This window comes from Oncorhynchus clarkii, chromosome 19 (assembly GCF_045791955.1).
Source record: "Oncorhynchus clarkii lewisi isolate Uvic-CL-2024 chromosome 19, UVic_Ocla_1.0, whole genome shotgun sequence".
In the NCBI taxonomy this organism is placed as follows: domain Eukaryota; kingdom Metazoa; phylum Chordata; class Actinopteri; order Salmoniformes; family Salmonidae; genus Oncorhynchus; species Oncorhynchus clarkii.
In genome coordinates this window covers 35,659,723-35,731,811 of record NC_092165.1, presented here as the reverse complement: position 1 = coordinate 35,731,811, position 72,089 = coordinate 35,659,723, and the positions used below count along the sequence as shown (strand labels likewise).

At 41.2% G+C, this 72,089-nt stretch overlaps 1 protein-coding gene across 1 annotated transcript; it reads right to left on the bottom strand.

Moving 5' to 3' along the window:
* Positions 1-23,378: 23,378 nt before the first annotated feature.
* On the bottom strand, positions 23,379-60,320 carry LOC139374229 (uncharacterized protein C14orf132-like). Its single transcript, XM_071115254.1, has 2 exons — positions 60,013-60,320; positions 23,379-25,760 (listed from the first exon to the last, which is right to left on the bottom strand). Exons 1-2 carry the CDS (start codon positions 60,037-60,039, stop codon positions 25,527-25,529), a joined length of 261 nt encoding a protein of 86 aa, XP_070971355.1. The 5' UTR covers positions 60,040-60,320; the 3' UTR covers positions 23,379-25,526.
* Positions 60,321-72,089: the final 11,769 nt, after the last annotated feature.

Here is a 72,089-nt window from a genome sequence, read left to right as displayed (position 1 = left end):
GCATTGATGACCCAATTTTCCACATTGAAATGACGTGGTGTGCCCAGTGGGACCTTATTTCCCTTCCTCCTGTCCAATGCTTCCTCCATTTTTTTCTGGCACTGAGCTAATTTCAGGTCTGCTGCATGCAAACTTGAACATCGGAAAATCTGTGCAACTTCCGGTGCTCATTTACTATGAACACTGAGTACCCGGTTTAAGTTAGTTTTCACAGTGGCCAAGCAGGCTGTAGGTAATGTAGGTCTACCAGAGTGACCTACTATCAAAAACAATGGAGAAAATGCATCCCCTAACATTTTAACATGGAAACGTCCTTTTTAAGACATGAAAAAAAACTCTTCACCTGACTTGCTTTTCAAAGATGGCTAGAAATGCACACATTTTGTGCTCTTGTAGAAAACAACCACTCCCCCATTGTTGACAATAAATGAGCTATAACTGGGTTAATAACTCACAAACTACTAAAGAAAATGAACAAATTTGCACAGGTGGCTACATGCAGTTCTCGCTTTGATCTCAAAACAAGCACATCTACTCAAAAACGCTCATGCTGTCCAGTTCAAAGTGAATGGCACAGATCCATATATGGCAATGTTTATTTGCATATAGTCCTATTGCAGCTCTGATTTGGTGATGGCGCACCAAGTCTTGCATGTCAATGCAATAGAATCCTACTCCAATCTCTTGCACAGTAAATCTCTTGCATAGTGAGTTTTGCATACTAAGTCTTGCATAGTGTTTCGGTAAGTTACATTGAAACGGGCTAATATTGCGTTGATTCGAGCACAATTCCCACAGCAGAGCGAAACGTTGATAGTGTTAATAAATAAAGGGGAAAACTCTGGAAAGTTGAGTGAAGTTTAACCTTGTGCTTTTCTGCAAGCTGATATTTCTTCTGGGTGGCAGTCCCCTGTGTACTCGTGCAGCTTAGAGAGAACATTGCTCCTGTCTCATATGACAGGTCCTACATGTGGTGGGCCCACAGTAGGCTTCAACCCATCATCCAACAATGTAATATTCCACTGGTGTCATGCAATACTTCCTGGTCTGTCAACCATTTCCTCCACTTTTCTCAGCCCTTTCCTTTCAAAAATTAGATCATCACAAAAGTTGACGGAAACCTGAAAATCAACCTCTCACATTCTATGCCAGCAACTGCAGTGAGTTGATTGGAAATCCTCTTAAGACGCTGATCATAGTTTCAGATCAGGAAATTGCCCATCTTTGTCTAAGGGTTTCTCAAGTAGTGAATTTCAATCAGTTCATCCATTGACTTTCAAAATGACCACAATAACGAACACTCTTCATCATTGCAAGACAAGTCAATCAACTGTGCTTAGTGCATGCTCTATGTGCATCACAAACACCCATTGGAGCACCGTGCTTTAGGTGCTGTCAATAAATGCTCCACCTTGCAAGGGAACGGACACTCATTTCCCTTCAACATTTGTCCCGTCTATTTTTTCCACATCTATTCTCAGATTTTGACAAATGCAGCAACCGCATGACACTTCCCTTTATTAGTCCCACTTAAAAATGAATTAGCAATCTTTGTTGAGATCAACCGGCAACCTTTTTTCAGCCCCCTTATGTTATGTTGTTTGTTTTTGGAACTGCAAGCACATCTGAAATGGCTAATAAGTCTTCCATGTGCAATATGATACAATTATATTTATGTTTGCGCTCTGCAGGTGACCATATGGTGCCCATGAGTAACACAGTAATAAAACAACACACAAATGGTATGTGGTGAAAAAAAACACTTCAACAATGCATATATCAACTGGGGAAAACATTGTCTGAATAACAATGTCCTAGAGAGTGCATGTCTCAAACACCACACTGTTGCACTAAAACGTCAAAGGGTGACTCAAACACCTTGTTCCTGTGAAGTGCTACCCTTTTATCAAGACAGTGTTTGAAACAGATGGCAGAAGCCACAAGGTAAATGGTGCACTTCCATGGATAGTGTACTCTAACTCTATTCATTGACACTGGTATAGAGATGCAGTACTTTCATACAAACTTACAAGCAGTTGCACAAATAGACACATTATACATTATGTATACAAAAGCATGTGGACACCCCTTCAAATTAGTGGATTCGGCTATTTCAGCCACACCCATCGCTGGTTTATAAAATTTGGCACACCGCCATGCAATCTCCATAGACAAACATTAGCAGAAGAACGGCATTACTGAAGAGTTCAGTGACTTTCAACGTGGCACCATTATAGGATGCCACCTTTCCAACAAGTAAATTTTGTCAAATTTCTGCCTGCTAGAGCTGCCCCGGTCAACTGTATGTGCTGTTATTGTGAAGTGGAGACCTCTAGGAGCAACAACGGATCAGCTGCGAAGTGGTAGGCCACACAAACTCACAGAACGGGATCGCCGAGTGCTGAAGCGGGTAGTGAGTAAAAAACATCTGTCCTCGGGTTCCACACTCATTACCGAGTTCCAAACTGCCTCTGGAAGCAATGTCAGCACAATAACTGTTCATCGGAAGCTTCATGAAATGGTTTTCTATGGCCGAGCACACACAAGCCTAAGAGCACCATGCGCAATGCCAAGCGCCGGCTGGAGTGATGTAAAACTCGCCGCCATTGATCTCTGGAATGGCTTTACCATCTGGCAGTCCAACGGACAAATCTTGGTTTGCTGGATACCAGGAGAACACTACACGCCCGAATGCATAGTGCCAACTGTAAAGTTTGGTGGAGGAGGAATAATGGTCTTGGGCTGTTTTCATGGTTCAGGCTCCTTAGTTCCAGTAAAGGGAAATCTTAACGCTACATGACATTCTTGACGATTCTGTGCTTCCAGCTTTGTGGCAACAGTTTGGGGAAGGCCCTTTCCTGTTTCAGTAAACCTTTTAGTTGTTCACTGATGTCACACTGACACTGACTCTTACTAAACTAGAGACTGCCATTGTCTTTATATTACTTATCAGCATGTCTTATTTGTTGAAATCATGCCTATTTATGAGTGCCTTTTAATCACATATGCTGTGTGTTGTTTACAACGAATGAATGCCTTTCACATAATTTCTTACATTCTCACATGTGAAATCGAATTGAATCGCATGGACTGTTTTGCTTGCTTGCATGGTGATTACACAGATTGGCATGGATGAAAGTGACATTGATCAGCTGTTGCCAATTCCCTATCACCTCCTCCCTCTCCAAAATACATTTAACAAAAATATAAACACAACATACCCCCTTTTCTCCCCAATTTCGTGGTATCCAATTGTTAGTAGTTACTATCTTGTCTCATCGCTACAACTCCCGTACAGGCTCGAGAGAGACGAAGGTCGAAAGCAATGCATCCTCCGAAACACAACCCAACCAAGCTGTACTGCTTCTTAACACAGCGCGCATCCAACCGGAAGCCAGCCGCACCAATGTGTCGGAGGAAACACCGTGCACCTGGCAAGCTCGTTAGCGTGCACTGCGCCCGGCCCTCCACAGGAGTCTCTAGTGCGCGATGAGACAAGGATATCCCTACCGGGCAAACCCTCCCTAACCCGGACGACGCTAGGCCAATTGTGTGTCGCCACATGGACTTCCCGGCCGCAGCCGGCTGCGAGCAAACTCAAAGTCTCTGGTGGCACAGCTAGCACTGTGATGCAGTGCCCTAGATCACTGCGCCACCCGGGAGGCTAACAATTTCAAAGATTTTACTGAGTTACAGTTAATATAATGGAATCAGTCAAATACATGCATTATGCCCTAATCTATGCGTTTCACAGATATGCATCTGTTGATCACAGAAACAAATTAAGGGCGTGGATCAGAAAACCAGAGAATATCTGGTGTAACCACCATTTGTCTTATGCAGCGCGACACATCTCCTTCACATAGGGTTGATCCTATTGTCCCACTCTTCAATGGCTGTGCGAAGTTGCTGGATATTGGCGGGAACTGGAACACGCTGTAGTACACCTTGATCCAGATCATCCCAAACAGGGTCAATGTACATGTATGACATGTATGGTGAGTATGCAGGCAATGGAAGAAATGGGATATTTTGAATTGTGTACAGATCCTTGCGACATGGGGCCATGCATTATCCTGCTGAAACATGAGGTGATGGTGGCGAATGAATGGCACGACAATGGGCTCCAACATCTCGTCATGGTAGCTCTCTACATTCAAATTGCCATCAATAAAATGCAATTGTGTTCGTTGTCCAAAGCTTATGCCTTCCCATAACATAACTCCACTGCCACCATGGGGCACTCTGTTCACAACTTTGACATCAGCAAACCGCTCGCCCACACGACGACATACTGTACATGCTGTACCATCTGCTCCGTGCATTTGAAACCGGCATTCATCCGTGAAGAGCACACTTCTCCAGCATACCAGTGGCCATAGAAAGTGAGCATTTGCCCACTGAAGTCGGTTACGACGCCGAACTGCAGTCAGGTCAAGACCCTGGTGAGGACGACGAGCATGCCGATGAGCTTCCCTGAGACGTTCTGACAGAAATTCTTCAGTTGTGCAAACCCACAGTTTCATCAGCTGTCCAGGTGGCTGGTCTCTGACGATCCCGCAGGTGAAGAAGCCGGATGTGGAGGTCCTGGGCTGGCATGGTTACACGTGGTCTGCGGTTGTGAGGCCGGTTGGACGTACTGCCAAATTACGGATGGCCGGCAATGAGACTGGAGGAGGGGTGGGCCTGGAAACAGGAGTCAAAGGGCTGTGAGGCAAGCGCTTAATCCTGGACACATGAAAAGTGGGATGTATACGGAGGGTACAGGGCAACAGAAAATGAACAGCAGTGGGACTAAGGACTTTAGAGATGGGGAAAGGACCAATAAAAGGGGGGTAAAGTTTACAGGACTCCACCCGGAGAGGCAGGTCCCGCGTTGACAGCATACCCTCTGCCCGAGACGATAGCGGAGAGCCAGAGTGGAGGTAGAGGTAGTATTGAGGAGAGCAGACCGAGCTCTCTTCCAGATACCCGCAGCCCAGGTGTTCGTTCGCCGGCGTATGTTGACCTCTTCTTCTTGCTTCGGGAAGATCGGGGGCTGATACCCCATGGAGCACTCGAAGGTTGTCGGCTCCAGGTGGTGGGGTTGGTCGAGACGAGACACCTAAGTGTTGTCTCCAGGTCTTGATTGGCACGCTCAGACTGGCAATTGGACTGGGGATGAAATCCGAAGGACAGGCTGGCTGACGACCCAAGGAGGGTGCAGAACGTCTTCCAGAATCAGGACGCAAATTGAGGACCACGATCAGAGACAATTTATTTTATTTCACCTTTATTTACCAGGTAGGCCAGTTGAGAACAAGTTCTCATTTACAACTGCGACCTGGCCAAGATAAAGCAAAGCAGTGCGACAAAAACAACAACACAGTTACACATAAACAAACATACAGTCAATAACACAATAGATAAGAAAAATAGAAAAATCTATGTACAGTGTGTGCAAATGTAGAAGAGTAAGGAGGTAGACAATAAATAGGCCATAGAGGACGAAATAATTACAATTTAGCATTAATACTGGAGTGATGTGCAGATGATGATGTGCAAGTAGAGATACTGAGGTGTAAAAGAGCAAAGGGATATGTAATAATATGGGGATGAGGTAGTTGGGTGTGCTATTTACAGATTGGCTGTGTACAGGTACAGTGATCAGTAAGCTGTGCTGACAGCTGATGCTTAAAGTTAGAGAGGGAGATATAAGACTCCAGCTTCAGAGATTTTTGCAGTTCGTTCCAGGCAGCAGAGAACTGGAAGGAAAGGCGGCCAAGAGAAGTGTTGACTTTGGGGACGACCAGTGCAATATATCGGCTGTAGCGCGTGCTATGGGTGGGTCTTGCTATGGTGACCAGTGAGCTGAGATAAGGCGGGGCTTTACCTAGCAAAGACTTATAGATGACCTGGAGCCAGTGGGTTTGGCGACGGATATGTAGCGAGGGCCAGTCAACGAGAGCATACAGGTCGCAGTGGTAAGTAGTATATGGGGCTTTGGTGACAAAACGGATGGCACTGTGATAGACTACATCCAGTTTGCTGAGTACAGTGTTGAGGACTATTTTGTAAATGACATCGCCGAAGTCAAGGATCGTTAGGATAGTCAGTTTTACGGGGGTATGTTTGGCAGCATGAGTGAAGGAGGCTTTGTTGCGAAATAGGAAGCCAATTCTAGATTTAATTTTGGATTGGAGATGCTTAATGTGAGCCTGGAAGGAGAGTTTACAGTCTAACCAGACACCTACAGTTGAAGTCGAAAGTTTACATACACTTAGGTTGGAGTCATTAAAACTAGTTTTTCAACCACTCCACAAAGTCGGTTAGGTTATCTACTTTATGCATGACACAAGTAATTTTTCCAACAATTATTCATTTATATTTAATTTATAATTCACTGTATCACAATTCCAGTGGGTCTGAAGTTTACATACACTAAGTTGACTGTGCCTTTAAACAGCTTGGAAAATTCCAGAAAGGATGTCATGGCTTTAGAAGCTTCTGATAGGCTAATTGACATAATTTGAGTCAATTGGAGGTGTACCTGTGGATGTATTTCAAGGCCTACCTTTAAACTCAGTGTCTCTTTGCTTGACATCATGGGAAGATCCAAAGAAATCAGCCAAGACCTCATAAAAATGTTGTATCCCTCCACAAGTCTTGTTCATCCTTGGGAGCAATTTCCAAACGCCTGAATGTACCACGTTCATCTGTACAAACAATAGCACGCAAGTAAAAACACCATGGGACCACGCAGCCGTCATACTGCTCAGGAAGGAGATGTGTTTTGTCTCCTAGAGATGAACGTACTTGGTGTGAAAAGTGCAAATCAATCCCAGAACAACAGCAAAGGACCTTGTGAAGATGCTGGAGGAAACAGGTACTAAAGTATCTATATCTACAGTAAAACGAGTCCTATATTGACATAACCTGAAAGGAAGCTCAGCAAGGAAGAAGCCACTGCTCCAAAACCGCCATAAAAAAAGACGGACTATGGTTTGCAACTGCACATGGGGACAAAGATCATACTTTTTGGAGAAATATCCTCTGGTCTGATGAAACAAAAATAGAACTGTTTGGCCATAATGACCATTGTTATGTTTGGAGGAAAAAGGGGGAAGCTTGCAAGCCGAAGAACACCATCCCAATCGTGAAGCTTGGGGGTGACAGCATCATGTTGTGGGGGTGCTTTGCTGCAAGAGGGACTTGGGGAACTTCACAAAATAGATGGCATCATGAGGTAGGAAAATGATGTGGATATATTGAAGCAACATCTCAAGACATCAGTCAGGAAGTTAAAGCTTGGTCACAAATGGGTCTTCCAAATGGATAATGACCCCAAGCATACTTCCAAAGTTGTGGCAAAACGACTTATGGACAACAAAGTCAAGGTATTGTAGTGGCCATCACAAAGCCCTGACCTCAATCCTATAGAAAAGTTGTTGGCAGAACTGAAAAAGCGTGTGCGAGCACGGAGGCCTACAAACCTGACTCACTTATACCAGTTCTGTCAGGAGGAATGGGCCAACTAATTTTGGGAAACTTGTGGAAGGCTACTCGAAACATTTAACCCAAGTTAAACTATTTATAGACTATGCTACCAAATACTAATTGAGTGTATGTAAACTTCTGACCCACTTGGAATGTGATGATAGAAATTAAAGCTGAAATCAATCATTCTCTCTACTATTATTCTGATATTTCACATTCTTAAAATCAAGTATTGATCCTAACTGACCTAAAACAGCAGATTTTACTAGGATTAAATGTCAGGAATCGTGAAAAACTTTGTTTAAATGTAGTTGGCTAAGGTAAACGTCCTATTTCAACTGTAGATTAATACTGACAGGTTGTTTCTCCTCATACCCTCACACACTTAAAATGTTTGAGAGAGAGAGCAAGCGAGAGAGAGATAATGGCTAAAATGTTGAGTGTATTGATACATATTGTGTTATTTCTTATTTTATATTGTATAAATAGTTCCCCCAAAAAATTCTCACTGTTTTTGTGCATAGATTTCATAACATATTTCATAACATTCAGTGCCCTCTACCGGTCAAATAGTCAATTGCATACACATCCTCATGTACATTAACACATACTTCTGTTTATACACACACACGGTGGACACACACACACACACAAATTGCCTGGTCATCTGTCAGCAGTGATTTCATTTATTTCAAGATGCTGAAGTGTGATTTGTTATGACTGAGCATGAGATGGTCAACTAAGTGAACAGATTCGATTTGATCTGCTGGTGGCGTCAACGAACTGTGACAAAACAACAAACTGTGACGCTACATGAAAAAATGTCATACATTACATTTTATAACACCTGAGCTGTGCTTTTATTGCAAACAAATTAACTTACACTCCAATACATCAAAATAATGAGATTGGAACGGAAAACACCAGAAAACACAAAACAGTCACCTTGGTTGACTTCCTAATGCTTCATTAGGCAGAAATGACTGATATCACAAACAATCAATCTTTCACATGCTGTCTGTGTCAGCATCAGCTCAGACATTAATCACAGAGGACAGAAAGGGACAGAACATCCACTGGTAATACCACTGGTGGTGTCCTGAAGCTCTCTTTCTAGCTTTCTCTCTCGCTCTCTGTGTCTTGCTCTATGTGTGTGTGAGTCTCTCTCTCTCTGTCTCTCTCTCTCGTTCTTCTTCCTTCTCTGTTCAACAGATCATGCATAAAACATGGCCCTAGAGCGGCATCTCCTTTGATTTTGGCCAACAGCCCTGAAAGAGATACTCCATGGAGGCTGACTGTCTGCAAGGCTGGATGAGCCGGCTAGAAGATTGATACACGTCAGTTGCCATGGTGACAGGAGACCTGCCCTGCATGCTGATATCCAATCAGATCCCTAGTAGGTAGTAACAGGGCTCTGTTGACATGTGGACAGGTGTCTTACTATGACGTTGTCACTCCACATACAGTACATATAGTCACAAGACTCATTGGGAAGATGGGCAAAATCTCAGGAACAACTATTTTTGAATCCTGAATCCTGAATCACTTCTGTGTCCCTCTGTGCGCTTGGTATGCTACCGGAGAGATGCAGCTGTGTGCTCAGGTGGATTAGAGATCACATTAGGGCTGTGGCAGTCATGAAATTCTGTCAGCCGGTGATTGTCAAGCAAATAACTGCCGGTCTCACCGTAATTGAATGTTAATTAACATAAACACATTTAGCATCTCCTGGCTTCCACACTGATGCAGACCTTTGAACATCTACATGTTATAAAGTCTAATAAATCCATATAATATAGCCTACATCTTCACAATAAATCGATTCTTTATTTTAGGAAGGTCTAAAGAAGCATGATATGAAGAAATGTTTGTCTATTTCGGAAAGGAGAATAGCATACTCTGAGTTCTCCTTATGTTAGGTCCTGATGTGGCTATGGCAAAAGGCTGTGGGCTACACTAGCTCATTTAGCAGGCAATATTTGCTTATAATTCTGTGGCATTATTTTATAGTATGAAGAATATAATTGAAAAAATAGAAAAAAAAATAGAATAGAATATAAATATTTCTCTAAATGAGTTGAGGGAGTGCGCACATGTGGCTATTCTGTGTTGAGCGGTTAACAAAGAAATAGGTACTCCTATATGCTTCATTTAGAGTTATTAATGTATCTTTATGTAACAAGTCGGGAAGCAAGTTCAGGGAGTGAGTGTTTTAATAAATAAAAGAAACGATGAACACAAACAACGCACCGACATGAAAACAGATTCAATTATACCTGAGGAAAGAACCAAGGAGAGTGACAGAAATAGGGAAGATAATCAAGGAGGTGATGGAGTCCAGGTGAGTGTCATGAGGCTCAGGTGCGCGAGACGATGGTGACAGGTGTGCTGGATAATCAGCAGCCTGATGACCTAGAGGCCGGAGAGGGAGTATACATTATACTTTAGTTGTTCTAAAAACGTTGGGCTTTATGTTTTGCTTTTTAATACATTGTAATACATGATGAGACTCTAATGATGATTTGAAAAAAGTTGCTTGAAAGGCATGAGCTCTGCTTTGTTTCCTGCGCAGGCTGTGCACACTCCAATATCCATGCCTTTTGTGGCCCGGAGTGCTGCATTTTGCCCTTCTCCTTGAGTGCTGTGCAATCTGAAGCGCCTCTCACTCACATGGCTCTCTGTCACTTGATCTGGTCTTTCTCACAGGCTACAAGTGAAGACAGACACATTGGTTACGCAACTGCGCGCGTTCTTATCCAATTCTGAGGTGTATATTGAAGATATTGGAAGAACTGTCCACATTTACTTTTCGCCAGCCAACAAGATGAGTAGGCCTAACGAACAGCAAAATCACTAGCCTATGTCAATTTACTATCCCCCATAGTACAAAAGTCGACCTATTCTATTCTCTGTGAGAAATAAATATTCCAAACATAGTCTGGGACAGTTGTGAAGTGCAGTAAATCCCAAATTAATACAACCACTTGCATAAAAAAATCAGTTTTAACGCAACAGATCAGAATGTTTAGCTTAAAATGATGATAAACTATTAGGCTATTTTTTCACATTATAAGCACAGCATTGCGCACATGGCAGTAAGCTATAAGAATGTTCCATTAGTGGAAAACACCATTATTAAAAGTGACCACCAATGCGATTATGCATGTAATGCTTTTATAAAGGTGCATTTTTATAGTGAATATTATCTTCCCCAAACTTGAAACTCACGTGCTGCTTCTGTATGCCAGTTAGGATCTACACCCCTTGTAAAGTGGATTCATGTGCTTAGTTTTTAGAAGTTATTTGGCCACTTTAGTTGTAATACAAACCTTATCGAAACACATAGGCCTACGGGCTAGACTACATGAGGTATGCGTCTATGATTCTAAAAAGTCGCAAAAAAAGGCAGTTTCTTTTGCTGGACGTCATAGTGTCACGCTCTGACCATAGAGAACCTTTTTAGTCTCTATTTTGGTTAGGTCGGGGTGTGACTAGGGTGGGTGATCTAGTGTGTGTATTTCTATGTTGGCCTGGTATGGTTCCCAATCAGAGGCAGCTGTTTATCATTGTCTCTTATTGGGGATCATATTTGGGCAGCCATTTCCCTACTGTGTTTTGTGGGATCTTGTTTATGTGTAGTTGCCTGTGAGCACTCCATAGCTTCACGTATCTTTTGCTTTAAAAAAAAATGTTTTGTGCGTTTCACAAATAAAAAGATGTGGAACCCATCTCACGCTGCGCCTTGGTCCGAATGTTATTTCGACAAGCGTGACACATAGTATATAAGTGATAGTATATAATTCACAAGTGATAGGTTAATATTGTCACCCATCAGACTATTATTGATTTAATCGTGTCTTTACATATACTAAATAATGTGTGAAATTTGTTTTGATTAAAATGGACCATTATCATGCACCTGTATTGAAATGGGGCAGTGGGGAAAAAATACATGTCTATGCACTTAAACCCCGTGGTTTATTTTCATGTCAGCCAGGTAGGCTATACTCCTGTTGTAAATGCAAGCAATGTGCTTAATATTAGGAAAGATGAGAAATAAATATAGTAGGCCTAGCCCATAGAAAGATAATGGGAACCTCCTTTTTAGAGGCCATAACTCTGTTTTCTCGCTCAATTGCATAGCCTATAGAAATGTTGCACAACCTGAGCTCATGGGCTACAATGAAGTGTTTGATTCGATTTTCAATTACATTTGCATCGATGTCAGAGTGATTAGAAGGACAATAGAGTGCTGAGTACCAGGCAGTTAGCAAGTTTGGTAGGCTTCTAATGAAGATCAGCAGCATCAGAGTTTGGAGAAGCCTGATTACCGTGACTAAACGGTCACATGGAATTTGACTGCATTCATGACTCATGACCGCCGGTGTGACGGTAATATGGTCACCGCAACAGCCCTAGGTCACATTCATATTCTCTGAAAGGGAAGCCTTGTCATAAATCCACCTATCTTTCTAAGGACATTTGCTGTTCTGGTTGCAGACAGAGACAGATACCTTCTCAACCCTGAGAGCCGAGTGCCGCAGCCAGCCACCAGAACCATGTTCATATTCATATTTACATTCTAAGAATATAGCCTTGCCTATTTGAGTGACTGTGTCACGTTCGTTGTAAGGATCGGACCAAGGCACAGCGTGAGTAGAGTTCCACATAATTTTAATAAATCGACACTCACTGAATAAAACAACCAAACGAAACGTGAAGCTACTGATGTGCACTAAGGCAACTATACATAGACAAGATCCCACAACACAAATTAGGAAAATGGCTACCTAAATATGATCCCCAGTCAGAGACAACGATAAACAGCTGTCTCTGATTGGGAACCATATCAGGCCAACCTAGACATACAAAACCCATAGACATACAAAAACTAGAGTAGTAGTCACACCCTGACCCAACCAAAATATATAGAAAAACAGAGATATCTAAGGTCAGGGCGTGTCAGACTGACAGACATTTCTGAGCTACTATCAATGACTAATCATAATGATGCATTCTCAAGGGGCATGGGGGAATGAAATGGCTACAGTGGCCCTGGGCTACCCGACACATACTCCTATTCCATTCCCTCCTTTTCCGTCTCTTAGTTAGACCAGGCACATTATTTACACTTCTGTTAGTTTGGGAGAAAGGAGCACTTAATGTGTGTTTTTAATGACAGTACAAAATCTGTCCCAAGACAAATTCATCATGGGAGAATCTTTCAATTACTGTAGGCTATGTCTCAGAGGGATACAATACCAAATTGGATCTCACTGAAAACACACCTTACAAGGGCACAGGGCGAGACCCAGATGCAGACACGGGAGGCAGATTGCTCGAGTCTCTGATATTTATTAGTATCCAAGGAGCAGGCAAGAGAATGGTCGTGGACAGGTAAAAAGATCATAACAAGGTCAGAGTCCAGGAGGTACAGAGTGGCAGGCAGGTTTGAGGTCAGGGCAGGCAGTATGGTCAGGCAGGCGGGTTCAGAGTCAGGGCAGGCAAGGGTCAAAACCAGGAGGACTAGCAAAAGAGAGAATATAAAAAGAAGGGGCACGGGAAAAACACGCCAGTTGAGTTGACAAGACGAACTGGCACAAAGAGACAGGGATAAATACACCGGGGAAAATAAGCGACACCTGGAGGGGGTGGAGACAATCAAAAGGACAGGTGAAAGATCAGGGGGTGACATCTTCAGTGACATCTTCAGTTGACTGCTCCATGTCCAACTTTGCAAAGTATGTAATCTAATCATTAATAATTATGTTGATCACCATGGTAATAAAACATTTTCAAGGCAGCAGCGGAGGCTACAGTTCTTTTTTCATAACACATGAATGAGATTTGACATGGTAATGGTAATGATAAGTGCCATTTGTGTGGGTGAGAATGTGGAGGTTTGAAAATAACAGCCAAAGTCCCAAGGTGCAAGTCTAACTATTACCGTGCCTCTCACTGTTGCTATGGCACCACACCTGAAAAAAAGTCCAGCTCTGTCATCCATCCATCCACCCACCCAAACCTCTCCTCTCAATCCCCACTCAACTTCCTCATCAAGTATGCTCAGGGAGGGGAGGTCAGGGAGGTCAAAGTTCAGAGATAGAGAGAGGGGAAGGTAGTTGTGACCCAAATGGCACGCTATTCCCTATTTATTGCACTACCTTTTGATCATGGCTTGTACTGGTCAAACGTAGTGCACTATATAGGGAATAGGGTGGCATTTGGGACCCAGACGAACTCTGCTACTTTGCTCAGGCCATTAAACCAGAACCATTTACTTCATTCCCTCATTCTCCCAGTGTTTTAATGGTGCAGCCAAGAGCACATGGGCCGAGGTGAACTCCTGTACTCTTCTACTCACCTGGGGCTGCCATTAAATCAGGTTCTCCAGCCAGAGCTCTCCACCACCACAGCCAGTTCGGGCAATGCTGTAATATTGCAATTAACGAGTTTGTTTTTGAATCTATACTCCTCATATCTGCTAAAGAAGTAGCACATACAGTATACTGTACCTGTACAGTATACTGTCTACATCACAGGTGGCCAGTGGCACTTTACTTGGAGAGGATGGGCTCATAGTAATGGCTGAAACGGAATAAATCTAAGGGTATCAAACATATCCAAGTCATGGTTACCATGTGGTTGATACCGTTCCACTCACTCCATTCCAGCCATTATTATGAATCGTCCTCCCCTCAGCAGCCTCCTATAGTCTACATATCTACTATACATGTGCGTATGAGACCTAAAATTGAGGGAGTATATTGTCTGTGCTGTGGAAGTGTGTGGGTTTGCAGTATGTACATTGCTTTTCCCCCAGTTTCCCTGACAACAGGCACGTGCACAGATAGGAGTTTGTGCACAGATAGGAGTTCTGCCTGTGCCGAGCACATAACCCTTTTCCCTCCTTTTGTATAGCCTACAGTTTTTGTCTTTGTTGTTCTGAAACCACTGCCTACAAGTTGTTGTGATATTATCAAGTTCGTCACCCTCCACCCCGTCAGTTGGTTGCGCCTGTTGGTCTGCCCTGTACAGAACTCACGCGTGCCTCGTCATGCCTGTTTCCCAGTCTGCCCTGGACAGAGCACACACGTGCCTCGGTCATGCCTGTTTCCCAGTCTGCCCTGTACAGAGCTCACACGTGCCTCGGTCATGCCTGTTTCCCAGTCTGCCCTGTACAGAGCTCACGCGTGCCTCAGTCATGCCTGTTTCCCAGTCTGCCCTGTACAGAGCTCACGCGTGCCTCGGTCATGCCTGTTTCCCAGTCTGCCCTGTACAGAGCTCACACGTGCCTCAGTCATGCCTGTTTCCCAGTCTGCCCTGTACAGAGCTCACACGTGCCTCGGTCATGCCTGTTTCCCAGTCTGCCCTGTACAGAGCTCACACGTGCCTCGGTCATGCCTGTTTCCCAGTCTGCCCTGTACAGAGCTCACGCGTGCCTCGGTCATGCCTGTTTCCCAGTCTGCCCTGTACAGAGCTCACGCGTGCCTCGGTCATGCCTGTTTCCCAGTCTGCCCTGTACAGAGCTCACGCGTGCCTCGGTCATGCCTGTTTCCCAGTCTGCCCTGTACAGAGCTCACGCGTGCCTCGGTCATGCCTGTTTCCCAGTCTGCCCTGTACAGAGCTCACACGTGCCTCGGTCATGCCTGTTTCCCAGTCTGCCCTGTACAGAGCTCACACGTGCCTCGGTCATGCCTGTTTCCCAGTCTGCCCTGTACGGAGATTGCGCACACCCATATCTAAACATGCATGGCTTGAGCTGCGGTGTGTTTAGCTACACTTAAAAAAAAGTGCTATCTAGAACCTTGAACCTTAAAGGGCTCTTTGGCTGTCCCCATAGGATAATCCTTTAAAGAACCTTTTTGGTTGCAGGTAGAACCCTTTTGGTTCGCGTTATAACTCTTCTGGTTCCAGAAAGACCCTTTTGTGTTCCATGTGGAATCCAAAAGGGTTCTACCTGGAACCAAAAAAGGTTCTGCTATGGGGACAGTGGAAGAACCCTTTTGGATACCTTTTTTCTAAGAGTGTAGCTACCTACTTTAAATATCAACAGAACTGCGATAGCAGCAAAACATTTAATTAACACTTGATAACATTTGATTTACATCATCATCACTATTCGGTCTGGTTGGCTGATACACACAGCAGACAGAGGCAGAAAGACATAAAGAGGAGCATCCATGGTGAAGATTGCACTGCAGTAGATAGTAGCCATCTTACAGGCTCCTGACCAATTCTGCAATTCTGTGTGATTTTTACTCTGATCTTAGCTTTTTAATTAAAAAAATAAAAATAATGTCTCCACCATCATTTCCTATGACCGAAAACAGCTTCTTGACATCAGAACCAAGGAGTCGGCAGCTCTGGACTTTCTGTTACTCTTTACATGGCCCTAATCCCCGGGACTCGAAAGAGAGGCAAAGGGAGGAGGGGTGTGTCTTTTTGTCAACAACAGCTGGTGCGTGATCTCTAATGTTAAGGAAGTCTCTAGTTTTTGCTCGCCTGAGTTAGAATACCTCATGATAAGCTGCAGACCATACTATTTACAGAGAGTTTTCAACTATATTTTTAGCAGCTCTCTATTTACCACCACAAACCGATGCTGGCACTAAGACCGCACTCAGAGAGCTGTATAAGGCCATAAGCAAACAAGGAAATCCACATCAAAATCCGTCAGTTTAAGCAAGAGATATCTTTTTTTGCGTCCACATCTGTGGTGGAAAGTGTCGGAGCTTCAGCGCTGTTTGTCAGACCAGGAGACATCCCAAAACATCTTTCCCACAGGCTACAAGTGAAGACCAACACATTGGGGATGCAACTGCGTGAGTCCTTATCCAATTCCGAGGCGCATATTGAAGATATTGGAAGAACTGTCCACATTTACTTTTCGTCAGCCAACAAGATGGGTAGGCCTAATGAACAGCAAAACAATAGCCAATGGCAATCTACTATTCCCCAAAGTGCAAAAGTTGACCTTATTCTGTGCGAAAAATAAATATTCCAAACATAGTCTGGGACAGTTGTGGGATGTGATAGATCCCAAATTAATACAACCACTAGCATAAAAAAAACAGTTTAAGCAATGAGCCTGACGCAACAGATCAGAACATTTAGCCTAAAATGTTAATAAACCATTAGGCTATTTCTTCACATTATAAGCGCAGCCATGTCCTCATGGAAGTAGGCTATAAGCATGTTCAGTGTGTTCCAACAGCAGGAAAACACCATTCTCAAAAATGACCACAAATGTGATTATGCATGTAATGATTGTATTATAAAGATGCATTTTTATGGTGAAAATGATCTTCCCCCAACTTAAAACTCACGTGCTGATTATGTATGCCAGTTAGGATCTACACAAAGCGGATTTTTAAGAAGTTATTTGGACACATTAATTGTCATACAAACCTTATCAAAATATATAGGCCTATGGGCTAGGCTACATGATTTGTGCGACTATGATTTGAAAAAGTCGGAGACAAAAAAGCATATGCTGCTTCCCTTAAGTTGGGAATCATTCACAAGTGATGATATATCATCCACAAGTGATGGGCTAAATAACTTATCACACCATTCTTGATTTAACCTTGTCTTTACATATACTAAATAATATATGTGTGAAATTTGTTTTGATTTAGAATGGATCATTATCATGCACCTGTATGGAAACAGAGGCAGTAGAAAAAAATACATGTAACCTATGCACTTAAGTAGCAAATGGAGGACGCTTTTCCCGTGGTTCATTTTCATGCCAGCCAGGTAGGCTATACTCCTGTCGTAAATATAAACAATGTGCTTAATATCAGGAAAGTTGAGAAATAAATATATTAGGCCTGAAAGCTGATGGGATCCTCCACTTTTAATAGAGGCCATCTCATGCAATTGCATAGCCTATTTTCTCACGCAATTGCATAGCCTATAGAAATGTTGCCATCATCAGCTCATGGGCTCTCATGAAGTGTTTGATTTGATTTTCGATCACATTTGCATTGATGTCAGAGAGATTAGAGGGACAATAGAGTGTGTGGTACCGTTATCTCTTCATTCCAAGACTCAATCACGGACACTCTTACTGATTGTTATGACTACTTCGCGTGATGTGTTGTTGTCTCTGCCTTCATGCCCTTTGTGCTGTTGTCTGTACCCAATACAGGGGCGGCAGGGTAGCCTAGCGGTTAGAGTGTTGGACTAGTAGCCTGTTTCTAGGCCGTCATTGAAAATAAGAATTTGTTCTTAACTGACTTGCCTAGTTAAATAAAGGTAAAACAAAATGTGTACCATGTTGTGCTGCTGCCATGTTGTGTTGCTACCATGTTGTTGTCATTTTGTGTTGCTAGCGTGCTGTGTTGTCACGTGTTGCTGCCATGCTATGTTGTTTTCTTAGGTTTCTCTTTATGTAGTGTTGTGTTGTCTCTCTTGTGATGTGTGTTTTGTCCTATATTTATTATATATATATATATATATATATATATATATAATTTTTTTTATCCCAGCCCCCGACCCTGCCGGAGGCATTTTACCTTTTGGTAGGCCATCATTGTAAATATGAATTTGTTCTTAACTGACTTTCCTAGTTAAATAAATATAAATAAAAGTTAGCAAGTTTGGTAGGCTACTAATGACCATAAGCAGCAGCAGAGCTTGGAGAAGCCTAATTACAGTGACTAAACCGTTGCCTTCATGACTTGGTCACCATAACAGCCCCATTCATACCCCTTGACTTATTCCATTTTTTTTGTGTTACAGCCTGATTGAGCCTGAATTGTCTACACATAATACAAAAACATATTTTTAGAAATGTTTGCAAATTTATTGAGAATGGAATAGAGAAAAACATTTACATAAGTATTCACACCCCTGAGTCAATACTTTGTCGAAGCACCTTTGGCAGCGATTACAGCTGTGAGTCTGTAAGAGTTTTCCACACCTGGATTGTGCAACATTTGCCCATTATTATTTTCAAAATTGCCATAGATTTTCAAATAGATCTAAGTCAAAACTGTAACTCAGCCGCTCAGGAACATTCACTGTCTTCTTGGTAGTAACTCCAGTGTAGATTTGGCCTTCCTGTTGAAAGGTGAATTAATCTCCCAGTGTCTGGTGGAAAGCAGACTGAACCAGTTTTTCCTCTGAGATTTTGCCTGTGTTTATCTCCATTACATACATTTTTTATCCAAAAAAACTACCCAGTCCTTAACGATTACAAGCATACCCATGACATGATGCAGCCTCCACTATGCTTGGAAATATGGAGTGTCACTCAGTAATGTGTTATATTGGATTTGCCCCCAACATAACACTTTGTATTCAGGACAAAAGGTTAATTGCTTTGCTACATTTTATGGGATAATTATTTTAGTCTCATGTTGCAAACAGGATGCATGTTTTAGAATATGTTTATTCTGTACAGACTTTCTTATTTTCCCTAAGTCAATTAGGTTAGTATTGTGGAGTAAATACAATGCTGTTGAGCCATGCTCTGTTTTCTCCTGTCACAGCCATTAATGTAACGGATGTCGTCTTGAGATAGAGAGGAGGACCAAGGTGCAGCGTGGTAAGTATTCATGTCTTTTTAATAAACAAACTGAACACTGGAACAAAACAATAAATGATGTGAACAAAACGAAACAGTACCGTGTGGCCCAAACACTCCCAAACACCCACAAACCAAAAGTGAAACCCAGGCTACCTAAGTATGATTCTCAATCAGGGACAACAATCGACAGCTGCCTCTTTTTGAAGTGTCTTTCCTATATCAAGGAGATACTGTATTAGAAAGCTGGGGAAATATAAATGTTTAAGCCCTTTTTTTGGGCACAAGACTCTCTTAATTTTAATAAACCAGCACCTTCAGTCGAGTCCCTTGACACTTGTGAGGATCATAGGGCAAAACTGAGAATCTCCCCTTTCCATAGAGTGGTATTTGTTTGTAGTCCAAACCATTACATACGTTTTCGTGAGAAGACCGATTTTAAGGATACTCTCACAAACACTGGTGTAGCTCGGCCACCTTCCACCGCAAATGCGTAAAACCGACATATGCGGCTGTGGTGGGTTGAGATGCAGCACATGTAGAAACTGATAGCTCTAGCTCAGTGGTCTCCAACCGGTAGATCGCGATCTTCAAGGCATTCCTGGTCGATCACCAAATATTTCTGTAGAAAAGCCAACGAACGATAAAGGCTTGCGCTCCTTTTTTAAAATCGTGTTGAGCTGTTGCCGGTAGTGCACCTGCACTTGATTCAAAAGTCCTGCGCACCGGGTAAGCAAAGTGTCCCATGAGACAAACTCCGTCTACCCGGTGGACCGGCAAATCTGTGAATAAATCGAGTGCACCTACTGCGCTGCCCAATCGGATAGCTCAAACCACCGTGACTACAGAGCTTCCATGACCCTGGCCACAGCCAAGTTTATGTTAAAGTTTATATTCAGCACTGTCATTGTTTTTATTCAACACTGTTACAAAACATGTTTCTCCGTACTTCTGCTCGGGCTGCAGCTGCTATGAATGAATAGCCAAGTATTGATAGCCCTGCATTTTATTATTATTAGCAGCTCGCCGTGTTGATTTTGATATTAAGGAATATTTAACTTTCTCTGGTATTAGAAACAGCATGAATTTGTGCATGAGGCAGATGTGGTGCGACTCGAGTTTCGCCACCAGGTGGAAGACGGTGTCCCCTCTCTCTGGTCAGTCTCGCCGGAGGAAAGGAATGAGAGAGCAAAAATAGTTTATAGAACAGTCATCCACTCGGAATTCCAAGTCGGACACTCTGGCATCTTTCTAGAGATCCGACTTTTCAACCTGAAGATCACCGACGTCGTGATTTGACCTTGTTGACCATCAGATGCAGGTACCATCAGTCCAGTAAAATTAAAAAACGAATTATTAAAATTCATGCTCCACAGTGCCTCACAAGTGCTAAACCAACTGATCTATTTTGTTATCAAAGCTCGAGTTTTGAAATATAATATGGTCTGATTAACAATATTGGCAGGCCAATCATATAGCCAATATGCTGTGATAATATATTAGGCCAGCTGCCAAACGTCATTCCTAAAAAACTGTTTGTGAGGTTAATTTCAACAACAAAAAAATCTGAGCAGTAGATCTCAACTTGCTTTTTGACTGTGAAAGTGATCGTGACTCAGAAAAGGTTGGTGACCACTGCTCTAGCTTAATCTGACGGATTTTGATGGGGATTTTTTTATTATGTTACTTAGATCGGCGCACGGGTGCGTCAATAGACTCTTAAGGATTTTAAACACTATTATTGCTTACAGAGTGAGTCCATGCAACTTATTATGTGGAACCCCGTTCCTCTAGCGGAACCCCTCGCCAACAGCCAATGAAAATGCAGGGCGCCAAATTCAATCAACAGAAATCTCAGAATTCAATTTTCTCAAACATACAAGAATTAGGCACCATTTTAAAGATACAATTCTCGTTAATCCAACCACAGTGTCAAAAAAGCTTTTCTGCGAAAGCAGAACATATCATTATATTTGGTCAGCAACTAGTCACAGAAAGCATACAGCGATTTTCCAAGCAAAGAGAGGAGTCACAAAAAGCAGAAATATTGATAAAATTTAACACTAACCTTTGATATTCTTCATCAGATGACACTCCCGGGACAACATGTTACAAAATACATGTATGTTTTGTTTGATCAAGTTCATATTTATATTCAAAAACCTCCAAAACATCCCGTGAATTTGCACAGAGCCACATAAAATCACAGAAATACTCATAATAAACATGAATAAAAGATACAAGTGTTATTTACAGATTTAAAGATATCCTTCTCCTTAATGCAACCGCTGTGTCAGATTTCAAAAAAACTTTACGTAAAAAGCAAACCATGCAATAATCTGAGTACGGTGCTCAGACGACATACACAACCCAAGACTATATCCGCCATGTTGGAGTCAACATAAGTCAGAAATAGCATTATAAATATTCACTTACCTTTGATGATCTTCGTCAGAATGTACTCCCAGGAATCTCAGTTCCACAATAAATGTTTGATTTGTTCCATAAATTCCATCATTTATGTCCAAATTCCTCCTTTTGTTAGGGCGTTTAGTAAACAAATCGAAACTCACGAGGCGCGGGCAAGTCCAGCGGAAATGTCGGACAAAAATTCCCAAAAGTTATATTACTGGTCGTAGAAACAAATCAAACGATGTATAGAATCAATCTTTAGGATGTTTTTATCATAAATGTTCAATAATGTCCCAACTGGAGAATTCATGTCTGTAGAAAAGCAATGGAACGAGAGGTAACTTTCTCATGACAGCGTGTCACGAGACCGAGGCTGCTGGCAGACCTCTGATTCATTCCCCTCTCGTTGAGCCCCCCTTCACAGTAGAAGCCTGAAACAACGTTCTAAAGACTGTTGACATCTAGTGGAAGCCTTAGGAAGTGCAAGATGACCCATATCCCACTGTATATTCAATAGGGACTGAGTTGAAAACCTACAAACCTCAGATTTCCCACGTCCTGGTTGGATTTTTTCTCAGGTTTTTGCCAGCCATATGAGTTCTGCTATACTCACAGACATCATTCAAACAGTTTCAGAAACTTCAGAGTGTTTTCTATCCAATACGAATAATTATATGCATATATTAGCATCTGGGACTGAGTAGGAGGCAGTTTACTCTGGGCACGATTTTCATCCAAATGTGAAAATGCTGCCCCCTATCCATAAGAAGTTTTAATGACTCAAGACATTTTAGATTTTCACTTTTGATTAATTTGTAATAATTTCAAAAAACATAATTCCAATTTGACATTATGAGGTATTGTGTGTAGGCCCATGACAAAAAAAAACTAAATTTAAGACATTTTAAATTCAGCCTGTAACACAACAAAATGTGGAAAAAGTCAAGGGTTGTGAATAATTTCTGAAGGCACTGTAGCTACCACATTTACCTTGTACCCCTGGACTTCGACTCGGTACTGGCACACCCTGTATATTACGATGTTCTTTTTAATAATTATTGCTTTTTGTTATTCCCTGTCTATTTATTCATTTATTTATTCCTTTTTCCTTTATTCCTCACAATGTCCATTTTTTAGAAGTATCTTTGTCTTTAACTGTATTGTTGGAAAAGGACCTGTAAGTAAACATTTCACTGTTAGTCTACCTACACCTGTTGTTTACAATGCATGTGACAAATAAAACGTGATTTGATTTGAGGAGCGGCTGAATCAATGACCCTCCAACTCAACTCAATCCTTTCTTCAGTCGGGAGTTGCACGTGTGTCAGGGCAGCAGCAACACTGGTAGTAGACTCTACAGGTGTAGGATGTTCATTTGATACAGTTTGCTGCAACAGGAAAATAACCCTGCAGCAATAGAACATGTTAATTATTATGTGGATTGTAATTAATGGACATTTTTTTGTGGGGGTTAATACTTTTTCCGGAAGGAAAAGTCAAGTCTGACATTTCAAAGTGGAAATTACAAACTTCAGAAGCCTTCTTAAATCTCAAAAGTAAAATGAGGCTTCTCCTGGTTTCAGTGAAGGAATGACATCGGCTCACATCCAGACAGAGATATGTACAACCTGTGCCTGTGTCAGAGTGAGTGATGGTACAATGCTTGTCTTGTATCAGCCTCACCTGGGAGCACATCATCCACTAGTAGGAAGCAGTGCGAGGAGCTTGTCTCACAAACTGAAAAGGTCCATTTCTACTCATGTGATATATTGTGTTGTGCATAGGTTAAGTCTTATGGTGAGATTTCAGACTTTTCCCCAAGTGCACATTTAGCTCAGAAAGTGTTACGTTTAACACTTTCACAATGTACGCGTGTCCCACTGTACAGTTTAAAGTAAAACTTCTGATGCATTTCCCTGTTGGATTGAATGGGACATTTTTCACACAATAAGTATTTATGTAGACAAACACAGCAATCCTGAAACTTTAATGTAATACATTTTCATACAAAAAAGAATGTGTATTTTAATTACTACATTGCTACACACTTACACATTTGACCTCTTATTGGGGATTTAAATAATACAATTTGCTGGAAATTCTATTGTAATTGGTTAATGTAAGTAAGTACTTACTGTATGTTATACTGTAAATACCAATATGTACAGTGTATACATATACCAAGACATGAGAAACCCTCTACAACCTTCTAGATAGTCTTACTACAAATTCTTCTTTTATCAAGGTCACATAAGAAACGTCATTGAATACAAACAGCCCCTACTCTCTTTCTAGCTTATCGCTAAATGATGCCCTGTAACTTAAAGTCATATATCATATAATCGCAAAAATATGTCAAAAAGGTTGATGGAATCAATGTTGACTCTCTGCATCAACTCAAGAGCGGGGGATGTATACACAAGAACATTTCTATTGACTTCAGCAATGCATGTACAAAGCTATTCATAAATCATTATATAATGTGTCTGATATAACAACTCACTGGCGGCAGGTAGCCTAGCTGTTAGGAGTGTTGGGCCAGTTCAATTACCGAGCTGACTTGGTTAAAAATCTGTTGATGTGCCCTTGAGCAAGGCACTTAACCCTAATTGCTCCAGGGTTGCTGTCAATAATGTCTGATTTCTGGCTCTGCTCCACTCTGAGGGGAGTGGGATGTGCAAAAAACACATTTCCACTTTGCACTTGTACGTGTGGTGTAGGACAAATGTAAGCACCCACCTAATTATTGTAATGGTGAACTTGGACCAAATTGATTTATCACTCTGATACAATTGCAGCTGTTAGGGCAAGCCAGCCAACATTCAAGAACAACGGTCTCCTAGAGAGAAGACAAATTCCAATCAAAAAGGGAGCGGATCTTTCCTGTTTCAGCTCTTTTCAGCTGAACAGAACGCTTTGGGGCTGAGATTAAACATGTTTTTATCAAACCATCACATTTACCAACCTTGGCGGTTCTTTTCAGTTCCTTTCTAGACAGAAAGCAGTCAATAATTAAGCTCAATAATAAAGCTCATAGCACTGCCACTGTGACAGCCTTAAGAAATGATTACCCCTGACATCAATGTACATGGATTTGGAGAGAGAGTTGGGGACTTGAGAACACCCACTGTGGTGACACCAGGGGCCTCGCTAATGTCTTGAAAAGAGAACTGTTAATATTCTCAACTGGCCCTGGACCCCATGGCAGCAAAAAGCAAATTCACTGAACAGTTCTACATTTAAAGAGACCAGCTTGATAGAACACAGCTTATTTAGCTTATACAGCACATGAAGACTCCAAAGAGGGTAGCTAAATAACAATTAGGCTATGACAACCTAAAGCTGTACATTATTTCTGCTCATGTAAAGTGTGCTTATATCTTTCAGGTCTACCTTGGTCATATACTTTAATGTCTCTGTGAGAGGTTTGTTATAAAAAAGTGAAATGTCAATGATAGATGTTCTGTGGTGTAATAAATCATGTTTCAGATGCAGATTTAGCAGAGTAAATTAGATGGTGGAGTGATTTCCTTTATTGGACCATAAACTGGTGTGGCATTGCTATAGAAACTGAGAAGCGTTCTTTTGTCATAACAGATAATGGACTGTAAGAACCTGAGCCCATGGCTAATGCAGAAGTATTCCCAGCATCACTTAAATGTTTTAAGATTCACGTCTCTGTTCATCCAAATAATTAAGCAGCACTCCTCGTAATTGCCTCTCATCTATCTGGGGGACATTTAAGATGGTCCGGTTCACCCTGTCCGTATCTTATCGCCCTCAGTACCACAATGCAACACAACAACATCCAGGAGCGTGATGTCTACTGAAAGTTAGGCGACTAAAGTTGAAAATACCATTCAGACTTCAGTTGAACTTGTGCGTACTGGTATATTGTTCCTATCCTGAAACATTGAGTTTTTTTAATTGAAAGTGAATGTTGCTGAAGCTTCAACTAAAGAAACCCCACACCACAGTCAGCGTTTGCATCCCGGAGCCCTTTGGTAATTCATTATGTGATATTTATCCTTTGCCTATTATCACGTTCCCCCATGGGGAAGCTCACTCATTTTTGGCTTGGTGGACAGGAAGGCAAGATGGATCAGAAGGTGAATGCGTAGACCACTCCCACCACCACAATGTTGCCAATAGTAGCGATGATGGCAATCCAGAGCCAGATGGCATCACTGGACGAGGACTGGTCGTCCTGCTGGGTCTGGGATGAGGTCGCCGCAGAGGCGGCGTGGACACTGGCCGAGGAATTGAAGAGCGAGTGGTCGGCACTGTAGTTGTCATTGGGTGAGGAGTCCATGAAGGCCCCCGTCATGACTGGGATCTGCAGGACAGGGAAGGATGGGAGGGAGGGAGAGGGAGAGAAAGAGAGAGAGAGAAAAGATTAGATAAGATATGAATTGACAAATCCAAAAGGAGTTATTTTATTTAATTTGTAGAGCTCTTTGCCAGTAGGTACAGAAGATTTGAACATTTTCTTTCCTGTGAGTGGGAGATGTTCATAGGTCCTGCATTAGCAAGTTAAAAGTTTAAATTAAATAGTGAACGTATCACGGCATCTTGTGGGAACAAGGTTTCTCACTTCTGGTGTGGACCCCCCCCCCCCCCCCACACACACAGGTGTGTTCCCACCCTTGGAACTAAGGCTTAATTCACATGAAATAAATATTTAACGAGTGGGAAGTGAGAGTGATTTATTGCTTGGGACAATTAGAAGCCTGCTGAGAAGGCGGCTGGACAGCAGAGCAGAAGAAGAGAGAGAGAGTGCATCCTCTCATATGTACTGTATGTACTGTAGGAAGCTAAGAAGTGCCTGAAAACGAGAGAACACTTGCTTGCTGCGAACGCTAGCTCTCAATTTAGAAAACAGATTCCTCTCCTCCGAGGGCTGTCAAAAAAACAATGCTAAAAATACTTGAGGGATGTAGAGCACTCACACTATATACACCAAAACACTCTTACTCTTTCTGCTCGCTCTCTTTCACACACACACTAATACAGTGAGAGAGAAAAAAAAACACACAGAGCACACAGTCTCATTTGAGGTCGTTCCTCTCACTGAGATAAAACATTTTTTTATAGCATTCCGCTGCTCTCCAGCCATTGGCCCCTGGTGGTGAGTAATGACATGACATATCCAATTGGGCATGATGGGAGCAGATATCTATGTATGGGTACAGTAACCTGGGGTTCCCCTCACCTAGTGATCACTCAGCCAGAAGTAAAGAGTAGGGTTGACTGATGAATGGATGGATGGATGGATGAGGGGATTGCTGATCTAGAATGGTTTGATCGCATTAGAAGGGGTGTATGCTATGTATGGACACTCCACATGTACTGTAGCTAAAGTTTTTTTAGTAATAGTAGGTTTAGCTGAATAGAGCCTATAGAGGAGTGACAAAGTCTACAGTTAGACACATCTAACATAAACGCCCCTATATGACTCATTTCACCATAAAAACATCCACACCATAGCTTTGCATAACATGCAATAATTGTTAAGGTAGTAACTTCGGAAAAACATTAGTAATCTGGTATCACTTGTCTGAACCCCTTATTTCCCAGTGCACCGGCATGAGGTCAGCACAGCTAGCTGTAAGCATTATAAATCCACCTCATGGGTGGAATGTTATTTATATTTAATAATTAATAAACATTATTTCGAAAAACCCACAGAAAATCTGGTGTTTCCATGTCAAAAGGTTTTGTTATATTTCAGTCTTCTGTGATGTTTATAAAATGTAATATTGGGATGCAAACTCCAAATTGAATAGATTTCAACTTTATATCGGACATGGTACAGGTGTCTTATTTTTTTAAGCCCATAACAATGTGTGTGAGGTGTATACTTTGGTTTCAAAGTAGATTTGTTTAAGACTACCAAGAAACATTCTGTGTGACCCTGATTTAGCCCACTGCAGTAAAAGGTTAATGGAATGGAAAGAGAGAAACCCTGGTATGGGGCATCCCCAGGCCGCTTTGCACTTAAGCGGGCAATGAGGGCCATCTCCCATGCATCAATGTCAGGAAACCGATGCCAGTAAACCTGCATGGGTGAGTGGCTGCGTAATAGAGCCAGTCATCTGGTCACTGACCAGGGTAGGCTTAGATCTCGCGGATATGCTGGCTCAACAGCAACAGGCTATCTTAACATTGCGAGCAGTTTATTGGTGCTATATTGGATTAGATAGAACATGCAATGTTTGCACACTCTAAGAAATGCTGGGTTGTTTGGATGACCCAACTGCTGGGTTGCAAGCATTGGGTTACCTTGTTGGGTTGTTTTCTTTAAAAAGAGCAAGGTTGGGTTGTTGATGCTGGGTTATTGAGATATGAGCCAGCAGGTCAGATCAGAAGACTGGAGGCGTGGCTCAGTAGGGGCGTGGCTTTTAGATAGTTATTTTTGGCCACCAATGAAAGTGAATGTTATTCCGGTTCATCTGTTCTGTTTTATTGTTATCACATGTTAAGGTTTATCAACACTGACACTTTTGTAGCTTTATTGAGGCTTACTGTAGGTCCCGTGTGGCTCAGTTGCTAGAGCATGGTGCTTGCAATGTTAGGGTTGTGTGTTTGATTCCCATGGGGGACCAGTAGGAAAGAAAGTAGGGAAATGTTGGCACTCACTACTGTAAGTTTCTCTGGATAAGAGCATCTGCTAAATTATTAAAATGTGAAATGTTTACACAAGCGTATGAGTTCCTCAAGAACCTATGCATAAACCACTGTTGGGATAGTTACAATATGTAAATAACACTGGGTGAAAGGTGCCTCCTAAGAAGAGGTAGGTGCAGGAGTCAGAAACAGGAGAGCAATGAAGTCCCAGTACCACAATCGTTTATTGAAAGTCCCAACACAACAACAACAGGTGGGGAAACACACTCAACAAAGTCGCCACACACAGGGAAATAACGTAACACTCGGAGGAGAAACCTCTACTCCTAATTACAGTCCAAACGGTACAACGACCGTGAGAAAACAAAACCCTGTGGAGCAAACAAGCACCCCTAACAGAGCAACAACAGCAAATGATCCCCCACAAAGAATTAGCAGACAGCGGAGGTTAATAAACCCACGGAAATTAACTAATAGGACACAGGTGTAAACAAAACAGACAGACACAAAAGAAAAATGGATCGGTGGCAGCTAGCTAGTAGACCGGTGACAACAACCGCCGAGCACCTCCCGAACAGGGAGAGGAGCCACCTCCGGTGGAAGTCGTGTCAATGTCTTTACATGACACATTTTTGATATTCTAGAGAATACAGACCATTTCCAATCCATTTTTTGAGATTTGTGGATATGCACCACATCCTGATAAATTCTGAATCTAGATGTGTCCTTTAGACATGCCTTGCGAAAGTATTCGGCCCCCTTGAACTTTGCGACCTTTTGCCACATTTCAGGCTTCAAACATAAAGATATAAAACTGTATTTTTTGTGAAGAATCAACAACAAGTGGGACACAATCATGAAGTGGAACGACATTTATTGGATATTTCAAACTTTTTTAACAAATCAAAAACTGAAAAATTGGGCGTGCAAAATTATTCAGCCCCCTTAAGTTAATACTTTGTAGCGCCACCTTTTGCTGCGATTACAGCTGTAAGTCGCTTGGGGTATGTCTCTATCAGTTTTGCACATCGAGAGACTGAAATGTTTTCCCATTCCTCCTTGCAAAACAGCTCGAGCTCAGTGAGGTTGGATGGAGAGCATTTGTGAACAGCAGTTTTCAGTTCTTTCCACAGATTCTCGATTGGATTCAGGTCTGGACTTTGACTTGGCCATTCTAACACCTGGATATGTTTATTTTTGAACCATTCCATTGTAGATTTTGCTTTATGTTTTGGATCATTGTCTTGTTGGAAGACAAATCTCCGTCCCAGTCTCAGGTCTTTTGCAGACTCCATCAGGTTTTCTTCCAGAATGGTCCTGTATTTGGCTCCATCCATCTTCCCATCAATTTTAACCATCTTCCCTGTCCCTGCTGAAGAAAAGCAGGCCCAAACCATGATGCTGCCACCACCATGTTTGACAGTTGGGATGGTGTGTTCAGCTGTGTTGCTTTTACGCCAAATATAACGTTTTGTATTGTTGCCAAAAAGTTCAATTTTGGTTTCATCTGACCAGAGCACCTTCTTCCACATGTTTGGTGTGTCTCCCAGGTGGCTTGTGGCAAACTTTAAACGACACTTTTTATGGATATCTTTAAGAAATGGCTTTCTTCTTGCCACTCTTCCATAAAGGCCAGATTTGTGCAATATACGACTGATTGTTGTCCTATGGACAGAGTCTCCCACCTCAGCTGTAGACCTCTGCAGTTCATCCAGAGTGATCATGGGCCTCTTGGCTGCATCTCTGATCAGTCTTCTCCTTGTATGAGCTGAAAGTTTAGAGGGACGGCCAGGTCTTGGTAGATTTGCAGTGGTCTGATACTCCTTCCATTTCAATATTATCGCTTGCACAGTGCTCCTTGGGATGTTTAAAGCTTGGGAAATCTTTTTGTATCCAAATCCGGCTTTAAACTTCTGCACAACAGTATCTCGGACCTGCCTGGTGTGTTCCTTGTTCTTCATGATGCTCTCTGCGCTTTTAACGGACCTCTGAGACTATCACAGTGCAGGTGCATTTATACGGAGACTTGATTACACACAGGTGGATTGTATTTATCATCATTAGTCATTTAGGTCAACATTGGATCATTCAGAGATCCTCACTGAACTTCTGGAGAGAGTTTGCTGCACTGAAAGTAAAGGGGCTGAATAATTTTGCACGCCCAATTTTTCAGTTTTTGATTTGTTAAAAAAGTTTGAAATATCCAATAAATGTCGTTCCACTTCATGATTGTGTCCCACTTGTTGTTGATTCTTCACAAAAAAATACAGTTTTATATCTTTATGTTTGAAGCCTGAAATGTGGCAAAAGGTCGCAAAGTTCAAGGGGGCCGAATACTTTCGCAAGGCACTGTATATGATATTGGGATTACTCCAAATATCACACGAAGACATATCCTATGGCCGAATATGGACTCATTCAATATTTTGAGATATGTGACATCGATTTTTCGCTCTTCGTGTTGACAAATTCTGACTGTATACATCACATATAATCCTGAAAATAAGGGGGATTTCTTATGCATTTCTGAGTTCTCAGCACATGCTCAATAATTTTACAAATATGAAATCCACATTTTTCTTTCATGCACAAATCATTTTTGGTATGGCCGGATATTGACTCATTAGATATCCTGGGATCTTATTTTCTCTATATGATGACAAATACTGACAGTAGGCCTATATAGTATATTTTCTCAGCACATGCAATGCATATGCTCTTGACTGAGGTCCATATAAGGATCTAGAAATGCATTTGATATGTTGATGCATGCTCAAAAATTTGACACAATTTCTATATACAGTGCCTTCAAAAAGTATTCAGACCCCTTGACTTTTTCCACATATTGTTAGGTTACAGCCTTATTCTAAAATTGATTAAATAATATGTTTTCCTTGTCAATATACACACAATACCCAATAATGACAAAGCAAAAACAGATTTTTTTGAAATGTTTGAAAATTTATTAAAAATAAAAAAACTGAATAATAAATTTACACACTGTAAGTATTCAGACGCTTTACTCAGTACTTTGTTGAAGCACCTTTGGCAACGATTACAGCCTTGAGGCTTCCTTGGTATGATGCTAGACCCTTGGCACACCTGTATTTGGGGAGTTTCTCCCATTCTTCTCTGCAGATCCTCAAGCTCTGTCAGGTTGGATGGGGAGTGTTGCTGCACAGCTATTTTCAGGTCTCTCCAAAGATGTTCGATCAGGTACAAGTCTGGACTCTGGCTGGGCCACTCAAGGACTTTTAGAGACTTGTCTCGAAGCCACTCCTGCGTTGTCTTGGCTGTGTGCTTAGGGTCGGTGTCCTGTTGGAAGGTGAACCATCGCCCCAGTCTGAGGTCCTGAGTGCTCTGGAGCAGATTTTCATCAAGGATCTCTCTGTACTTTGCTCCATTCATCTTTCCCTTGATCCTGACTAGTCTCCCAGTCCCTGCTTCTGAAAAACATCCACACAGCATGATGCTGCCACCACCTTGCTTCACTGTAGGGATGGTGCCAGGTTTCCTCCAGACGTGACGCTTTGCATTCAGGCCAAAGAGTTCAATCTTGGTTTCATCAGACCAGAGAATCTTGTTTCTCATGGTCTGAGAGTCTTTATATGCCTTTTAGCAAACTCCAAGCTGGCTGTCATGTGCTTTTTACTGAGGAGTGGCTGCGTCTGGCCACTCTACCATAAAGGCCAGATTGGTGCAGTGCTGCAGAGGTGGTTGTCCTTCTGGAAGGTTCTCCCATCTCCACAGAGGAACTCTAGAGCTCCGTCAGAGTGATCAACATGTTCTTGGTCACCTCCCTGACCAAGGCCCTTCTCCCCCGATTGCTCAGTTTGGCCAGGTGGCCGGCTTCAGGAAGATTCTTGGTGGTTCCAAACTTCTTCCATTTAAGAATAATGGAGGCCAGTGTGTTCTTGGGGACTTTCAATGCTGCTGAAATGTTTTAGTACCCATCCCCAGATCTCTGCCTCAACACAATCCAGTCTTGGAGCTCTACGGACAATTTATTCGACCTCATGGCTTGGTTTCTGCTCTGACATGCGCTGTCAACAGTGGGACCTTATATAGACAGGCGTGTGCCTGTCCAATCAATTTAATTTAACACAGGTGGACTCCCACACAAGTTGTAGAGTCATTTCAAGGATGATCAACGGAAACAGAATGCACCTGAGCTCAATTTCGAGTCTCATAGCTAAGGGTGTCAATACTTATGTAAATACGTACTGTCGAACAATTCACAACAATACACACAAATGTAAGAGTAAAATAATGGAATTAATAAATTAATAATGTTGGGGGGATTGACTAAATACAGTAGAATACAGTTTATATACATATGAAATCAGTAAAACAGTATGTAAAAAAAAGCCGGCTACTGATGGCTATTTAACAGTCTGATGGCCTTGAGATAGAAGCTATTTTTCTGTCTCTCCATCCCGGCTTTGATGGAGCTATATTGACCTCGCCTTCTGGATGTTAGCAGGGTGAACAGGCTGTGACTCGTGTGGTTGATGTCCTTGATGATCTTTTTGGCCTTCCTTTGACATCGGGTGCTGTAGGTGTCCTGGAAGGAAAGCAGTGTGCCCCTGGTGATGCGTTAGGAAGACCACATCACCCACTGGAGTGCCCTGCGGTTGCGGGCGGTACAGCTGCTGTACCAGGCGTTGATACAACCCGACAGGATGCTCTCAATTGTGCATCTATAAAAGTTTGCGCCTTCTTCACTACACTGTCTGTGTGGGTGGACCATTTCAGAAAAGTACCAGTGTTCTGGCTTTGACCCCAAGTAAGAACAGGTCCACTGGTGAGACACTTATGCTTGCCTGCGTAGATGGAAACAGAAAAGTCTGAGCCTTTTGGGTAAAACACTGGGGTAAATTTTGTATGGAAATGGGCCAAAGGTGTTTTTGTCTGTTCTTTGTATTTCAAATATGCTCAAAGCACAGCTTCCCCCTCAAAAGCAAAGTCTTACTTGAGTGGAGATTCAATTAAGGGGTTCAACCCCCCCGCCACGCTAGCACAATATAATGCCAGCACAATATAAAAATGACGCAAGCACAATATAAAATTACTAGCTTGGCTGGTTTTGCGCATCGTTTTCCCCCCACACATAATTTTGGTGTTCAAATTCTATTTTTCTGCCTGAACTGCCTTTTCCCCACGATTATTCAAAGCCTTTTAAGTAGACCTTAGGTCCTGTTAAAATAGCATGTCCTAACAGAGATAGATGGGGTATGTGACTGACAGTTAAAAAGACGTGTGGAAGAGACATGGCAATATGATCTAATGCCCTGCATGGCCCAATCAGAGAGAGATGAAGCTGCACCTCTGTCAGCTGCCTGCGGTTGTCAGGAAAATACATTATTTGTTGTGAAGCGCATCCCGCCGGCAGAAGATGGATACAGAGCTCCCTGGCATTCAGTTTGCTGATATGGACATGTAGTTTGCATGCATTCTGGAGTGGAAGTGCAGGATCTCAGCAGGTCCTTGCTACACACTAACAGCCTGGTATAGTATAGATTTTCACTGGTGTGAAGTTAATTTTGTAGCAGTGGTTTTCAGACAGGAGTACAAACAAGGGTCAAGAGAAGGAACGATATTCTGGTCATTTTAACATGTGCAAACGCTTAGTAGATAAATGCCCTCAGTACGCACCTAAGTGTGTTTATTATGTACACAAGTAGAGTATGTATGATCTGGAAATGACCAAACACTCTCTCTCACCAAATGGCTAGGTGAGTGTATCTTAATTGAAAATACTCATATGAAAAATGCATGACTAACATCCACATATAGAAACATGGGAATACTGGGCTACATTGCAAGAAATGCCAAGTATGTGTGGGAGAAAAGCACATGTGTTTTGGTGTGTAAACAATAGTTTAAAAACCATGCTACACATTTAATCTGGCTCATACATAATCAAAATATATGCTTATATAAATCATTAATGGATTGCAGTCTAAATCTATCTCATGATTAAGAACAAAACATGTAATCAGTCCTCAAACTGTGGATAGCTGCAATTTTAATTACTGTAACGAGACTGAGGAAGCTCATTGAAAGACTGAGAAAAAACACATTTATATTTTTTCTTCAGCGCTCAGAATTTTAGAGGACGTTGACACTGTGAAGAGTTATATTTTTCTTATTGAAAGCCTAAAAATGACATCAACATCGTAAAAACACCAGCATTACGCAATGTGATGCTATACTTGCACTTGGCAGTATGACTTAGGCATGTACTGTATGTGGCCATTGTTATGGATGACTTATTCCACGGTATCCAGTGGCTTTATGAGAATATTATCGTAAACTCAACAACAATGTGTTACAGCACAGGAAAATAGTCAATCACAGCACTCAAACCAAAGGAACAAAGTGAGGAGAGAAGAAAGTTGTCTCTGACATCAACCAGCTCTACTGTTCTGTATCAAAATACAGAGCTATCGCTATCCATAACTTGCCAGCACATTTTTATACCCTGTCCAAACACCAACAAGGCTCCAGTGAGAGGCAGAGTCAGGGCTATTTCCATTGGAACAGTTTGGAGACAGAGAGACATTCTTTTAAATGTATGAGGCTCACTTAAAGAGAGTAAAATACCACAAGAAGAGATTTTATGAAGGACCTCCAGAAACAGATATTTCAGAATGCCCTGCTTATTACCCAATATAACCCAAAGTCAAACAGTCAGCGTGTCAGACCTCTTCCTACAAAGATGCAGTATTAATCATAATAATGCTCAAGTATACTGCTGATGAAAATAGATCTTTGTTAAGGTTTTTTATACATTCATAACAATTCATATTTCTTCAGACAACTGAGAAAATAATCCATTTTAAAAAAGCAAATACACACTTTCTCATCCACTGTCTTTCTGAGCCGTTCTCTCTAAATCCTGCATTTTGAAGAGATGGAGATTAAGGATGAAATTCTGACTCACAAACACTGTTTATACCTGTAAAAATTTAAACTCTACTCGGGTGTCAGAAGTTTGAGTTTTCATTTGGTTTGCCTGTTGACTGAGTGTGTCGTGCAGCAGAGGGAGTCATGGACCAGAGCACCAGACACAGAGTAACACGCGTCAGGAGTTAGACACTAGAATGAGGAGAGCTGGTCAGATGGCTAGATGTCACACACACAAACACACTGTACACACATACCGCACACACACACACACACTGCACTCACAGTGAACAGTCAATCAAAGATGATCTTCTTTATGTGCTAAGTCAGGCATTGGCATTCCTCTCAGCTGACTAGAATGGAAAATCATGTGTACATTATGCACATTACAGAGCCTAGCCAAAGCTTATGGAACAAGAGAAAGATACAGTATAATACAGTTATTTCATAGTAAAGTTTTAGAAAACCAGGTGCATGAGGCTGCATAAACATTATATATTAAGATACAAGATTGACTATGAATATGATGCAGGTGGCTGGGCTGAAACACTGCTACACACGTTCTATTGAGGTAAAAGATCTACTATGAAACGCTGCTGGGCCGCTGAGAGAAAGAAAATCAATAAGACTGAAGTTGTAAATCTAGATGGCAGTACAGAACCGTGGTGGACTGAGGTGAAATTCCATCTGTTCTGAGTCTAGTTTAACTAGTTCAAGTTTTATTGTCAGGGCGAAATGCTAAAATTGCATGTTCTAACCAACAGTGCAGTAATCAATATTAAAATAGTATAACTGATAATAAATGAAAAAAATAAATAAATAAATAAATATATATATATATATATACATATATATATACACACACACACACACATATATATATATATATATATATATATATATATATATATATATATATACACACACACACATATATATATATATATATATATATATATATATATATATATATATATATATATATATATATATATATATACACACACATATATATATACACAGTGCATTCAGAAAGTATTCAGACCGTTTGACTTGTTCTACATTTTGTTACATTACAGCCTTATTCTAAAATTGATTAAATTGTTTTTCTCTCATCTATCTACAAATAATACTCCATAATGACAAAGCGAAAACAGGTTTTTAGACCTTTTTGCAAATGTATTTCAAATAAAAAACTTAAATATTACATTTACATAAGTATTCAGACCGTTTACTCAGTACTTTGTTGAAGCACCTTTGGCAGCAATTAAAGCATTGAGTCTTCTTCTGTATGACACTACAAGCTTGGCACACCTGTATTTGGAGAGTTACAGATCCTCTCAAGCTCTGTCAGTTTGGATAGGGAGCAAAGCTGAGCAGCTATTTTCAGGTCTCTCCAGAGATGTTAGATCGGGTACAAGTCCAGCTCTGGCTGCGCCACTCAAGGACATTCAGAGACTTGTCCTGAAGCCACTACTGTGTTGTCTTACCTATGTGCTTAGAGTTGTCGTCCTATTGGAAGGTGAACCTTCGCCCCAGTCTGAGGTCCTGAGCTCTCTGGAACAGGTTTTCATCAAGGATATCTCTGTACTTTGCGCCGTTCATCTTTCCCTCGATCCTGACTAGTCTCCCAGACCCTGCCGCTGAAAAACATCTCCACAGCATGATGCTGCCACCACCATTCTTCACCGTAGGGATGGTGCCAGTTTTCCTCCAGACATGACGCTTGGCATTCAGGCCAAATAGTTTAATCTTGGTTTCATCAGACCAGAGAATCTTGTTTCTCATGGTCTGAAAGTCCTTTAGGTGCCTTTTGGCAAACTTCAAGCTGTCTGGCCACTACCATAAAAGCCTGATTGGTGGAGTGCTGCAGAGATGGTTGTCCTTCTGGAAGGTTCTCCCATCTCCAGAGAGGAACTATGGAGCTCTGTCAGAGTGACCATCGGGTTCTTGGTCACCTCCCTGACCAAGGCCCTTCTCCCATGATTAATCAGATTGGCTGGGCGGCCACCTCTAGGAAGAGTCTTGGTGGTTCCAAACTTCTTCCATTTAAGAACTATGGAGGCCACTGTGTTCTTGGGGACCTTCAATGCTGCAGAAAGTTTTTGGTACCCTTCCCCAGATTTCTGCCCAGACACAATCCTGTCTCGGAGCTCTAAGGACAATTCCTTCGACCTCATGACTTGGTTTCTGCTCTGACATGCACTGTCAACCGTGAGACTTTATATAGACAAGTGTGTGTCTTTCCAAATCATGTCCAATCAATTTAATTTACCACAGGTGGACTCCAATCAAGTTGTAGAAACATCTCAAGGATGATCCATGGAAAAATGATGCACCTGAGCTCAATTTCGAGGCTCATAGCAAAGAGTCTGAATAATTATGTAAATAAGGTATGACTCCATTTCTGCTCCTCCTTCCCAATAGGTCGATTCAATGCTGGTCTGACCAATCCAAATCCATGCTTCAAGATTGTTTTGATTACGTGGACTCGGATATGTTCTGGGTTGCATCTGAGAATAACCTTGACGCATACACGGACATGGTGACTGAGTTAATCAGGAAGTGTATAGGGGATGTGTTCCCACTGTAACTATTAAAACCTACCTAAACCAAAAACAGTGGAAAAATTTCAGTATTCGCGCAAATCTGAAAGAGCAAACCACCGCATTTAACCACGGCAAGGTGACTGGGAATATGGTCAAATACAAACAGTGTAGTTATTCCCTCCATAAGGAAATCAAATAAGCAACATGTCAGTAGAGAAAGTGGAAACGCAATACAACGACTCAGACACAAGATGTATGCGGCAGGGAAAACCAGCCACTTCGCGAACACTGACGTCTTCCTATCGGACAAGCTAAACACCTTCTTTGCCCGCTTTGAGGATAACACAGTGCCACCTACTTTTGGACTTTTGGCTCTCTTTCTCTGTGGCCGGCGTGAGTAAGACATTTAAGCGTGTTAACTCTCACAAGGCTGCAGACCGGCTGACTAGAGTGTTTACGGACATTCAAACTCTCCCTATCCCAGTCGGCTGTCTTCACTTGCTTCAAGATGTCCACCATTGTTCCTATACCCAAGAAAGCAAAGGCAACTGAACTAAATCACTATCGCCCAGTAGAACTCACTTCTGTCATTATGAAGTGCTTTGAGAGGCTAGTTAAGGATCACATCACCTCCACCTTACTATACACCCTAGACCCACTTCAATTGGAATACCACCCCAATAGATCCACAGACAATGCAATCACCATCGCACTACACACTGCTCTATCCCATCTGGACACCCATCTGGACAATATACCCAAAAGATTGAGACTTTTCTGTTTCCATCTACGCAGGCTAGCACCTGTGTCTCACCAGTGGACCTGTTCTCACTTCGAGTCAAAGCCAGAACACCGGTACTTTTCAGCTGTCAGTTACATAACAATGGCTAACTGTGAACTTTAACAACTTCTCATAGAGCAACTGTTTTGTTTAGGCAAAGGTTGATTCTGCTCTTCACAAGTCCTCACTGTCAGCCAAAGCTGTGGAAATACAATTTCCCTAGTTTAACACAAAGGTGTATACACTAATGTACCACTGGAGTTACAGTCGAAAAGCAGCACGAGATTTAGAGTCCGTCAACCACAGTACGCTGCATGTTAGAAGGCAATATAGGAGCAAGAAATGCCTTTACCACTGTCAAAGAGAATAGTATGACAAATAGCTTTTAAGCCACTACTGTATAGCTCTGTGACTCACAGTGGTATTCTGTCCAGCTTGGGTATTCATTATTTTCATCTTTGATCTGTAATCGTTAACGTGGTCAGTATTTTGACAGATTGGGACATACTGTAAACCTTTCACATTATCACCCACTCAATGACAAGTAGCAGCAATGATCTTCATGTTAATAGACAGCCCAGGGAGCAGTTGTTGTTGGGGGTTAACTGCTTTGCTCAAGGGCAGATCTTTCTACCTTGCAGGCTCTGGGATTTGAACCAGCAACCTTTTGGTTACTGGCCCAACTCTTTTACCATTTGGCTACCTGCCACCCTGCATTATAGTGTTTAAATGTTCAACGTGCTGTGTACGCAGGTTTGACAGATAAGCTATTACTACCGTATAGAGCAGACCCCCTACACACAAAATGCAGCCTAATATTTCTGCCACAGTCAAATGACTCCTGGAGTTAAGGGAAACAATCAGACTCAGCAGTGCGGCTGGGCTGTGCTCTGTGACATGTGATTTAACTCAGGATTTCTAAGGGACTGTGGTTAAAATAAAATTATGAATTGACCGTAAGTTACCTTAAAGGGGACCTCAAAATACTATATATATATATATTTGTTTGGGGGGGGGCGGGTTATGGGATACACACACTGCTTCGGATAGGTCTTTTTACTGTCTGTGCTGTTGTGCAGGGCTGGATACAGCCCAGTGTTTTGTATACGTGTTTGTTTTGGGTGTATTAAAAACCCCTGTGTATTCTTGTGCCTGTCTCCAAAATCCTTTATTCCAGCGTGACAGAATAACAGACCTGCAAAATGGAGACAGCAGGAAAGACCGAGCTGGCGACCATTGTAGGGACAGTACAGCACCACGATGACTGTCTCTCGAGACTCGCTATTGCCATGGACAGTGTGCTGGCAACAATCGCTTGGAGGGAAAAGTGCAGTCCCTCCAGTCTCCAGCACCGATTCTGGTACCCCTGTCCATCCTGGAGAGCTTCGACGGCACACCAGCAAGATGCAAGGTGTTCCTTCTAAAATGCGACCTGAACCTCGCTTGCTACGACGGGGCTGTTTCCGGAAGAGACAGGGTTGCCACCGTCATCTCGGCACTGACTGGATGGGCTCTGGACTGGGGTGCCGCGGTCTGGGAGATGGGCGGACCCAAGGTCGAGTCCTACGAGCACTTCCCCCTCCTCTTTCGCTTGGTGTTTGAACATCATGTGGGCCGAGAGGAGGGTGAGCGTCTACTCGACTTTGCCATGGATCTAAGACCGCCTCGGAGTTCGCCCTGGGGTTCCGGACCATCGCTGCCTCCACCGGATGGAACGAGTTGGCTGTCGTCACCGTTTTCCGCAGCGGATTGCGGGAGGTGGTACAGTTGGAGTTAGACTGCCGTGATGACAACCTTTTATTCGACCAGCTCATCAGCATTGCAATCCGGTTGGACAATCTCCTGTGGCTCCGAAGAAGACCTGCGCAGAATTCGGAGCCCATGGCTACCCCTGCTCCGTGGAAAAAGCCACGGAGGTGGGCTCGGCGTGTTTGAAGGAGAAGGAGGAATCTGGGCATCTGCTTCTATTGTGGAGAAAGGGGTCATTTCTCCCCAACCTTCTCTCTATCCACAAGGAGGTGCGGAGGTGACAAGCCAGATAATTCTCCTGCGCCAACCCAGATAGGAGGCAAGGTCTCCTCTCCTGACCTGTCAAATCAACCAGTGTGGTTTCCCGTTAAATTCCCTGAGTACCCTAGCCCTTCACTCCCGTTAAATCTGATTGATTCCGGAGCTGTTAGAGGGAGTCTCTTAGATGAACACCACCATTCTCGTCATTGTGGACCAGTTTTCCAAAGCTCCTGCCTCTGCCTGGGCTTCAGTCGACCATGCAAACCGCAGAGGCTCTTTTTACGCACGTCTTCCGGCACTATGGGATCCCGGAGTATATTGTGTCAGATCGTGGCCCTCAGTTCACCTCAGGGGTATGGAAGGCGTTCATGGAAAGCCTGGGGGTCACGCTCAGTCTCACCTCCGGGTATCGGCCTCAAGCAAATGGGCAGGTGGAGAGGGTCAACCAGGAGGTGGGAAGGTTCCTGCGGTGTTACTGTCAGGATCGGTCGGGGAGTGGGTGGATTTTCTACCTTAGGCGGGGTACGAGCAGAATTCCCTCCACCACTCCTCCACTAACCTCACTCCTGTCCAGTGTGTGTTGGGATATCAGCCGGCCCTGGCACCTTGGCATCCGAGCCAGACCGAGGCTCCTGTGGTGGACGAGTGGTTTCGGCAAGCTGATGAGATCTGGAACGCTGTACACACTCGTCTCCAGCTCGCTGTGCGTTGGCACAAGTAACAGGCCGACCGCCACGGCAGTGAGGAACCTGTGTTCTCCCCAGGCGACCTGGTCTGGCTCTCCACCCGGAACCTGCCCCTCCGCCTCAGGGCAGGAAGCTGTGCATGTGGTTTGTGAGGACGTTTAAAATCCTCGCTGAGGCTGGAACCAGTGACGTCCCGCCTCCTCCTCTGGACATCGAAGGAGGTCTGGTGTACTCGGTCTGGGAGGTCCTGGATTCTAGGTGTCAGTGGGGGGGCGTCTCTAGTACCTCATCGACTGCGAGGGGTACGGCCCAGAGGAGCGGTGCTGGGTTCCTGCGGTGGACATCCTGGATGACTTCGCTGACCAAGGATTTTAACCGTCGGCACCCAGACTGAACCACACTGTGCACTTGTGGTCGTCCCCGAGGCCGGTGTCGTCCTGCTGCTAGTGCAACGCGTCAGGGTGGTACTGTCACAGATCCCCCCGGTCCTGATGCTCATTCTGTTCACCAGTTCCGGAGGTCTACATCACTGGCTTTCTAGGTTTCACTGAACAGGATTTGTTATCAACCCCTGTCTGATTACAAACACCTGGTTCCCATTTCCCCTGAATAGTATGTTATACAGTTGAAGTCGGAAGTTTACATACACTTAGGTTGTAAAATGTTACATTTTGGTCTCATCTGACCAGAACACCTTCTCCAAGTCATAATTTAAATCATGTTTGGCAAACTCCAAGCACTTGCATCTGTGTCTTGGGGTCAGAAAGGGCTTTCTTCTTGCAACCCTTCCAACGGGCCTGTGGTTGTGGAGGTGGCGTTGAAACCCGGTGACCCCAAGATGCCACAAAAGCCTGGTCCTGAACATTTCTAAAACTAAGAGCATTGTATTTGGTACAAATGATTCACTAAGTTCTAGACCTCATCTGAATCTGGTAATGAATGGTGTGGCTGTTGAACCAGTTGAACCAGCTGTCATTGTCAAAACATATAGATTCAATGGTTGTAAAATTGGGGAGAAGTCGGTCAGTAATGAAGAAATGCTCCGATTATTTGACACCAGACTCCACAAAGCAAGTCTTGCAGGCTCTAGTTTTATCTTATCTATTATTTTCCAGTCATATGGTCAAGTGCTGCAAAGAAAGACCTAGTTATGCTGTAGCTGGTCCAGAACAGAGCGGCACATCTTGCTCTTCATTGTAATCAGTGGGCTAATATTAATACTATACATGCCAGTCTCTCTTTTGGCTAAGAGTTGAGGAAAGACTCCTTGTATAGTCAACTTACACACAGCACTGACACACACACTTACCCAACCAGACATGCCACCAGGGGTCTTTTCACACTTCCCAGGTCCAGAACAAATTCAAGGAAACATACAGTATTATACAGAGCCATGAGTGCATGGAACTCCCTTCCGTCTTTTATATAGCGCAAGTAAACAGCAAACCTGGTTTAAAAAATAATAATAAAGCAACACCTCACGTCACAACTCTTCTCCCCATGTGACCTACTTGTTGTGTGTATGTATTGACATGTATGTGTAACTAATAGATGCACACACACACACTACATGTTATTATTTTTAAATGGATGTAAATTGTAAAGTATTTTGTCTGTAATGTAGTTTTTGTTTTACGTTGGACCACAGTAAGACTTGCTGTCGCCCTTGACATTGACTAATGGGGATCCTTATAAATCAAATCAAATACTCTACTGGCATATCAAAGTTCCAGTGGAATTAAGGTAACCCTATTTGACAGGTCTCCATAAATAGATGATGTTCACTGCAGGGGTTGAGAAGAGGCCGACCTCTTTACAGCATTGCTTCCTCAATGTTTACTGGTGCTTGATGTTTCTGCCCTTAGAGGCGAGAACACAGAACATAACATAGAACACATCAAGGTGGGTGCTAACTGAATCCCCGTCGCAATGGATCCTGGGTGATTGTATCGGTCTTTGCGAGTCAATGGGCCGTAGCCATGGGCAACCACTGCAGGTCATAAAACGTGGGAGTATTGAGCAGCCTGAGGTTTAACCCATTTCCTGACAAACTGCGAAATCTTTATCGTCCTTGCATGGTGTCAATCGACCCTCCTATATATTTGGATGCTCATTCCCATGGATGAATAATGCATTCATATTAATATTCTACTTCACACCTATTGTTTTTATTAATTTTTTGCTGCACCTTCAACTCTTCATTGATACTTTTTAGAGTAACATTTTACTGTGCAGTGAAACATAGGTCATCCACAGCAGACTTAGTGTTGTGAGGTTTTCTCCACTTCTTTCAAGGATGTTTTTGCTTCCTTCAGCTCTGCCTTCACTGACCTCCAGCTGTACCTGCTTTTCCCTGTAACGTCGGTGCACAATAAATACTGTATATGGTATACTGTACTTTGATACTGATCAATAAACACTGAATAGCTAAAGTGAAGTGGGTATTGTATGAGAGAAACCTAATGCTCAAATCCTGGCAACTGAGCTAACTATATTCTTTGTCGTGAAATATCCCCAATTTCAACAATAACCTTGACGATTCAATAAAACCAGCATTTCAGAATTAGTGAGCAAACCCCTTTCCTCCCTCCACCATAGATTTACAGAGTGAAGCAGATCCTTGAACGCGACCTTGGAACTATTCAGAGACACTTAGCCTAAAGCTGTAGAGAGAAAAGTTAGTTTGGTATTCCTAACTAACCCTGTTCTATCTGAACAAATGAGGTGGGAACATAAGCTTGTTTACTGTTTGCACAGCATAGCCTCTCATTCTTCTGAGTCCACTCACAGCCCAATGTACTGGTGATGATTGCAGTGTGAGGTGGGAAGCCAATACTTTGTTCTGGTATTGTTGTTTTTACTGAAGTTCTGAAAGCAAACCCTTTGGTGCAGGCATATGATTGAAACAGAGGGCTTCTTCTAGAGCAGTGGTCACCTATCGGTGATCGCGATCGACTGGCTGATTTCCAAGGCATTCGTAGTCAATCACCAAACATTTCTGTTCCAAATTGTTTTTTGGTTTAGCGCTGTTGGCGGTAGGTGCACTTGATTTAGCAGCTCTAGTGCCGGGAAGGCAAAGTGTTCCCATTTTGAACCATTTCATGTGTCTGAAGGTAGAACTCTGCATATCCGGCAGGCCCAGGGAGCAAATCTAGTGCACCTATAGGCCGAACGCTGGCCAATCAGATAGCTCAGATCACTGTGTCTGCACAGTTTCTTCAAGCCATAGGCTGTAAAATTAAGCCTCAAGTGCACAACAAAGTTTATACTGTCAGATTTCAAAACTTTTAAAACCATGACTAGAGAGAGACTCAATGAATACAGCAAATAGGTGCCATTTTTAAAAGTAAGTTCATGTTTAAGTTGTTATTCAGCAGTGTCGACACTTTGTTTAACACTTTTATAAGCCATAACATGTGTGCGCCCTACTTCCACACACACTACAACCAGCACTGCAGCTGTAATGAATGAGTATAGAAAAGTGTTTCGATAAGCTTGCTGATTGTGTCTTCTGTAATATTAAGGTATATTTCACTTTCTCTGGTCATAGAAGTAACAACAATGAATTGGTGCATGAGGCAGAAATAATGCCGTGTGACTTGAGTTTCGCCATCAGTTGGAAGAGAGGCAGCCTCACCTCGGCTTCCTCCCTCCCCATCAGTCCAGTAAAATAAAAGAATAACAAATTATTATGCTCACTCAGCGGTGCCTCACAAGTAACACAACAAATTATCTATTGCCAGCGTGATCATATACAATTAAAAAATATATATAATTTCTACATTTCAGGGCAATTCAAGCATAGCCAATATGCAGCGATAATGTATTGCGCCTATAGCCTACTGCACAAACCTCATTGCTACAGAACTGTTTTTAATAGGTTCATGTTTCATAGGATGTTGTTTTTTAAGTCATGTTTTTAAAAAGCGATTTGGGCTCAGTATTTGGTATCTGAAAGCCTGTTTAATTTCCACTCAGTTTGACTATAGCTAGGCCACAGTCTAGACTTGTGGTGTGGCTTATCTCCTTCTTTTACTCAATCTGTCATTGAGTAAATAAGTCACTTCCTGTGGCTGAGGCAAACTGAGGGAACATGTTGTCCTTCCTACACTCCTAGAACTATAAAGGCTTTTTTGGATTTCCCTGAAGGAGATCCCTAGGTAGAACCGAAGAACCAAAGAGACAGCCCTAAACGAACCATTTATGAACCCTTTTTTTCTGCAAGCGTAGTCTATAGATCTACTTCTCACATAGCACCGCTGTGTTGATCAAATAAATAAGACCCACCTTTGTTTAGTCATTTTTATTGTAATGCTAACTGACACAAAACATGTTGTGCCTTCAACACAACTCATTCTATGATGCAGAAACTATGTAAATACTGTTAGAACACTTTATTATGGAAATAATTTTGAATGCCACATACTGTGTATACAGTGTGACCTGATGTTCTTCACTTCAGCTGAAATATCACAATAAATGACAGAAGGCTATTTTATTTCCACCTAAATATTTATATGGATTTATTAGGGACACAGTTATTATCCAAAGCTTATCTTTGTAGACATATGCCTCCACTAAATACCCAATATTGTACCAAAACTCTACTTTCACTTCCTTATCTCCCTGAGCCGGTCTGAGCCTATGAGCCTCAGCTGGCACAACTCGCTCATCTTATCTATCTAGGTTGGATTTTATTACAATTCACATCTTTCTCATATATTGTATTGCTTCCATCTGTTTCACTGTTCTGCCCTCCAGCTATTTATAAGAGTAGTTCTGCTAACAATGCATTACCTTATACGTTTTTCATCGTGCCTTTAGGCGTTTGGGGGACTAGGTCTTGTGAAAATGTTGTTTTCATCCTTGGCTGGAGCTCTCTCTGGCACAGTGAAGGCTCCTCAGAGGAGGAAGGGGAGTACCATCCTACTCAGTGAATTGAATACAAATGTAAATAGTGAAACATGAAAAGAAGTTTGGATAAAACTATGCCAAATATTTTCACATCACCAGGTCTATAGTACTTTCTTGGGTAGCACAATAGTGTAGCCCGGAGGACAGATATTTTTCGACCTCCTCTGGGTACATTGACCAAGAAGACTCATGGTTCTCACCCTTACCATAGACTTACACAGTAATTTTGACGACTTCCAGAAGACTTATCAGAGCTCTTGCAATATGAACTAATATCTTGTCCACCCAATCGAAGGATCATAGTATTAATTTAGTACTGAAAGCATAAGTTACAGCTAGCTAGCACTGCAGTGCATAACATGTGGTTAGTAGTTGACTCAGAGAGAAAAATAATATAGTTCAACAATTTTGAACAAATTCATTTCTTCAAACTTTAAAGTATCAGCAGTGAGATTGAATGATATAAATACAGTTGAAGTTGGAAGTTTACATACACTTAGGTTGGAGTCATTAAAACTTGTTTTTCAACCACTCCACAAACTTCTTGTTAACAAACTATAGTTTTGGCAAGTTGGTTAGGACATCTACTTTGTGCATGACACAAGTAATTTTTCCAACAATTGTTTCCAGACGGATTATTTAACTTAGAATTCACTGTATCACAATTCCAGTGGGTCAGAAGTTTACAAACACTAAGTTGACTGTGCCTTTCAACAGCTTGGAAAATTCCAGAAAATTATGTCATGGCTTTAGAAGCTTTTGATAGGTTAATTGACATCATTTGAGTTGGAGGTGTGCCTGTGGATGTATTTCAAGGCCTACCTTCAAACTCAGTGCCTCTTTGCTTGACATTATGGAAAAATCAAAAGAAATCAGCCAAGACTTTTGTCTGGTTCATCCTTGGGAGCAGTTTCCAAATGCCTGAAGATACCACATTCATCTGTACAAACAATAGTACGCAAGTATAAACACCATTTTACCATGCAGCCATCGTACCGCTCAGGAAGGAGATGTGTTCTGTCTCCTAGAGATGTACTTTGGTGTGAAAAGTGCAAATCAATCCCAGAACAACCGCAAAGGACCTTGTGAAGATGCTGGAGGAAACAGGTACAAAAGTATCTATATCCACAGTAAAACAAGTCCTATTTCGGCTCAGCAAGGAAGAAGCCACTGCTCCAAAACCACCATAAAAAAGTAAGACTACAGTTTGCAACTGCACATGGGGACAAAGATCATACTTTTTTGAGAATTGTCCTCTGGTCTGATGAAACAAAAATAGAACTGTTTGGCCATATTGACCATTGTTATGTTTGGAGGAACAAGGGGAGGCTTGCAAGCTGAAGAACACCATCCCAACCATGAAGCATGGGGGTGGCAGCATCATGTTGTGGGGGTGCTTTGCTGCATGAGGGACTGGTGCACTTCACAAAATAGATGGCATCATGAGGAAGGACAATTATGTGGATATTGTTGTGTCTTTACTATCATTAAATGAAGACTTTTAGTTTTTATCAAAGATTCTCTGTAATTAGTATTACGTGATTAAACTGATTAAACATGTAACTAACTAGGAAGTCAGGGCACCAAGGAAAATATTCAGATTACAAAGTTATAATTTCCTAATATAACTTTTCAGATATTTTATATCTGATCAATTAGTCTTCGAATTAATGAATTGTTTACTTTACCTCATGTTAGTCTCATTCATAATCATCTGATAATCATCATCATAATCATCTGATCATTTATCACTCCAGTGTTAATCTGCATAATTGTAATTATTCGCCTACCTTCTCATGCCTTTTGCACACAATGTATATAGACTCCCCTTTTTTCTACTGTGTTATTGACTTGTTAATTGTTTACTCCATGTGTAACTCTGTGTTGTCTGTTCACACTGCTATGCCTTATCTTGGCCAGGTCGCAGTTGCAAATGAGAACTTGTTCTCAACTAGCCTACCTGGTTAAATAAAGGTGAAATAAAAATGTAAAACAAATTTAAAAAATTCCAAACGTCGTAAATTGTTGGTTATCTGCACGAACCCAGTCTTCACTATGAGTCATCCATACATCAATTGTCTTAAATAATTTATTTACTAACTAAGTAATTCAATCACAGAAGTGCACACACAAACAAAGTAAATATGGTTACAAGAAATGATAGGGGAATGTGCCCTAGTGGGCTAAACTGGCATGGCGGCTTGTTCAACAAAAGGGAATTGGGGGTCGACTGAGAAGTCACTACAGAGTTGATAATTATAACAATTGAAATACTAATCCTTTGCAAATGAACGCTCACTCATTCGGGAACAATTGCAATCAATATATATATATATATATATATATTTATGCTCAGTGTGTCGTCATGATCGCTGTTGAAATGTTTGGTTCTTTTGTAGAATTGTCCGTCTCTCTCTCTCTCTCTCTCTCTGTCTGTCGTGGTTAGAGGGGATAGTTCAGAGCGACATTAATTAATGTTGTAGAATGGATGTTTCGGCGGTTGTCGTTCTTCGTGTTCAATGATACCGAATTCCTAGCTGCAGACTAGTAATTAATATCAAAGACTTGTTCTTATTCTGTCGGTATCGATAGTCTAAGAGTTTAACCACGTGGTATGGTTAAAAGATTCAGCAATGGTCTGTAACCTTTGTCCTCTCGTAATAGAGAAAAACATGGTCTAGTGAGAACTTCTCAAAGTTGGGGTTTTATTCGGAATTGCAGAAAAGGGCCTGTCCAAGGATGCCCGACCCTAACTGGGCTCATGGGCGGTCCTCTGATTTAGTTAAACTCAAAAGGGAATTGGAATTTCCTTCATTAAACAGTCCAAAATCACGTTACACAATTTTACAAACAGTATCACCCTCACTCATTCATCTTATACAACAATTAGATGTAAACCTCATATCGGAGGCTATTATATAAACAGCGTTATGGTAAAGTGGCCGCACCGTCTCCCATGAGCTTCACCAAAATGTAACAAATGGACCAGTTCGTAGCTGGATTCTTCACCGATCTTATATACCTCCTCTGGAACATAAATGTTGTTCGGACCTCAAGTTCTGTGAGGTGGAAGAAATTCCTTTGTTCTCTATGAAACTTCACTGTCTCTATACTGTGTGGCCATGAGACAGGGTCTTCCCTAGGAATTTACGATCTCTCTGACCACAGCAGCCTGGTTGTAAGAGACAGAGAGAGGGGGATGGTGCTCGCTGTACCCAAAGAGGGCTTGTAGTCCAGGATCCAGTTACAGAGGGAGGTGTTTAGTCTCAGGATCCTTAGCTTAGTGATGAGCTTTGTGGGCACTATGGTGTTGAACTCTGAAACAAGTAGGTATTACAGACTCGGTCAGGGAGAGGTTGAACATTTCAGTGAAGACACTTGCCAGCTGGTCCGCGCATACTTTGAGTACACATCCTTGTAATTCGTCTGGCCCTGCTGCTTTGTGAATGTTGACACAGTCATCCGGAACCGCTTGTGCTCTCATGCACGCTTCAGTGTTCCTTGCCTGGAAGCGAGCATAAAAGGAATGTAGCTCGTCTGGTAGGCTTGCGTCACTGGCTTTCCGCGGCTGGGTATCCCTTTGAAGTCCGTAATAGTTTTCAAGCCCTGTCACATCCGACAAGCGCCAGAGCCGGTGTAGTAGGATTCAATCTTAGTTCTGTATTGACGCTTTGCCTGTTTGATGGGTCGCCTGAGGGCATGGCGGGATTTCTTATTAGCGTCCGGATTAGTGTCCTGCTCCGTGAAAGTGGCAGCTCTAGCCTTTAGCTCGGTGCGGATGTTGTCTGTAGTCCAAGGCCTCCGGATTGGGATATGTACAGTATGTACGGTCATTGTGAGGACGATGTTGTCGATGCACTTATTGATGAAGCCGGGGACTGAGGTGGTATACTCCTCAATGCCAGAACATATTCCAGTCAGTGCTAGCAAAACAGTCCTGTAGCTTAGCATCCGGATTCTTCATCTACTATAGTCCCACAACATTTCTATATACTATATTTAAATTGTTTTAAAATAATGTTTAAATGTATATATTGAAAGGTTTCTAGTTTGCTCAGTTAATTTATTCAATTTCTTTATTGTTCTAAATCTAAATGTTCTTTTGCCTATTTCTCTTTTCTGTCTGGATAACGCATAGATGGTGGACAATCTATTCCTAGTATTTACGGAATGTCTGTCTCTTACCAACTGAATACCGTTGTGAATAGAACTTGGCCGTTTTAAATGATGTATATTATAAAATAAAATAAGCATGTTTTTTGCAATTATCTTGTCCATTGATGACCAACCAAGAACACTGCGCATGACTGCACCAGAAGAACCATTTCTCCACCTTAAAACAATCCTTGCTGCTTTATTCTGTGCATTCTGCAGCCTCCTAACTTCACTTGATGATGCATTTCCCCAGACCACCGAACAGTAGTTCACCTGACTCTCAATTAATGCTTATGTTATTTGCTGAATAATTTTTCCTGGTAAATATTTAGCTATCCTTCTGATTATGCATGCTGATATAATATATGTTTTTTTACATAGATTCGTTATTTGAGACGACCATGATAAGCAGTTGTCTAGCTGCACTCCCAATAGTTTGGTTTCTGCCACTTCTTCAATTTGTACTCCTCCCATACTTAATTGTATCCCATGCTGTTTTGGCCTTTTCCTAGTTGAACAGACCAACATAACTTTGGTTTTCTTGGTGTTTAAAACAAGTTTGTTTTGTCAAACCCACTTCCTGATATTCTCCAAATCTCCTTGTAAAGCCTGCTACCGATTGTCTTGCTGCATAAATTGTAGTATCATCTGCAAATATAGTAGCTTGAGTTTCAACCAAGGCATAGGGAAGGTCGTTGGTATATATTAAGTAAAGAAATGGCCCAAGGCAGCTGCCCTGCGGTATTCCACAGTTTAACACATAAGGGGAAGAAAATGAACCATTGATATAGGTGGACTGTTTTCTGTCAGTTAGATATGACTGTACCCAATTCAATGCTACCTCCTTAAAACCATAATGCATTAAATTTTGTCAAAATTATTCCATGATCCACTAAATCAAATGCTGCACTGAAATCTAAAAATAGTACACCTACAAATTTGCCATTATCCATAGCATTGAGCCACTGGTCAGTCATGTCAACCAATGCAGTGGTAGTGGAATGGTTTTTGCGATAAGCATGCTGATTGGCTGTAATCAGATCATTCTTTTCCACGTACTCCCATATTTGTCTACTCACAATACCCTCCAATATCTTACTGAGTGTAGGGAGTAGACTAATTGATCGACTATTGGCAGGAGTAATGGGTTCTTTGCAGTCTTTCAGAATAGGAGACAGTTTCGCATGCTTCTATACATTTGCAAACATCCCCTTTTCCAGTGACCAATTAAATATGTATCTCAGTGGAACTGCAATCTGGGGAGCAGCACAGCGAAGCAAAAAAATTGTCCATAAGACCATAACCTGTAGATTTACCATCAGGTAATAACTTCAATAGGTTTAACACCTCCTCCACTGACACCGTTTGTAGACTAAAAGAGCAGATCTTATTGCTCATAATATGATCATCAATCCATTGGACAATAGCTTGTTTGGAAGAATGTATGTCTACATTGTTGCTCAGTAATTTAATTTTCTGTGTAAAAAAAATCTGCAAAATGATTGGCAACATCAACTGGTTTTGTTATTATTCTCCCGTCAAACTCCACACTAGATGGGCATGATGAGATAGATGTACCAAGTAAGCCCTTAACTGTGTTCCATACCTTTTTACAGTCATTTTTACAATCAATAAAAGCATTGTTGTAAAATAACTTTTTTTTCTTTCGGTTCAATTTAACTGCATATTTACGTAATGTTCTATAATTCTGTTCATCAATTTCTAATTTTGACTTGGCTGCTAAGACTTTTGCCATATTTCTTTGAGAAAAAGCCTCACCCAGTTCATCATCAATCCATGGAGATGGACGGGCACCAACTGTACTCTTTCTTATAGGGGCATGATGGTCCATTGCCTCCATGAGCAAATCAATAAAACATTCTGTAGCATGATTTAAATCATCCTCTAGATAAATCAGCTCCCAGGGTACAGCAGCCAAATAATTTAGAAATAACTCATGATTAAATGTTTTAACATTTATTTTGACCACAATCCTAGGGGGTTTCTTTGGAAAAATTGGTGTTCATGGTTATGGTCACAATATTATGGTCTGTCCAGCCCACTGGCATTGATCTGGCTTTTAAGCATTGCAATGGTATATTACAGAAAATCAGATCAATGCATGTGTCTGAACGATGACCCAACTTAATTGAAGATCTAGTAGTATCATTAACCATTTGTTTCAAACCACAGTTCTTAGCATATCTCATCAATTTTGTTCTATTCAAATTATTGTGATCCTTCCAATTTATATTAAAATCACCCAAGATAAATACATCTCTGTTGCTATTTGTGGCCTGGTCAAACCCAGTACATAAGTCATCCAGATAGGACACCGTAGAGCTAGGAGGTCTATACACACATCCTACCAATACGGGTGCCTGGTGAGGCAGATGTACTTGAGCCCATAGTGCCTCTATTTGACCTACATTAAGGTCATCCCTCCTCTTAAAAGGTACAGTGGGGCAAAAAAGTATTTAGGCAGCCACCCATTGTGCCAGTTCCACCACTTAAAAAGATGAGAGAGGCCTGTAATTTTCATCATAGGTACACTTCAACTATGACAGACAAAATGAGAAAAAGAATCCAGAAAATCACATTGTAGGATTTTTAATGAATTTATTTGCAAATTATGGTGGAAAATAAGTATTTGGTCACCTACAAACAAGCAAGATTTCTGGCTCTCACAGACCTGTAACTTCTTCTTTAAGGGGCTCCTCTGTCCTCCACTCGTTACCTGTATTAATGGCACCTGTTTGAACTTGTTATCAGTATAAAAGACACCTGTCCACAACCTCAAACAGTCACACTCCAAACTCCACTAGGCCAAGACCAAAGAGCTGTCAAAGGACACCAGAAACAAAATTGTAGACCTGCACCAGGCTGGGAAGACTGAATCTACAATAGGTAAGCAGCTTGGTTTGAAGAAATCAACTGTGGGAGCAATTATTAGGAAATGGAAGACATACAAGACCACTGATAATCTGCCTCGATCTGGGGCTCCACGCAAGATCTCACCCCGTGGGGTCAAAATGATCACAAGAACGGTGAGCAAAAATCCCAGAACCACACGGGGGGACCTAGTGAATGACCTGCAGAGAGCTGGGACCAAAGTAACAAAGCCTACCATCAGCAAGGGCATTGAAGATGAAACGTGGCTGGGTCTTTCAGCATGACAATGATCCCAAACACACCGCCCGGGCAACGAAGGAGTGGCTTCATAAGAAGCATTTCAAGGTCCTGGAGTGGCCTAGCCAGTCTCCAGATCTCAACACAATAGAAAATCTTTGGAGGGAGTTGAAAGTCCGTGTTGCCCAGCAACAGCCCCAAAACATCACTGCTCTAGAGGAGATCTGCATGATGGAATGGGCCAAAATACCAGCAACAGTGTGTGAAAACCTTGTGAAGACTTACAGAAAACGTTTGACCTCTGTCATTGCCAACAAAGGGTATATAACAAAGTATTGAGATAAACTTTTGTTATTGACCAAATACTTATTTTCCACCATAATTTGCAAATAAATTCATAAAAAATCCTACAATGTGATTTTCTTCCCTCATTTTGTCTGTCATAGTTGAAGTGTTCCTATGATGAAAATTACAGGCCTCTCTCATCTTTTTAAGTGGGAGAACGTGCACAATTGGTGGCTGACTAAATACTTTTTTTGCCCCACTGTATATAGTATACTGCCCAACCCTAGTAAATAATATATTTTTTTAAATCTTACACTCGTACCGAAATATATCATATTTTGCATCATCTACAAAGTGTAAGAGTTTGTTTTGTAATATTTATGCCAGATGCTCATGTTAGACATATTTTCAGATTGTCACATAAAGTGTTAGCTTCTTGCCAGCTGAATGCTAGTGCTCTCAGAACCACATTGTGGAGTTGGTAAGATTATTTGAAGGGTGAGTGATTTTCAGAATGGCATTCTGTTTCATGTAAAGCTTCAGGGTTTTTTATTTTGTTTCATTTTTTAATTGTAATTTATATTGTGATATGTCGCTTCCCCCAGAGCTCTATGGGTTAGATGAGGATCTATTGTTCCATGTGGGGTTAGCGTATCACGTGGACAGTGTGTTTGTAAGTATTCACATTGTTCTATGACAAAATGTATTTGTATTTTTCATGCAAGATATAATTTTGATAATGGACATCTTGTACTCAGACATTTGAACTGTTAGAAAGTCTATTCTAACTGTGAACATTGTGGTCTGTAATTTCTTCTGTTTTTTTTTAATAGAAAGCAGAGCCACCACCGTTTATGCATTTTACTTTGTACTTATTGTACTCAGATTGTTTTTATGCACTTTACTAAACAGAGTTACTTCACTTGATTGTGATTTAGACTGAACTTTACCTTATGGTGACTTCACCTTGTGGTGATTTCCCTCATACATTTTCCTATTTTAAATGTAATCTTCGACAGAATAAATAACCCCCAATAAATGTTTGTCCTGTGCTGGGTTTATGTTCGTAAGGCTACATAAACTATAAAAAAACTATTTTGCACGCGGCTGAGGGGGTTATAAAATACTGCATGCAATATGAACCTCTTGCGATATGGATATTGCAAATGTAAATATTGTGATTTCGATGTGAATTTGATTAATTGTGCAGCCCTAGTTGACCCAAAGCTGGGGGATGAGGAGAATGGCTCTACCCAGTTTGTCAGCACAGACGAGCGTGAGGGGATGCCCAATGGGCTGAAAAGTGCTCCCTGGATTGATGAGAGTCTGTAGAGCTCTGGATAGATGGAGTCATAGGGTTCTGGATGGATGAGAGTCTGTAGAGCTCTGGATATATGGAGTCATAGGGTTCTGGATTGATGAGAGTCTGTAGAGCTCTGGATAGATGGAGTCATAGGGTTCTGGATGGATGAGAGTCTGTAGAGCTCTGGATAGATGGAGTCATAGGGTTCTGGATTGATGAGAGTCTGTAGAGCTCTGGATAGATGGAGTCATAGGGTTTTGGATGGATGAGAGTCTGTAGAGCTCTGGATAGATGGAGTCATAGGGTTCTGGTTTGATGGAGTCTGTATCGCTCGGTGTGTTACATCTGTCACTGGGGCTTTGGCTGACTTTACAGGACCAACATAGTCTAGAGCACTTACATCCCGACATGGAACCACACATAATACATTAGCCCTGCATCACTGAGTGATCGATGGGAGGTCACAACTCAGTTTACACTAAATCAACAATGAGTAAATACTGTCCCTTTGGCTTAAATTCTGTAGGTTATGGTATTTATAATTTCATAATTGCGTCTATTCTAGACAGAATACATTATTATTGCTCTCAACTTAGCATTCAAGAGCCATGGGGTTATGATTGTCGCCTATTAATCCATGTTCTGTAATGCTTGAGGACGACTCTACTTTTGACCTAATGAAGTATGGCTTTTTCATTTGTAATTCAAATAGTATCAAAAAACAAAAAGGATGCATTGTTTGAGCACTTCTATCGAAGGTTATTTTACAATGAAAGTGGCAACTTTCAGTTACCTAACCTCACTGAACAAATACAGTACAGAAAAAAAAAACTTTGATTTACTGTATGCCTGAGACCTTTAGGCTGAGGAAGTCTTGTTGGGTAGTCAGCATCAAAACTGATCTCCCTGCAATGCATAATGCAAAATACCTGTTACAAGGACAATTAACATACATTCTTTGCTTGAAGCTTTACTGAAGAATTTTTCCAATATATTATGTACAATGTTATCTCTGTTCAAGGGTCCCATGATTAGTCTATTCTCTCTACATAGTCTCTGTGGTAGACTACACCACATAAGTAAGTATTACAGTAACTTAACAGTATCTATGTGGCCTACACAACCCTCTCCCCAGCCACCATCAGCCACTATCTACTGCTGGACAAAATCCACAGCTAACCATGCAGCCTGCATTAGAAAAGCTCAGCTTCTCTGGAACTTCTATTCTCTGTAGGAAAGAGACTTATGATGACATCAGTCATCTTTTGGAGACAAAGTGAGGGTAGAAGGTCCATTGGTTTTCAGCAGTGCTGGTACACTGAGATGGATGAACAAAAAAACACCCATGTTTTCTCATCGCAAAGTCAAGACTCCAAGGTATGCTGCTTGCACTTATGGCACACTATTACGGCGCCACTCAGAGCTCTGGAATTAGTTTCACCTCCATTAAAGGGGAGCTTCACACATTTTAACATATATACTTATTTTCACACTTTCTGTGATTATAGTTGATCACCAAAACCATTGTATTAATTATATATATCTAACCGATGTGAAACGCTTGAAACGCTATTAGGGCGCACCCCGCTAGCTAGCTAGCCATTTCACATCGCTTACACTCACTCCCCTTTTGACCTCCTCCTTTTCTGCAGAAACCAGTGATCCGGGTCAACAGCATCAATGTATCATCATTGCTTCTGTCCCTCTCCTCGCCCCTACCTGGGCTCAAACCAGGGACCCTCTGCACACATAGACAACAGTCACCCTCGAAGCATCGTTACCCATCACTCCACAAAAGCCACGGCCCTTACAGAGCAATGGGAACAACTACTTCAAGGTTTCAGAGCGAGTGATGTCACCGATTGAAAAGCTGTATATCTGAATATTGTCTCTGCAAACAATTTTTTTTATTCCACTGTCACCATAAATTCACAACTGCATTTTGCTGTTGTTGTCGTAAACACCATCACTCTCATGAATTGTGAAAATTAGAATAATCTTTCACAGTCAAGAGTACTACTGTATGCAGCTTTAACTAACTCACATGTTATGCATACAGTAGCAAAATGCCTGTGCTGTTCCATTGAACAGTGTCAATACCAGTTTAATTAAGTTAATCCGATACATCAACGGAATGGCCCATAACCTGTTAAACTCTGAGTGGTTGTTTTGGAAATCGAAATAAAATCTTACTGCTGGCAATGTCATAAGAATCTCCCTGATTGCTAAAGTCATTTTAAGATGTCAGGCTTGAAAATCCGTTCAGCCATTTTGGCACAGTGACTCACTTCCCAAACTAGAGGCAACTGGTTTCAAGTGGCTATGAGACATCAAGTGATCTCCTACTGCTATCTAGTAGACAAAAACAATGCACAAACTCTGCACTTAAAAATGGCTGTGTTCTTATGGGATTTGTGCATGGTTAGAGCGCCACCATTAGGGAAAGGATCTTACTTTTTTTATCCTTTAGACGTTCAAATCTCTTATTTAATTGGGGAATTAAAATTGAATACACCTAGCTATGTCTAATTGACCAATGAGTCATAATGACTCTTTGAGACAATGACAATTATACAATTATAGCTTATATTACTTAACAGATGTTTGGGACTATCAGAGTAATTTTGTTCAGCTCACCGGTGTCCTTGGATTTTCTTTACCACTATTGTACCTAAATTCTATCCCACTTGGAAGAGTTGTTTTTATATCTAAGACAAATGTCGCTCCACCTGAGCAGGTGAATGAAAACCGCCCTGATTAAATCTGAAAATGAGCAAGTGTCCCACATCATTTTTGTAGTTTAGTACACTTCGAATTAAGCACTTTGAATGGGTTCATATAAGATCATTAGGCTACAAAAACATTTCTATTGCCTGACCCCGCAACAACATTTTGGTGCAACCAAATCATAGGCTTGTGCCACCAGCTGAAAACATTAGGAAAAAGTTAGTATGGAGCCTGTTTGTACTGTCTCACATAGAATATAGAACATGTAAGTTACAGGATCTGTATGCTTTATAGTCACGAAATAGTCATGTTACTAAATGAAATATGCCAAGGTGTTAGAAGTGAAAGTAATCCAAAAGTAATTTAAATTACTACTTCATTTTTCATGTAACTAAAGCAGTAATGGACTACATTTTTCAGATATTACACCCAACCCTCCCCACATGTCAGTAGCAATATACAGGTAACTGACAAAATAAAGGAAACACTGACATAAAAAGTTTCTTAAATAGGGTGTTAGGCCAACACGAGCCAGAACAGACTGAATACACCATAGATTAAACAAGTGTCTGGAACTCTATTGGAGGGATCCGACACCATTCTTCCACGAGAAATTCCATCATTTTGTGTTTTGTTGATGGTGGTGAAAAATGCGGTCTCAGGCACCGCTCAATAATCTCCCATAAATGAGAATGGTGTTAGGTTGAGATCAAGTGACTGAGAAGGCTATGGCATATGGTTTACATCGTTTTCATGATCATCAAACCATTCAGTGACCACTCATGCCCTGTGGATGGAGGCATTGTCATCCTATGGGGGCAAAGCCATCCCACCTAGTACATTTGGTTCCTTGGAAGTTGTGGGAAAATGTGTTTTTGGTTTCACTTTGGTTGTGGGAAGAAAGCCATACATTTCCTGACTGGTAAAACTGAATGTTTTTTTAAACGTTCTGAGAACAGAAGCGAACATTTTGCCTGTTCTGGGAACTTTTAATCCTTACTTTTCAGCGAGGTTCTGAGAACATTTTACTCTGTTTCCTTTAAAGTTTTCCTGGGAGGTGTTATTAACACTGAGGATGAAAATTATAGGTTATTTGGAGTTTTTTTTTAAACTTCCTTAAAATGTTCACTGAATGTTTCAATAGCACTGCAAACTTATTTTGGGTTGACTTTTTATAAAACTCCAAGCACAGATAGGACAGCTGGAAATTAATTTCCTTAGGCATTAATCATGCATATATATATATATATATATATATTGTGACATGGCATCAGTGATATTCAAACCTATAATCTTCTGTTCTTTATCCATGGAATTAGTCCACTGCACCAACAGGATGGAGCTAGCATGCCATGTTTTTTTACACATACAAAGCTGTTAGTGGGCACAGCCAACACACCTGAACACACTTAACAAGATAGAGGATAAAATTTTGTTGACGCTGAACGTATATTTTCAAATTACATTCTTAGAACGTTCTCTGAACGTTACTAAAGTGTTTGTGGTTTTTAATGGAGTTTTCTTAACATTCTCTGAACAATTTGAGAACATGACTTTAAATAGAACCATGAAGGAAATGTTATGCTGAAGTACTGACATTCCCAGAGAAGAACATTGTTTCTTAACATTCTTTGAACTATTCCCAATGTCAAACCAGTAGAAGAAGATTTCTAGAACACTACCAAAATTTAAATGTAACCATGTTTGACATTTTTGAAAACGTTCTGTTAATGTAATGAAATGCCAAGAAAATAATGTTTTGTCAAGTTCCTTAAATGTGCTGAGAATGTTCCAAAGTCAAGCAACTATCCTACACCATTCCCAAAAAGTTTTGGGAAGGTTGTATGCAAAATTACCATAGGACAATCACGCTCTGACCAAGCTCTAAAAAAACATATGGTTCTCAGAACGTTATGTGCTAGCTGGGATGGTAGCCAAAATAATGGCATGCCCAGCATTTTTATACATGACGATAAGCATAATGGAATGTTAGTTGCTTAATTAACTCTGGAACAACACCTGTGTTGAAGCATTTGCTTTCAATATACTTTGTATCCTTCATTGACTAAAGTTTTTCCATCATTTTGTCATTTACCTGTAGTTGACAACATGCAAATACAGGTAGGCAGCCTACCCTTGTAATGGTCAATTTAACATGCGGTAAATTGAAACCGACATAAACAAGGATTTTCAACATGTATTCTAATAGGGGAGTATCTGTCAGAAGAACTAGCGTAATGTCCAAAAACCTTAGTATTTTAGAGATACTGTATAGCTTGCTCAAAAAGAGTGACATATCTATCCATCTTACCCTAACAGCTCTACAGATACATAAAATAGCCTATAATTTGCAGAAAATCACGTCAATGTCTACAGTGTCCACCACACACCACTAAAAACAACAATGCCACGCCCTCACATTTTAGAAAATAAAGTTAAGTCAGGGTTCGCTTTGTAACCACTTGTTTGCTAAATAAACCACTTATTAACACAAACACAGCGCGTATTCTTACCTGTGCAGCTATAAATGAGAGATCCATACTGTTGCTCTAGTCAAGACAACCAACCTACGCACCCAAAAATAAAAATTGTAGTTTATTTTATTCCCCAAAACAGCATTGGTCTACTTGTGACAAGCAGTCTTCAGGTTCAGTCTAATTTAATGTGAAAAACATGTCGAGCAATTACATACAAACGGCAATTTTGTAACGAGAGGTTGAGTAGTCTTCAGGTCCACATCTGCGCGAGCATAGAGCGGGAGAATGCGATGTGAGCGTGGGAGACGAGAGAAGAAGCGGGCACGGTGAATGATGCTCTGTGTACTGTGTTCTCGAAGTCACATTATGGATGGCGGCGGGTGAACAACAAGCTCTCTATCCCTCTCTCTTTCTCTATTAGACTCCTAATTTTACCCAGTTATAATCGAGTACCCTACTTCTTGCTTGAAAAATAATGTTAAGCTGTCAATCATGTCGGAATAGCCTAATTCTCAAATGTATGTTCCCCATGTGGGTCCTGGCAGACGTTTTACAGTGACAGACTAGGCTACCAAAGATAAGGACAGGTAATCAAGCAGCATGACTTGAATTTTATTTTTCAATATTCCCATGCTGTTCATATTACATTGATACAGAGAAGACCTGGCCTATACTCTCTGCCTACATGCTTGAGTCAAATGTAGACCACACAAACTTGGACAGTAGTTATTGTCACATTGATATTCATAAGAGCCTCCCCTGTATCTCCAAACAGTGGAGGCTCCTGAGAGGAGGAAGGGCAGGACCATCCACCTCAGTTAATTTAATAAAAAGTGAAACATTAAAAAAGTTATCCTTTTTAGATTAAACAATACTAAATATATTCACGACACCAAATCATTTATTAAAACACTGTTTCGATTGCAAACTCTAACCCGGACGACGCTGGGCCATTGTGCGCTGCCCTATGGGTACACTGACTTCAATACAAAACCTAGGAGGCTCATGATTTTCACCCCCTTCCATAGACTTACACAGTAATTATGACAACTTCCTGAGGACGTCCTCCAACCTATCAGAGCGCTTGCAGCATGAATTGACATGTTGTTCACCCAATCAAAGAATCAGAGAATTAATCTAGACTGAAAGCATAATCTAGCTAGCTAGAACTGCAGTGCATATAATGTGGTGAGTAGTTGACTCAAAATGAGAGAAAAACAATAGTTGAACAGTTTTGAAAAACAAATATTTACCCTATTCAAACACCCGGCTCAAACAGAGAGGGGTGCTATGTTAGCTAGCTGGCTATAGTTATCCAACACTGGAACTCTTCCAAGTCAAGGTACGGTTTTGGTTTTTATTCATTTATTGCCACTGGAGCCCACTGGTGTAGCTGCTAAACTGCTTTATGACTGTACACTGTACTGCATGATTGTAGTTGGATACTTACGTGTTAGTTCTAGTATGTTGACTATGAAGTGACAACGATGTAGGCTGTGTGTAGTGGTTAGCGGTCATGATATGAAGGTTTGGCTCTGAAAGGTTTTTGCGCCTGGTCACAGAAAGCTGATGTGTTTTGCACTGAAATAAATCCACAAGGGAAGGGAATAGGTGAAAGGACGAAACCAGCATAGACATACCTGAATTTGTCCAATAGAAACTCTCATTTGCAACTGTTGGACTAATGATTACACCTAGATCAGCTAGATGCAGGCAAGAGTATGCAAGGCGGTATTGAATGTGTCACTGTCTGTTACCTTGATTACTCAAAATTCTTTCATTCATAGGCTAGGTTGTAGCAATCTCATGATTTGAATATGATGTAAATGCCTAAACCTATCGATGTTCCATTGAGCTGGGTGAATGGAATATGAATGACAGTCATCCAATATTCTGTAATAGAAATAAGGCCATGCTCCCTCAAAAAAATAATCCTCCCTCAACGGCACCGAGCACTACTGTCTCCAAATACTCATTGATTAGGCTCCTTAGTTTTGGAGAATAACTCTCAATGGAATTCAAGTGTAATCCACCAGAACACTTGAATGCTACCTGGTAACCTGGGAGTAAAATAAATGGAACTACTGTACCTTGGATTGGGACTAGGTGGCATACTCAGTCTAAGTGTACACATGATTTCCTCTTTCACACATTACATAGCTGATCTCCACTGGCTTTGATACGGCACGTTTCACAGTACCTTTGGGTTCACTAAATTACAGGTTTGAGCTGGTCAGACAGTAATCAGAAAAGAGTAATACCTTCTGTAACTATGACCCCAAAGGGGTACTACTCAGGTAGTTCACCCTTTGACCCAAGTTCTATTGTTGAATAGGTAGGGAAAGATAAATAAAAAACCCAGATATAGCTAGTTAGAGCTGTAAGTTTCATAAAAATGGCCTTATACAAATGGCTGACTGTCACAAACCGGCTCAAAGCCCGTAACAAAAGGGAGACAACGTGGAGATAAGGAGTAACAAAACATATATTTATTAGATAAAGCAAACTAAGTACAATATACAATGGTGTGTGTGTAATCAGTAATCAGTAGTGTAAGTGAGTGTTTTGCATGCATGACTGTGATAATGCAGGGTGTTGAAATGTGCCAAAGCAAACAACCAAAAACCATCAAGATACACAACAAAATCTATAAAGGTGTCTGCATGGAGACAGTCTCCTTCATGAATGGGGAAGTGGTGTATTCATCCTAGGACACACCGGGCCCAGGTGTTTCCCATGTAGCTGACGACCCTCCCAACTCCGCCCACCGGCATCCTAATAAGGAAACAAGAACAAAGAGAGAATACGGCAGACAGAGTAGGAGGGTTGTCACACTGACGAAATACAAAATGTTTTGAAACCTCAAGCATTCTTTGGCCTATTACTTTCAATGGAGAGGAGGGAGGGATACCTTTTGAAGGCAGTAAATTAAAGTTAGGAAGATAAATTATGTTAAAGGAGGGAGATGAAAGTGAGGGAATGGACCTGCTGGGGACCTTTATGGCCTTGATTCTATCTTACAATGTGTTTTTGATCATTTTAGTTTAGTTTTGCCATGGAGGAGATGAGGAAGACATACCGGATCAGCAGTTAGGTTCCTTCTCAGTCTCTTTGTTTCTCTTTTTGCTGAGCACACATCCAATCTCTCAGTGAGTGAGTGGGATTTAGCTTCCGTTCAGCTCTCACAGAAGAACTCAGACCCAGCTGTTGATTAGACTTTTTACTCATACAGTGCCTTGCGAAAGTATTCGGCCCCCTTGAACTTTGCGACCTTTTGCCACATTTCAGGCTTCAAACATAAAGATATAAAACTGTATTTTTTTGTGAAGAATCAACAACAAGTGGGAAAAATTCATGAAGTGGAACGACATTTATTGGATATTTCAAACTTTTTTTACAAATCAAAAACTGAAAAATTGGGCGTGCAAAATTATTCAGCCCCTTTACTTTCAGTGCAGCAAACTCTCTCCAGAAGTTCAGTGAGGATCTCTGAATGATCCAATGTTGACCTAAATGACTAATGATGATAAATACAATCCACCTGTGTGTAATCAAGTCTCCGTATAAATGCACCTGCACTGTGATAGTCTCAGAGGTCCGTTAAAAGCGCAGAGAGCATCATGAAGAACAAGGAACACACCAGGCAGGTCCGAGATACTGTTGTGAAGAAGTTTGAAGCCGGATTTGGATCCAAAATATTTCCCAAGCTCTAAACATCCCAAGGAGCACTGTGCAAGCGATAATATTGAAATGGAAGGAGTATCAGACCACTGCAAATCTACCAAGACCTGGCCATCCCTCTAAAGTTTCAGCTCATACAAGGAGAAGACTGATCAGAGATGCAGCCAAGAGACCCATGATCACTCTGGATGAACTGCAGAGATCTACAGCTGAGGTGGGAGACTCTGTCCATAGGACAACAATCAGTCGTATATTGCACAAATCTGGCCTTTATGGAAGAGTGGCAAGAAGAAAGCCATTTCTTAAAGATATCCATAAAAAGTGTCGTTTAAAGTTTGCCACAAGCCACCTGGGAGACACACCAAACATGTGGAAGAAGGTGCTCTGGTCAGATGAAACCAAAATTGAACTTTTTGGCAACAATGCAAAAAGTTATGTTTGGCGTAAAAGCAACACAGCTCATCACCCTGAACACACCATCCCCACTGTCAAACATGGTGGTGGCAGCATCATGGTTTGGGCCTGCTTTTCTTCAGCAGGGACTGGGAAGATGGTTAAAATTGATGGGAAGATGGATGGAGCCAAATACAGGACCATTCTGGAAGAAAACCTGATGGAGTCTGCAAAAGACCTGAGACTGGGACGGAGATTTGTCTTCCAACAAGACAATGATCCAAAACATAAAGCAAAATCTACAATGGAATGGTTCAAAAATAAACATATCCAGGTGTTAGAATGGCTAAGTCAAAGTCCAGACCTGAATCCAATTGAGAATCTGTGGAAAGAACTGAAAACTGCTGTTCACAAATGCTCTCCATCCAACCTCACTGAGCTCGAGCTGTTTTGCAAGGAGGAATGGGAAAAAATGTCAGTCTCTCGATGTGCAAAACTGATAGAGACATACCCCAAGCGACTTACAGCTGTAATCGCAGCAAAAGGTGGCGCTACAAAGTATTAACTTAAGGGGGCTGAATAATTTTGCACGCCCAATTTTTCAGTTTTTGATTTGTTAAAAAAGTTTGAAATATCCAATAAATGTCGTTCCACTTCATGATTGTGTCCCACTTGTTGTTGATTCTTCACAAAAAAATACAGTTTTATATCTTTATGTTTGAAGTCTGAAATGTGTCAAAAGGTCGCAAAGTTCAAGGGGGCCGAATACTTTTGCAAGGCACTGTACGTTCTGGTCCCAGTTGTTGTTTTGAATGTACAGTTTGGTTTGAAAATTCAGACAGGTCACCCATTATAAAACTCCGTATTTGATGTCCATCCATGTCTGAGGACACTGAGAGATTACATGGAAATTTGCCTGTAGGGGCAGCAGTGAGCTCTGTTATCTTCAAGAAGGTAAGCATCTGCCTTTGATTCCAAAGAATGCAAGTTTGAATCCAGCGATAGAAAGCTTTTCATATTTTTGTTTTAAGCCTATCCCAAACCTTAAAAATGCTGAGTTAATCCCTAAACTAAACCTTAAACACTTCGAAATGTGACGTTTGGAACAACTTTGAAATGTGATGTTTGAGAAACATGGATGAACTCTGACGCGAGACTGTGAGAGCTGGTTGCGAAAATGACCACACCAGGAGTTTCAGGCGTAACATGAACCACAGACATCCTGTTGTAGGGAGGATAAACACTTTTAGTAACCCACTCTTGTGCAGGCGGTACTGCACTGAAGATGTTCATATCTGACCTACAGAAGAGAGGTCAAAGCTGGGGTTATTATAGACAAGCTGTAAGTTATTACTGTCAGTATCTCATAGAATACTGAAAACAATGGGTGGTAATCTGCCCTAACTCAAAAAAGAAAGAGATATATAACACCAACATAATGTAAGATAGACTAGACTACTTAACAAACGGCATCAACCCATGTTGTTTCAGCTTGAGCATTTTAATGAGCTGGGATGCCACCTGATAAACATTTATGAATGCCTGCTGCCTGTGGCTGACTGATTCTGTTATTGCTGTCACAGAGCAGCGATAAGAGATCCAGTGCACAGCCATTATTTTTATATACGTGTGTCTGTCTCTCTCTCTCTCTCAGAGTGAGGTCACACTCTCTGAGCACTACTAAACATCCTCGATCATGGGGGACATTTGTTGTGCCTTAATTTGACTGATGTAGCTCTGTGGGTAGGAACCATATGAATAGCATTAGTATCGAAATTGAAGACTAATTAATCAAAAAGCAATATGAAGCAGCCAGACAGGAATGTTGGACCAAAACCTTGAGGGAGATGAGGTTTTATGGGAACACACAGCCACCTTGGCTTAGTATTTGACAAAGCAGATGGAGGGATTGGAAAATGTATGGTCCTCTTGCCACATGCATACAAACCTAGACAGTACCTAGACACAGACATGGACACGCGTACTGGTGCACAAAAACATACATCACTGCTTTTGGCCCTTGCCTACTCTCTCTTTGTTTGCTTCATGTCAATTGATGCATACCCAAAGAGGTAAATCATTCATTATTAATGCTCAGCTGAATATATTGAAATTAATCATGTATGTGTTTGTCCATGAGAAACCTAGCGGGATTTAGTTCTACACAACATTCATAACATTTTGTATTCAAGAGACCTCTTTCAAGTGCACATATAGTAATTTTTTACCCAGAAACACAGTTTGGCTTCAATTGTTGAAGCTGCAGATAATGTCTACTGTATGAAATTACTGTATATTGAAGCTTAATATCTAAAGACACATGTTATGAATTGATGTAAGCTATATAGGTTAAAAGTTTTGATGCTTGTTAAAATAAAAAAAAATAAAAAAGTTTTGATGTTGTCTTTGGCACAAGGCTTAGCAGTTATGAAAGCACATCATACTGTACATCAACTTCGTTGGAATGCAAAGTAGATCTGCTGAAAATGTTTTGCAGTAATTGATGTGCATTTTAATAAAACACTACAAGCATTTTCAGCAACTCCTCAACTCCCTTAGGGACTTTATTTGAATTATTTACCACAACACCTACTATACAGTCCAAGGACAGCTTAAGAAGTTAAACAGTGAGCACAATAGCATACTCTGTAAGAAAATATATTGAGTCACTTACATTAAGAAGACACACACCTTAAAATATAAATAATGAGTGTGTTTATTTGTTTTGTATAGCGGATGTGTGTACATCTGTGTGAGTATATCTAATGTTTTCTCAGTACTGTATATAGAACATGTCATTGGCTATGGAATAACCAACCTGGCTACCAAGCTGAAATGCACAAGTTTGCATATGTGTTTACCCTTCCCTGTGTATGTATATGCTAACATAGTGAATACATTTTAAAATTATATATTATCTGAAGAGTATCTTTGAATTCTTTCAAAGATCAAAATGGTTAAACAAGCTCTTGTTGAAGAGCTTGTTGAAGGTTTTTTGGGTCACGTCTTTGAAGTTACAGTGTGACCCATCAAGCCATTGCATATGTAACAACATTCCTTGGAATTGCATGTCTAACCTTATCCAACCCTATACCCTTCGTGACAACATATGAATGTATTTCCTCTTAGGGAGGAAACATCTTTGCAAATTATATTCCATTTGAGTTGTGTGAATGAGAATAGCACTGCAGTGTGTTTGGCCCGGTAAGAGGAACAATCTAATCCTTTACTATTTCCTATTGAAAACAAAATATGAATATTTAAAAGTTATCATAGAAGTGATCTACCATCACTAGTAGGTTTGAATCTGCTATGGTGTATTCCCTCATGTTTTGACAAGGGACAGTAATAGCATGACACATTATTTGCCCTTTAGGTTTCGCCATTAAGTGCCACAAATGATCTTAAGTTATACCACTGCTGTTGCCTCAGGTCAGGGCTAACCTATCTGTTTCTTATTTTCTCTCAAATGACCTGAAGGGATTAGCTGCACTCTCTTAATCAGTTTGACAATACACTTACTAAAGTAAGCTCCCAAGCCACGAGTATGTGAAAGTAAAATAAGCATTTTTCATGTAAAAAAAAGAAAAAAAAAAGATCCAACCTGTCTTTGCACAAAGAACAAGTAAAGTGTAGTACGACAATTACATTATGAAGTCAGTTCATTCCAACCCTCTCACCTGACTAATTTATGGGTTAATTGGGATGCCTTATTGGATTAATATTTCATGGAAGCCTGTTTATATTAATTTCCTCCTCAATGTAAAATAATAATGTATGTCAAATATAATAGTTTTTAATGTACAGCTTGTTGAATATGTATGTATTGGAAGGTTTATTGAATAGCTTTAGGATAATTTTCTATAATGACATCATCTGAATGAGCATTTGTAATACTGTCAGTCCTCCATAATATAGGGACTAAACCTTTCAGACAAAGCACTGTTGGGGACTAGGAGTGAACAGCTAATGTTGTTCTGTATTGATATTGCATCAAGTGTCATCAATGTTTCAGCCTCAGACTACCCGTTGCACTTAATATATCTGAGTACTGCTACTTAAAATTAATTTGTTGTCATTACTCAAACCGATGGAGTCACTGTGACCCTAGGTGGTCCAGCTTTGAGTTGTATCAGCTTTAAGGTTTTGAGTAATGCCCCCACTAAGCCACACCTCCAAATATAATTTCCCAGTGTGCCTTGCCTTTGAGTGAATTGCAGCGTTACCACCCATGACTGTATTTGTTGGTGATGGAGACATTCACCAATGAGTTCCTTGGTGATTATTATCATTATAATATAATTTTAAACTCTTTATGACAATACATGACATATCTCATGAGGCATGATAATTTTGCAACCCTTCCTGAAAGTAATTATGCTGGCTTGCAAAGTGATACGTAATTCCTATTGAGATCCAACAGTTAGAATGTTTTATTCACCTGTAACCTGTATTCATAATGACTGCCAGGGTTAGGAACAGAACCTAAGCCATTTAAACTGAAACAACCATTTCAGTAACAGGTGCATAAAATCTAACAAAATTATTGGATTTGTTTAGAAATATGTATGTTATTTATCTTTGTGTAGCATAATATTAAATAATCAATCACTCATTTTACATGCAAAAACAGAGATATTAAAAACAACTTGAATTTGTTTTAACCTGCAGTAGAGCATGCTGGGTAAAAAGTTAATTTGTTATCATAACTTAAATTGTTTTAGTTGATTTGACTTCTAATTTAGTTTTGAGTTGGTACCACAAACATGTTGAAGTAATAGGGACTTTTCATTGACTTTGAGTTCAACTTACTATAATTTTTTGAGTTAGAAATGCCTTGGGGTTTACATTTAGGCTAGTCAAGGTAACTTGCATTTCTTTAATTGTGTTTGTTTAGCATGCAACAGTCACTTTGAAACGTCCCTTAAAGTCCCCATAAACACTGGGAAAGCTGATAAAAGTCGCAATATCTCACTTTATCATACCTCACTCTATCCACAGCAATGGTCACTAGAGAGATGCAGTGAGCTGATCCCCAGAGTAGCAGCTTGTCCCCTGTGTTTAAATAAAAAGTATATTCATCTGTCCAAAAGACAAATCAACAGGAATTCAGCAAAAAATTCAATCAATTTAGGAAATCTGTTCCCAATTATTCCTACAAATAAAAGGGTGATCGTGTCTCAAGGTACAGTATGAAATTATTGTTATTTTCAAATACAATTTTTGAACTTGTTTAGTTGTGGTGAATTTGCAGTGTACAAATTATGATAATTTTTTCCACCCCCGCAAACATTCGCTCCAACAAAAATTGGCCCATGGCTGAATCTAGTTGCTTATCCCTGCTATAGATGTTCTGTACGCCACATGATCAGAGACCACTTTGGCTGGAGTAGCTGCCATGAAGCATAAGCAGGCCTGTCTGTAACATGTACCTGCCAAAATGTATTCACATCCCATCTTCAAGATGTGGTGGCAGGTAGCCTAGTGGTTAGAGTGTTGGACTGGTAACCAAAAGGTTGCAAGATCAAATCCCTGAGCTGACAAGGTAAAAATCTGTTGTTCTGCCCCTGAACAAGGCAGTTAATCCACTGTTCCTAAGCTGTCATTGAAAATAAGAATTTGTTCTTAACTGATTTGCCTAGTTAAAAAAATAAGTCATTACTGCCACAAATGCATGCTCTGTGTGCAATGCATGGCAAACTTTACACCATGACATTAAGTTATGACTTTGCATGGAGAGATGAAACAAAGCAGAATTTCACAGGACATCTATCAAGCATCCTGGAGGTAGATATGACCGGTGAAGTGCCCGGTGTTCTTGTAGCTCTGCTTTTGAAGTTTTCAGGGGTTTGTAACAATACCACTGAATCAGCAAAATCATAGAGGTTCATAAAAGGATGCAATCATCTAATAACCTTTATCTAATGCTTGTGTGATCACAACCTTTTGCAGTTAGTGTCAAATGTAACTGCTTGCAGTAACTGATGTCAAACTGCTGTGATGATATCAGTGAGAGTAGGTTATCCGCTTTTGGCCTCTGTTAACCTCACATAGACAGTAGAAAATCAAGGTTTCAATCACGAAGCCTCTGGCTCAAACAGCAGAGATGACATGGGTTTGTATGGGAGGGAAGAGAGGATGTACTCAGGCACCTGAGTACAAGGGAATGAGGGGGCTGAGGCTCACTCTACTTTTCTCACTAGATTTCCCCATGGACCCCCTCACCTGTTTTTTTTTAATATTCAGGCATCAGGCCATTTCTTCTTCTTCTTCTTCTTCTTCTTCTTCTTCTTCACACTGCTTTTGTTTCCACACCAGCGAAAGGACAGTTGGAAAATGGAAGCACCACATTAGTAAACCTGAACATTTGTTCATTTTAGCCTGCAGCACACACCTGGACTTAATTTACATTTGGCTGCATTAGGAATGACTTTGCAGCAGGGCTAATTAATTGCATTAGCGAGAAATACTTTTTAGATTGTGTGCCACAGACAACACATCGACCTCCAACGAACACATGCAGAGAATCTAGGCACTTAAAAATTAGGCAACCACCTTAGCCAGAGACGGATTTAAAGTATTTTTTAACCTTTAACCTTTGATGACGATGTCTTAATGTACATGTTCACCAAGCAGCCCCAACCCCTAAAAGAGAGACTTAAAATAAATTGCAGTACGACAGGGTCATATTTCATATACCTTTTGAAAGCTGCTAAACTGCACCGTTTAATTTATTTATTTATGGGCATTAATGACTCCCCAAAGGCAAGTCCTCCACGCCAGGATATCTGGATACTGGATAGTGTTTGCTACAGTATAATGTGTACATTTTAGTAATATTTCTTAGTAGTAAGGCAGGGCAGAGGACAGAATTTAGCCTGTAAATAAGACTGCTTTAGAGTCCGGGGGACACATTAACCATTTATCAACAGGCACAGAGGTCACAATGACAGCTGAAGCATAACCTTTGATGTGTTTGGATTGCATCCAATTACACCTCATCGCCACTGTCTTGTCATCCAGACACATCTGAGTGCTAATGTGATTCATCACAGCAGACCGCCAGTGAGTGTTTTTCTTAGCGACAATGCCAACCCTTGAATGAATTATGGGAAAACCCGTTTGATGATGTTCAGATGAACGGGAGGAGAGAGAGACCAATAATGGGCTTGTGTCAGGATCTTCATCTCATCTGCATGCAAATGTATTCAAGTTGAGCTTCTAATTTATTCATCCAAATGCAACTTCATCTATTTATCCCTCATCTTTTCCTATCAATATAATTCTCAGACGAGGTTGGAGTAACACACAGGAATGTCCACTTTACCAAGATGATAAGTTTGTGTTGAGGTTCTTCCCCAGAAGAGGAAAACAAGAAAACAACAAGGGGATCTCTCTTTTTTTTTTTTTTTTAGCAATGTGAGGATAAGTAGCAGTGTGGTTGAGTATAGGGCTGTGTAATTGCTTCATATTTAATATAATGAACATGAGGCAGGGTGGGTGAGAGCCTCCCACAGATGAGGGGTGCGGATGCATTCCACGTGCTGCTTACTACTCCTGCTTTTATCTTCATTGGGCTGTCTCCGGTATGCACTTCTCCTGTTTGCTGCACTGGTGCATAAAACGGGTTACCAAATGAGTGTGGCCAAGCACTCTCTGCAAACGTACATGAACTAGGCCAAATACAGCACCTCGGAAACAATCCCTGTCACATTTGTGGTCGCCAGGGGGCAAAACCGATGCATGTAAGATTGATCCTACATATTGTCAACTGGGCCAAAAGTTCTCTCAATGTCAATTGAAGTAGTGAAAGTGTTATAACCTTAAAATAAGCAAAAATGTTGAGCTATTTTTGTCACAATTTTATGTTCCTGTCTCATACGGTATTTTGTGTATTCAGTACTTGGTTGGCAGGATTTATGCTTCAATGTGAAATATTGATTTTGGGTTGTTCTTATCAAGGGGATGCTGGATGGAGCCAGTGATTCGATCTGTGTGTGTGGTGCAGTTTTTTAGGGAGCCTAATTTGGTTGGCCAGA

Coding starts and splice junctions, on each gene's coding strand:
- LOC139374229 (XM_071115254.1), bottom strand. CDS start 60,039: ATGGATCTCTCATTTATAGCTGCACAG. Junction 25,761..60,012: donor TCTCATTTATAGCTGCACAG/GTAAGAATACGC, acceptor CCTGTCCTGCAG/ATCCCAGTCATGACGGGGGC.